General features: G+C 45.6%; 2 protein-coding genes, 2 long non-coding RNA genes and 1 pseudogene across 7 annotated transcripts; 4 read left to right on the plus strand and 1 right to left on the minus strand.

Annotated features, from left to right (window-relative positions):
* Positions 1-24839: 24839 nt before the first annotated feature.
* Positions 24840-27623, plus strand: LOC107281378 (uncharacterized). The gene is made up of 3 exons (XR_001546700.3): positions 24840-25184; positions 26851-27096; positions 27196-27623. It is a non-coding gene; the product is annotated as an uncharacterized lncRNA (long non-coding RNA).
* A 1790-nt stretch (positions 27624-29413) lies between these two features.
* Positions 29414-31182, plus strand: LOC136356872 (protein FAR1-RELATED SEQUENCE 5-like). Its single transcript, XM_066311396.1, has 3 exons — positions 29414-29821; positions 29919-30206; positions 30279-31182. The coding sequence occupies exons 1-3, from the start codon at positions 29567-29569 to the stop codon at positions 31008-31010; spliced, it is 1275 nt and encodes a 424-aa protein (XP_066167493.1). The 5' UTR covers positions 29414-29566; the 3' UTR covers positions 31011-31182.
* A 4334-nt stretch (positions 31183-35516) lies between these two features.
* LOC9269820 (uncharacterized) lies at positions 35517-37644 on the plus strand. 2 transcript variants are annotated; one of them, XR_010741779.1, is made up of 4 exons: positions 35517-36109; positions 36288-36381; positions 37146-37227; positions 37326-37644. It is a non-coding gene; the product is annotated as an uncharacterized lncRNA (long non-coding RNA). The 2 variants fall into 2 exon arrangements; XR_010741778.1 differs by lacking the exon at positions 36288-36381.
* A 5207-nt stretch (positions 37645-42851) lies between these two features.
* On the minus strand, positions 42852-47047 carry LOC4341584 (uncharacterized). Of its 3 annotated transcripts, none has more exons than XM_015788507.2 (5): positions 46685-47047; positions 45286-45595; positions 43744-44498; positions 43539-43637; positions 42852-43288 (listed from the first exon to the last, which is right to left on the minus strand). In XM_015788507.2, the coding sequence occupies exons 1-5, from the start codon at positions 46725-46727 to the stop codon at positions 43038-43040; spliced, it is 1458 nt and encodes a 485-aa protein (XP_015643993.1). In that variant the 5' UTR covers positions 46728-47047; the 3' UTR covers positions 42852-43037. The 3 variants fall into 3 exon arrangements, with proteins under 3 accessions (XP_015643993.1, XP_015643992.1, XP_015643991.1); XM_015788506.2 differs by having other exon boundaries at positions 45286-45598; XM_015788505.2 differs by having other exon boundaries at positions 45286-45601.
* Positions 47048-71963: 24916 nt separating this feature from the next.
* Positions 71964-72089, plus strand: part of LOC107278401 (cytochrome P450 89A2-like) — a 3059-nt pseudogene continuing 2933 nt past the window's right edge.

A 72089-nucleotide genomic window follows, 5' to 3' on the forward strand; every position in this document is an offset into this window, starting at 1 on the left:
TATAGACCAAGGACGAAGAGGAAGAGGAGATTCTCGCGCCATTTTTAGCTTACTCTTTTCGCGTTTCTTTTTCGATGTTATTTTGGCAAATTTGGCAGTTTTGCAGGTAGCAGAAAGTTATTGGTTGCTATTGGCCTAACTTGCAATTCTTCAGGGTAATTTCGTGCGCTGTTACAGGTGTGAATGATATTTATCTAGCTGTTGAGTGATGTTAAAATACATGATGTCTTTGTCGATAGCTCCAGAAATACTGTCAATTGAAAATCTCTCCGAGCAATGCAAATTATCACTTGCCATCTTCCGCCGATTGTAGCGAGCATGCCTTTTGGAGCAAAGTTGGGGGCGTATCTGACGATGAAAACAAATATGCCCAACAAAATGTGCATCAACGAACTATCAACTCCCTAAAATGTATCATTATCAGTTTACCATCGAACGAGAGGGCCTAAGAATGAATCTTTGTACCGCTCGAATAAGATTTGCCAGCACGATCATGTATCATCGGTTAATAATATCCCTGTCCCCACCGTCTTTCTCCTTTATTGAAATTTTTTATCCTCGATTGACTGTCACGCTGTTTTTTTTTTCAGCGGTGCTTCCTGATTGGACTAGAGGAAAAGGAGTTTGTGTTTGGACTGTCATCGCACTATTTATCGGGCGTTTCCGTGTTTGGTATGGGCGACTGGGCACGTGCTTGTTTATATGGCGTTGTGTGTTGCCTAGCTTGGTGTCTGATATGGACGTCCGGGCATGGGTTATTAGGCCATTCACAAAGCTCCGATGTGTCATTCAGCTCCGACTAGCCACGTAGATGAATTGGTTGCGTGGAGAAGAGAAAGGGATGGGGACCATGTTTTCATGGGGTTCTCGTGCACTCTTTTGGTACCAGGGACCTCATCAACTTCGTTAGGAAAAGTGAGGGAGTGGGTCTTTACGCGCAGCAGGAAGCAAGGGAGAGAGAGAGAGAGGAGAATACGATGGTAAAGAGGGGAGGGGCTCGCCGGCGTAGGCGAGGAGGGCAGCGCGGTGGCAACCACGGCGGCGACGACGAAGCCATGGCCATGACCATCCTCACGTCGCGCCCCGATGAGCCATCACCACTGGATTTGTCGAGCTTGGCCACGCCGTCGTCGAGACTCGCCACCACCGCGCTGTGCTGCTCCCCGACAAGCCACCGCCATCAGATCTGGCGAGCCTTGTCAGTGCCGCGCCGGGCCAGATCCGGTGAGTCGCGCAGCTCCAGTCGGCGGTGACCTCCGCGAGGAAGACGCAGAAGAGGCGGCGGCGGCGAGCGAGAAGAGGGGAGGCCAAGTCCACTGCCGCCGTCGAGCGCCAATCCCATCACCGCCACTATCCATGTTCGCTGTCGTCAAGTTCCATATCCGCCATCACCGAGGTGGGTAGGGGAGGGAGGCACTGACGTGGTCGCTGGGATATGAGAGGAGAGGAATCGGTTACGGAGGGGATGTGTTAGGATTTTTAAAAAGGTAATGAGGAAAGACAGGGAAGATGAAAAAGTGTATGTTGGTGGGGCCCATTATAATTAGCTTGCACTATGGGTTGAGTTGCTTTGTAGAGTTCCATCCAATATGGCATCCCAGGTTCGGTTTTTGTGTGGATGCACTGTAAACGCTCTTAATTAGGGGCATGTGCATGCTAGACACGTATGGATTAGCTCTACACGTTTTGCACGAAAGCTTTTGATATTTTCTAAAATAGCGAAACTCCTTTCGCTACCTACATCTTATTTTAAATTTTGCGAAAAGAAAACATTATCCTTAAGTGAAATATAATGCGAAGAAGAGAAAAAAAAAACAGATTCAGGGATATTGCTGTAATTATTAAAAGTATGATGAAAATTTTAACCCCCCCCCCCCCCAAAAAAAAAGACCCACCACGGCACCACACCATTGCTCCACCCCTCGTTCCAGCGGTGTTGGCTTCCCCGGTGTAAGGGGCTCTCGCGAGGTGTTCGCCTGAGTCGGACCGATGCAAACCTGCTACGCCATGCGCTCGCCTCCTCCTCTTGCCTCGAGCTGCCACCGTTGCAGTTCTCCTCCTATAGCGGCGCTAGCCTGTCCTCCTCTACCTCACGGACGTCCACTACTAGAAAAAGGCTTTTTCCAGGCCGCCAAATCATATTTTCGCAGGCGGACAAGTCATCCGCTTGCACCTCAACGCCTGTAAAAATAGTTGATTTTCGCAGGCGCGCAATAGATCCAGCTACGAAAATAGCTTCGAGCGCTAAAAAAAATGGGCAGCTTCCCATTCGCAATCCATTCCCCATCCAATCCATTCATTTCATCCAGTTCATCCAAAAATCACCAAATCAATTCATCCAGTTCATCCAAAATCACCGAATCAATTTTAGCAAAGAAAGCAAATAAAAACATTCAAAAAATCACGACCGCCGCCTAGCCGTCGTCCGCCGCCGCCCAGCCGTCGTCCGTCGCCGCTGCTGCATGTCTGCGCCGTGCCATCGTCCGCCGCCGCCGCACGGCCGCGGCCCGCCCCCCCTCCGGCCAGATCTAGGAGGGAGGGGTGGCCGGGAGCCACCGTGGCCGCGCCGCCTCGACCCTCCTCGCCGCCACCGCCCGCCGCCGTGCTTCCCCCGCCCCCCTCCGGCCAGATCTGGGAGGGAGGGGCCGGGAGCCTCCGGCCACTGCTCTCCCCCCGCCCCCTCCGACCAGATTTGGGAGGGAGGGGTCGGGAGCCGCGCCGCCTCGACCCTCCTCACCGCTGCCGCCCTCCGCCGCCACCGCCCGCCGCCGCCGCCGGGAGCACACGCCGTCACCGTCCCGCGCCTGGCTGCCGGTCCGCGCTTCGCTGCCGGCTGCCGGCCTCCCCCCTGCCCCCTCCGGCCAGATCTGGAGGGGAGGGAGGGGGAGCCCGCTGGCCGCCCCACACCGTCTGCCCCTTCCGCCGGCGGGGAGAGTGAGGGAAGAGGAGAAGACTTAGAAAAATTTCAGCTGCATGTGCCACATATATATACCACACTAATTTTCGCAGGCGCCGATTTATATTTTTGTAGGTGGTTATTTGGCTCTAAGCGTCATGTCCGCCAGCGAAAATAAGACCTCCACGTAAAAAAAATGCTTTTTCTACCAGTGATCGTGGCGCTGAGAAAGACCAGATGGTGTGGATCCGGTCTCTTTGGCGCGAGGGTGTCAATGTATCGGTCGACACTGTGTGTCTCGAGAGAAGGGAGGGGCCATAGGGCTTGGCGGCAGTTGATCCATGGGGACGACGACAAGGTCGGAGGCGTTCACTGGTGGAGAAACCCTTTGCAGTCCCGGTTCGTAACCCCCCTTTAGTCCCGGTTTCCAAACCGGGAGTACCAATCCGGGACTAAAGATCGCTATCTTTAGTCCCGGGTGAAATAACCGGGAGTAAAGATCGAGCTGACCTTTTTTTTTGCATGCCCCCTATTGCTGCATGGTTTATATATATATATATATATATATATATATATATATATATATAAACCATGCATATATATATGTTTCAATACATATATATGCATACATATATATATATGTATATATATATATATATATTATATTATATTATATGTATATACATGCATAATATATATGTATTTATACATATATATGTTATGCAAATGCATATGTATATAGATATATATATGAACAAAATATATTTACATTATAGAAAATGTGTACACATGCATATAGAAACATATGTAGTCATGTATTAATTACAATCCATTATATGTCCTAGCTAGCTACGATTTCGACGTAGTAGTACTCGCTGATAGCTCAGAAGCTAAGGACCGGTGAATTGTGTTTCCGTCGTAGTAGAATTCACCCTTGGGATCAAGGATTTCTTCGTTGATGAATCCCATGAGTTGTTCTTGAACCGCCGCGATAAATTCCTTGTGTGTGGTCAGGTTATCCCTCATGCGAATAAACTATATGAATGTATGAAATTGATTAGTAATTAAACAAGAAATCGCTACGTAATGAAATTTTGAATTTATTTGTACGTACATCGAGCTCTCTTGTGGTGATGATTTGGTCTGCAAGGCAGTGGCAATACTCGCACACGTAATAGCCGCACAAGTTAGTTCCTTGCTTTTGCTTTGCGCACTACAAATAAATGACAAACAACGAGAGATCTAATTAATATACACTTGTATGTATTTGAATCGGAGAAATATAAATGTAGAGCATGTGTACTCACAGGAAATTTGAACTTCCGCCTAAGTCTTTCTCTCCATTTGCCGCGGACCAAATGACGGAACCGATACCAAGCCCTACATGGAGTTTAAAGCTATGATTCGTAGTAGCAATTAACATAACAAGATTTTCTTAATTAACAAAGGAACTTATGGCGGTACCTGTCTATAAGTTCGAAAACCTTGTCAAACGTAGACTCTTTTTTATCCATTGAGTCATATACGTTGACGGTGCAGGCCTCCAGGTCGATGAGTAAAAGCACCCAGTGGAATCTGCAATGTGCGTGGGATGCATTACATATGAAACACTTAGCAAGTTCGTACGGGAATGAAATTTGGTATGTAGGAAGACAGTAAAATTAAACTAACTCTGTGTTGTATGGCAACAGTATGAACGTCTTGTAATGATGCGCCTTCAGAAGATGGACGAGATTGTCCTCTGTTTCTTGTGGATATTGGTCGAGCATTGCGACGTTTATTTTCCGAGGGTCGATGAATCCAGTATCGAAAACCCTCCGCCGTCGGGCCCTTTGAATCTCCATTCTACAACGATAAAAGGGAGTATATTATTTTCTATGGTCTACTTATATACAAGGACCTAATTAATTAAAGGAGACGTATAGTAAGAAATCTAACTGAACGATATACTTACAAAATCCAGCAACTCATAATAGAGACGTCGAGGGCGTCCAGCTGGTATAGTTCGTAGATTCCCCTGAAATTGATCCAGAGAATGTCATCTCCTTGCAAGAAGTCCGTGTCCCTGATCCTCGCTCCGATCATCTCTCTACCGGTGGCGCTCATCTCCATGTACAGCTGATGGAACTTGTACATTTGTGTGGGTAGGGACTGCAGCAGCTCAGGCTTGACAAGCGGTTTACCGAGTTCGTACATGTATTTCACTTCCACCTTTTCGATTGGTGCGACTCCTAGCAATTGATCCGTAGTTAGACCGGTGTCAGTAATAAATTGTTCTATCGTCATTTCTTTACCGGTCACCAACGGCTCGATCTCCTGGTTTGGTTGCTCTCCAAGCTGAGGGACTGGTTTGGACTTTCCAGAAGATGCTTTCTTCAGCGTTCGCTCATAGTCCGATAGCTTGATGGCCTCCTTGACAGATGCAGACATACCCCTGAAGAAGTTCCTGACACTGGGGTCTATAGGAATCTTCTTTTCTGGACTTCGAGGCTTGAATGGTCTCTTGACTTCTGATGCAACGTAAGCGTCGAGCTCCTCTTGCGTGCAATCGTACCCCGGGTCCTTGTTCTTGGCGGCGTCAACTTTCGCCTTCTTCGTTGCCCTTGTGTGGGTAGGCGGTGGAGCTGGGGGGGCCCTTGACTTTGAAGGTGCCGGAAGAGGAGCTTGCGGGGGAGTAGGTGTAGGAGCACGAGGAGGAGTCGGTGCAGGATCCTGAGGAGGAGTCGATGCTGGAGCCTGAGGTGGAGACGGTGCTGGCGGAGCATGAGGAGGAGACGGTGCAGGATCCTGAGGAGGAGATGGCGGAGCCGGAGGAGATGGTGCACGAGACGCCGCTTGTCGCCCAGGGAGGATGATGTACCGCCTGCGCCATAGAATAATGGCATGGCATGTGTCTCGTAGATGCGTCTCACCGTCTCCTCCAGGGTAATCCAGCTCGAGGTCCTCGTACGCGCCTTCGACCAACTCAACTTCGACCTTCGAGTATCCTGCTGGAATCGGCCTGCAGTGGTAAGTACCTGAAGGGTCCGTTGGGATGGCCATGCCCGACGCCACCTTCATGTTGTGAGAGATTATTTATTAGTAATCAACATATATAAGCAGCAACTAGCGGAATGGCTAAATCTTACCTTTATTGATAAGTTCTTGAAAGGAATATACAGCTCATATGGTGTCCGCTGAGTGATGTCATCAACGGGACAGGTCGATTCGTCCTGTGTTTGCATGGCGTCCATGCTCTGTGATCCTACCTGCCCCGTTGAGGCGCAGCTGCTACGGTTTCCTGACGGGCTCACCATTGCAGGAGGAATGGTCGGCTGGGGATCATGGGACCGATGTGCGGCCATGCGTTCATCAACCTTCCTTGCCACCTCCTCTTGCATGTTGAGTTCGTAGCTCGATACCCGGAACTCTAGGTCTGCAATCTTCGCCTCGGTATCTCTCTTGCTCCTCATCCGACTCCTGTATGTGTGGATGTCCTCCTTGAAACCAATCTTCCAAGGAATCACCCCTTTCCCTCGAGTTCGTCCTGGATGCTCTGGAGTCTGCAGGGCGAGTGTCAGCTCGTCCCTATCTCTGTCTGGTCAGAACGTGCCCTGAGAGGAGGCTTCCACTGCATCTGTTAGTCGTCGCGCAGCCTCTCGTATCTGATAGCCGAAGACCAGTGAGCCATCAGCTGGGTTGAGCGTTCCATCGTGAGCATAGTACCAGAACTTCGATCGTTCCGGCCAATTGGCTGTTGCCGGTTCGATACCCCTCTCAATCAAGCTAGCCTCCATCTGCTCCCACTTCGGCATCGCGACGCTATAGCCTCCTGACCCCAAGTGGTGATGGTACTTCTTCTTGGCGGCATTTTCTTTGTTTCTTTCCATCATCGCCTGCCCTTGTTCACCTGTCTTATATGCAACGAACTCGTCCCAGTGATCCCTTAGCTTTGGGAATGTGTCGAAGTTCGGTGTCTGCCCCTTCAGTATATACTTCTGGTACAGATCTCCCTTGAAGCTCTGAAACTGTTCTGCCATTTTCTTCAGAGTCCACCTTTTCACTTTGTCCTCTGTACCCGCAGGAAGGGTGAATGTCTCGAGCATTGTGGTCCACAGCATCTCTTTCTCCGAATCTGGGACAAAGCTCTCATGATCTCCGTGTGCCCTTGTTCTTCGCCAGTACACCGTACTGACAGGCACGTTATCCCGCACAACCCAACCGCTGTGACGTACATAGTTCTTGGTGGCTTCGGCTGGGGCACTAGGACGTCCATCTTCTTCCACTTCCGTTATGATGTGCCGACCCTCAAGCTTCTTCGCTGCACCTCGTTGCCCGCGTGCCCTCTTCTGTCCAACGGAGGGTTGACTACCACTAGCCTCCTCCTCCTGGTTCCCCTCCACATCCCTTTCCACGTGCCCCTGCTGGTTCCCCTCCGCATTCCTCTCCACGTTCCCTTCCTCGTTCAAGTACTGGTTTGGATCCTCGTTCCCCTCTTCTTCATTCCAGTACTGGCTGCTTCCCTCCGCGATTGTATCGTACAATATCTGTTCCTCATCGCGGTCAGCCATCTGTTGATACAAGAAACATCTGCTAAGTCACGAGACATTTATGTTTTAACAATCTAAGTCATGTATGCTAAGTGTAAATGTCGTACATTAGAACCCTACACAACCTTACGTGCTAAGTCTAATTACAAATCGTGATATAAGCTAAGTCTAGGTGACGTATATTATACAACCCTAGCTAGTAAATAATTATATACTAAGTCTAATTACAAATAAAATAATCTTATATTAAAACTCAAATAATATTACATGCTAAGACTAAAATAGTCATGTATATGCTAAGTGTTTCGTGCGTATATGCTAAGTCACGAGACATTTATGTTTTAACAATCTAAGTCATGTATGCTAAGTGTAAATGTCGTACATTAGAACCCTACACAACCTTACGTGCTAAGTCTAATTACAAATCGTGATATAAGCTAAGTCTAGGTGACGTATATTATACAACCCTAGCTAGTAAATAATTATATACTAAGTCTAATTACAAATAAAATAATCTTATATTAAAACTCAAATAATATTACATGCTAAGACTAAAATAGTCATGTATATGCTAAGTGTTTCGTGCGTATATGCTAAGTCACGAGACATTTATATTTTAACAATCTAAGTCATGTATGCTAAGTGTAAATGTCGTACATTAGAACCCTACACAACCTTACGTGCTAAGTCTAATTACAAATCGTGATATAAGCTAAGTCTAGGTGACGTATATTATACAACCCTAGCTAGTAAATAATTATATACTAAGTCTAATTACAAATAAAATAATCTTATATTAAAACTCAAATAATATTACATGCTAAGACTAAAATAGTCATGTATATGCTAAGTGTTTCGTGCGTATATGCTAAGTCTAATTAAGACTACAATAGTCAATTGCTACTTGTCGCACCAATTCCGTAGTCAATAATTACATACCAAGTCTAATTACAAATAAAGTAATATTATATTAAAACTCAAATAATATTACATGCTAAGACTAAAATAGTAATGTATGCTAAGTGTTTCGTGCGTATATGCTAAGTCTAATTAAGACTACAATAGTCAATTGCTAGGAGTCGCACCAATTCCGTAGTCAATAATGTCATACTAAGTCTAATTTACAATAAAATAATCTTATATTAAAACTCAAATAATATTAGAACACTACACAATCTTATATGATAAGTCTAATTACAGGTCTAATAATCTTAATTAATTGCATTACAAATATAACAATCATTTATATTATTACGTCACTTGCCTGCTCCAATTCCTTCTAGGGCTAGCTCTTCCACTCAGGCTTGACGGACGACTCCGACAACACGTCTTTTCTGCAAGATACAAAAAAATGTATTAGGATAAATGCGAAGTAACATATATATATATATACATATATATATATATATATATATATATATACATATATATATATACATATATATATATATATATATGTAAATTTGTTTGGTGCTCCATGGTGCCCGGGCACCATTGTTGAAATTGAGTATATACCCAATTCAAATGAGTATGAAACTTTTTCAATTACTTAGGTATTAACATTAACTACTTTACTAACTAGTTTAAAGCAAGTTTGAACTGAATTTGAACTTGTTTTTGTTAGATTTTGATTCTAGGTATATAGCATCCATACATATAATTAGTTAGGTATGTAATCATGGATTGTGAAATAAAGTTAAATTTGAGTTGTTTTGTTGATAAGTATAGGTATGAATCAAATTATTATAACTAGGTATATACTCACAATTTGAAAATTTTGAAAAATTTGAGTGATTTTGTGCATTAGATACCATGGTGCCCGGGCACCATGGTGCCCCATATGAGTGTATATATATATACATATATATATATATATATTGCATTTCACGTTAACGTTCGTCCTCGTTCGTTCGCTCGTTCACGTTCCCTAGCTCGTTCACGTTCGTTCGCTCGTTCTCATTCACGTTCGTTCGCTCGTTCTCATTCACGTTCGTTCGCTTGTTCTCATTCACGTTCGTTCCCTCGTTCTCGCTTGTCTTCGTTCGATCGTTCTCGTTCTCGCTCTCGTTCGTTCGATCGTTCTCGTTCTCGTTCACGTTGTCGCGGCAACGTACGTTGACGTGTTCATTCTCGCTCTCGTTCGTTCGATCGTTCTCGTTCTCGTTCGTTAACGGCGGTGTGGCGGCATCGGGGCGGCGGTTGGCGCGGCGGCGTGGCGACGGCGGCGGCGGCGTGGCGTTGCGGGGCCGTGGCGGCGGCGGCGTGGTGTGGCGTGGCGGCGGCGGCGTGGCGTGGCGGCGGCGGCATTGCGCGCGCGGCGGCGAAGGCGGCGGCGGCGTGGCGTTGGCATGCGGCGGCGGCGTTGCGCGGCGTCGAAGGCGGCGGCGTGGCGCGTCGTCGTCGTGGCGCGGCGTCTCGTGGCGGGCGGCGCGACGGAGAGAGATCGAGATCGGAGAGATCGAGATGCATGAAGGGAGATCTGGCGGCGGCGGCTCTCACCCCAGAGATGCGGCGGCAGCGGAGGAGGCGGAGGCGGCGGCGAGGACGACGAGCTCAAGACGACGGCGAGATACGGCGGCGTCTGCGTGGGGATTTGCCCTAGGCAGTGGCGGCGAAGGAGAGAGGCCGAGAGAGATCGATCGGCCGAAAACGTTTAAGTGTTGGTGAAGAAGACGAGGGCGCACCGGGAATATATATACCCCTAGATCTTTACTCCCGGTTGTTGAGAACAACCGGGACTAAAGATATCAAGATATCTTTAGTCCCGGTTGTAACCGGGACTAAAGATATCAAGATATCTTTAGTCCCGGTTGTAACCGGGAGTAAATATCTTTTCCCGCTATTTCGAAATTCTTTTTAAACCCGGTTAGGGTTAAGAACCGGGACTAAAGATTATAGCACTGCATATGATTTTCGCTTACATATGTGTTTATAAAATAGAAGTTAATGCATTAACATTATTTAAAGTACAAAGATTAATGATAATTACTTCGAAAAATTATTTTTGTCTGTAATAAATTAAGTGGATAAATCGTAATAAGCAAATATAATTAATAAAAATTCCAATAATCATATATACTTAGCATATATATGAATGATATTATTATATTGGTAAAAACTCTAATTAAGATATGTATGTACATACTGCATGATTTAAAATTAATAAAAATTGTAATCATCATATGTACTTAGCGTAGGAATTATATTAAATTAAATGCTAAAAACTCTAATTAACATATGTAAATGCCACATGCATGATTTAAACCTTTTAAAAATTCGAATAGTCATATATAAGTAGCATATGAAAGATAGTAAATTAAATTGTGAAAAACTCTAATATATGAATGATAGTTTTAAAAATATATTAAATTTAATACTTTTAAAAATTCTCCAGTCAATTATAATTAGCATATGAATGATAGTAAAGTAAATGTTAAAAACTCTAATTAACATATGAAATTGCCACTTGTGTGATTTAAAACTTTTAAAAATCCTCTAGTCAATTATAATTAGCATATGAATGCTAGTAAATTAAATGTTAAAAACTCTAATTAACATACATATGAAATTGCCACCTGTGTGATTTAAAACTTTTAAAAATTGTAAGTATCACATATAACTAGCATATACATGATTTAAACTTGTTGAAACCTCTAATAATCGTGCGTAATTAACATATGCCATACATCAATTGATTTATATGGATAATCAATACATCCAAAATAGTTTACATCGTGTACACAATAATTACGGCACGTACTTTCTCCTCACTATTGTTCCCTCCTTGTGATCGCTGCGTGAGTAAGGGGTGTCTTCATTTGATAGGAGGATGCTAGGGTCAATCGTCACCGTGAAAGGGGGTTGCCCATCCAACTGATCGTAATCCTCGTCAGTCTTGTACTCAACTCCGACGATTTTTCTTTTGCCTGGGAGAACCACTTGACGCTTAGGCTCATCAGGCCCTCTGCCCTTCTTTCCTTTGCTAGACATGTCCTTCACGAAAAAGACTTACGTTACATCATTGGCAAGGACAAAAGGTTCGTCCGAGTATCCAACCTTGTTAAGGTCAACAGTTGTCATCCCACTGTCATCAATCATTACGCCTCCACCAGTCAACCTAACCCATTGGCACCGGAACAGAGGAACCTTGAGAGGACCATAGTCAAGTTCCCATATGTCCTCGATGGCACCGTAATACGTGGCAGATGTTCCATCGTGTCCCATGGCATCGACACGAACAACGCTGTTTTGGTTCGTGCTCTCCATGTCTTGGGCTCTCGTGTAGAATGTATACCCATTGATCTCATATCCCTGGAATGTCGCGATCGACCCAGACGGTCCCCTCGCCAGGAAGGCAAGTTGTTGGTTGATCGACTCGTTACCCATGAGATGTTGTCGTAGCCACGCGGGGAAAGTATCAATGTGATGCCGTGTAATCCATGCATCGGACTTACCGATGTTCCTGGCGCGAACTAGAGCCAAGTGCTCCTCGATGTAAGGAGCTACCAATGAAGAGTGTTGCAGAACAGTGAAATGGGCTTTACGGAATAAATTGTTGTCTACCGTCGTTATTGCTTTCCTTCCGAGAGTTCCCTTTCCCCGTAGTCTCCCTTCATGGCGTGATTCAGGTACCCCGATTGGGCGAAGGTCTTCGATAAATTCTACGCAAAATTCGATGACCTCCTCTGTTCCATAACCCTTGGCGATGCTTGCCTCTGGACGAGCACGGTTACGAACATACTTCTTCAGAACGCCCATGTACCTCTCGAAAGGAAACATGTTGTGTAGGTACATAGGCCCGAGAATACGGATCTCTTTCACAAGGTGACAAAGCAGATGCGTTATTATATTGAAAAATGAAGGTGGAAATATCAACTCAAAACTGACGAGACATTGCACCACTTCATTCTGAAGGGCTTCTAATCTATCCGGATCGATGACCTTCTGCGAAATTGCGTTCATGAATGCACATATCTTTGTTATTGTTGCCCGGACATTGTCTGGAAGGATACCCCTTATTACAACTGGTAGCAGTTGTGTCATCAACACGTGACAGTCATGAGACTTTAGGTTTGTGAACTTCTTCTCCTTCGTGCTTATTATTCGCTTGATATTCGTGGAGTATCCAGACGGTACCTTTATGCTCTCCAAGCATTCAAACATACTTTCCTTCTCTGCCTTGCTAAGAGTGTAGCTGGCTAGACTCAAGTAATGGCTTCCTTTCTCCTTCGGTTCCGGGTGAAGGTCGCCGCGTTGTTCCATATGCTTCAGATCATTACGTGCTTCCAGTGTATCTTTCGACTTTCCGTATACACCTAGGAAGCCAAGAAGGTTTACGCAAAGGTTCTTAGTGAGGTGCATCACGTCGATTGCGTGGCGTACGTCCAAGAATTCCCAATATGGTAACTCCCAAAATATAGAGTTCTTTTTCCACATCGCCGCGTGACCATCTTCGCTCTCTATATGCTGGCTTCCAGGCCCCTTTCCGAACACTACTTTAAGATCTTTAACCATAGCAAACACTGTTTTCCCGCTGCGATGTTTAGGCTTCGTACGGTGGTCGGCCTTATGTTCGAAGTGCTTGCCTTTCTTCCGTACCGGGTGGTTTGCTGCAAGGAATCGACGATGACCCATGTATACAACCTTCCTACAGTGCTTAAGATACGTACTTTCTGTTTCATCCATACAGTGAGTGCAAGCCTTGTACCCCTTGTTGGACTGTCCGGATAGGTTGCTAAGTGCAGGCCAATCGTTGATGGTTACGAACAGCAGCGCTCGTAGGTTAAACTCCTCCTGTTTGTCCTCGTCCCACACGGGGACATCTTCCTTCTTCCACAACTATGTAAGATCTTCGACCAGTGGTCTTAGGTACACGTCGATGTCGTTACCAGGTTGCTTGGGGCCTTGAATAATAATCGGTATCATTATGTACTTCCTCTTCATGCATAGCCAGGGGGGAGGTTGTAGATACACATCGTAACGGGCCAAGTGCTATGGCCGCTGCTCATCTCTCCAAAAGGATTCATGCCATCCGTACTCAAACCAAACCGTATGTTTCGTGCGTCCTTTCCAAATTCTTTAAATTTTCTGTCGATGTTTCGCCACTGCGAACCATCGGCGGGGTGTCTCAGCATCCCGTCCTGTTGACGCTCTTCAGCGTGCCATCGCAACATTCTAGCATTCCCCTTGTTCCTGAACAAACGCCTTAGCCGTGGTATTATAGGGAAATACCACATCACCTTAGCAGGAATTCTCTTCTTTGTTAGCTGCCCGTCAACTTCTCCTGGATCGTCCCGTCTAATCTTGTATCGTAGTGCTTTGCAAACAGGGCATGCTTCTAGGTTCTCATACTCCTCACCGCGATATAGGATACAATCGTTCGGACATGCGTGAATCTTATGAACTTCCAGTCCTAACGGGCAGACTATCTTCTTAGCCTCGTACGTTGTCTCGGGCAATTTGTTTCCCCCCGGAAGAATGTTCTTGACGAGTTTCAATAAATCGCCAAATGCCTTGTCACTAACCCCATTTTTTGCCTTCCATTGCAACAACTCCAGAGTGGTATCCAACTTTTTGTGCCCCTGCTCGCAACCTGGGTACAACGAAGTTCTGTGGTCCTCCAACATCTTGTCCAATTTATGGGCCTCCTTTTCACTTTCGCAGTCCTCCCTGGCGTCCTGCAACATCTGACCAAGATCATCCGCAACGTCGTTACCATCAGCAGCTATTTCCTCCTCGCCCGTTTGATTTCCTTCAAATCCAACATACTGAGCAAAGTCCGGAATATTGTCGTCTTCCACTTCATCTTCTTCCATTTCAACACCTTGCTCTCCGTGGGATGTCCAACAATTATAGCTTGGCATGAACCCCGACTCAAACAAGTGGAAATGAATAGTCCTGGATGCAGAATACTCCTTCTGATTCTTACACTTATTGCATGGACAACAAATAAAACCCCTTTGCCTGTTAGCTTCGGCCACTCTCAAAAAATAGTGCACGCCGTCAATAAACTCTTTGGACCGCCGGTCAGCGTACATCCATTGCCGATCCATCTACATGAGTCAAAAAAACCGCACACAAATAATTATTCTTACAATAATGACAGTCATACAATAATTATAAGATATCTTTATTCATACAAAAATCATAAAATATTACACCAAATAATTCTTAAAAACTATTTGTAAAGTTTTAAACTAATTTTAATGTGTTTTACTTCTTTTAATTTTTATTTTAGTTTGTTTTCTATTATTTAAGATTAACTTTCACTAGAGTTTTCCTTCTCAACTATTTTATAAAACCTTGTTTAGCAAATGAACTAAATTTCTATATATTCTTTCTTCCCCACACACATTTTCTCTCTCATCAACTTACAACTAAATTTTGGAGACAAAAAAAGTGTGCAAAACATAGGTGCAAATGTAGTATGACAAAAAAAAACATTGGAGGATGAAGTTGCAAACCTTTTAGGCACCTCCGATTTGTATGTAATCACCAAAATAAATTCAATAGAAATTTTGGCATGACCTCCCCTCTTTTTTGAAGTAATTTTGAAGCTTGCTCGGGCAGCTGGAGGAGGAAGAAGACATATATATAGGGGTGGGACTTTAGTCCCGGTTGGTAGCACCAACCGGGTCTAAAGATCACCGGGATCATTAGTCCCGGTTGGTATTACCAACCGGGACTAAAGTTAAGATCTTTAGTCCCGGTTGGTAGCACCAGCCGGGGCTAAAGATCACCGGGATCTTTAGTCCCGGTTGGTAACACCAACCGGGACTAAAGTTACGTCTTTAGTCCCGGTTGGTAATACCAACCGAGACTAAAGATCCTGGTGGGGCCTGACAGGTCCTGACAGCATTCGAACCGGGACTAAAGATGATCTTTAGTCCCGGTTGCTTATACAGGGTTTTAAAAGAAAAGCTATGCTAAGACGTTAAGTCATATAGACTTTTTACTCCTGCAAGGGCTGAATGTCATGTGCAGTTAACCGATTAAAAAAAATCCCATCTCTTTCCATTCTTAACCTTCTCACTCAGGCCCAAACATGTAAACTGGCTCTTCCGCCGATAACACAAGGCAACACTCCAGCGCCTTCTATCTCGGTGGCTTCCACACAAACCGGGACTAAAGATCAAATATGCCCGTTACCCTTTTGAACCGGGACTAAAGATGATCTTTAGCCCCGGTTTTTATTGCATCCGGGACTATTGTGGAAATCGGCCGACCGACGAAAGATGGTTTCTCCACCAGTGCGTGCCGACAGGCGGCGCCGACGGCGCATTCGACTCTTCGTTCGATGTATCATTGCCAGCACAATCATGTATTGTTGCCCAAAAAAAAGAACGAATTTTATCTAGCAATTCCAAAGAAGGGAACAGTAGCAAATAAGCAAATACTAATACTCAAATTACTCAAGAAATACTAGTAGTACATGGTAAACAGCCAACGATATGGAACCTAGCATCTTAATTCGGGGAATTTTGTCTCGAAACAGCAGCCTTAGCCTCTAATTCGGCCATGATTTCTTTGCAAGACCGAGGCTTATGCATCGTGAAGATGACTATTTGGCCGAATACGACGCCCCAGATGACGCTGGCGTGGAAGACCCTCGACCTCTCTTCCTCCGTCATCCTGAAAGAAAATAATCTCTTCTTCTTCTTCTCCTCCCGGAGCGCCGCCGGCGGCTCACCGGCGCGTACGTTGCTCAGGCTTCTCCCCGCGGCGGCTCTGCTCTCACAGACGCAGCCGAACCGCCGCAGCACGTACACCGCGTGCCGCGCCGCCGACCGCACCATCGATTGCATCATCTCTTCTTCTCACGCAGTGAGCAGACCCGGGGGATCGCGAATACGCAATATGCAATTGGTCTCCTGCAAAAGCCCAAACGAGTATGAGAGAAGAGAGGGGGCAGGGTGGGTTCATATACGGGCTCAGACTTCGTTCTATTTAAGAAGGGAATAAAGTTCAACTGGACTCTCTTAAAAGTGACCCAAATCTAATCCATAACCCTGAACCAGTGACCTGAATCTAATCCATAACCCTGAACCACAAAACCAGATATCTTGACCCTCTAAACTATTAAAAACTAGTGCAAATTGACTCATTGGTGATTTTGAAGAGCGTTTTCGCTGACGTGACAATGTTGACCTAGTCTAACGTTGACGTAAGAAGGAGGGTGGTCGACGCCAAGCCTCGCTCTCAAGCCTCGGTTAGATTTGGGTGGTATTGGAGGAGCTTCGGCGAGCTCCATCTCTCATAGGTGGTCAACACCGCCCCCTGCCTGCGGGAGCTCCATCAGGATGATGATAGTGACAAGGAGCAGACGTTGGCTGGCCATGCCTGGTGAAGCAAGCCACTGCCCGTTGTGCCGCCACCGGGGTAGCCACCGCTGGTCTCCTTTTCTTATTCACGTGGGACATCGAGGGAGCACGGGACGATGACTAGTGGTGGATGGCGACGGTAGCATGATAGAGCTCGGCGAGGGAGCTCCAGTGGACACCACCAGGGTAGCCACCACCGGTGCCAATAGCCCCGCCGCGTCGAGCTCGTCGGGGATGTCCTAGGGGTAACAAGATGAGAGAGACAGAGAAAGATGGGTGAAGAGATAGACCGCCATGTGGGCCCCACAATTTTTTTAATGACAAATGGGCTCATATATATTTTTTAATTCTAATGTCACGTGAGTGCCACGTGGGACAAAGACCAGGTCAACACCGTAACGTAACGTGCCACATCAGCGAAACCGCTCTCCGAAACTACCGAGAGAGTCAAACTGGTTGACCGGTTTTAACAGTTTAAGGGGTTAAGATATCTGATTTTACGGTTCAGGGTCAGGAATTAGTTTTGGAACACTATGAAGGAGTCAAAGTGGACTATTTATTTATTTGTGGTAAAGGGGTATTGCTTAGTTTCTCAATATCTTTATGTACCTACTCTAACACACAAGCGGTGATGGCAAGCATACAACAATTCATTCGAGTGGAGGGAAGACTGCATGTATAGGAGAGGCGCCGATATGTGGTCATCGATCCATGCTGTTGGTCATCGATCCATGCTGTCCGGACGTGAAGTAGATTGCAGTGGCTCACGTGCGGATTAGATCGTGTAGCCGTCCAATATTGGAATATACAGTTGGATAGAAAATAACGAGAAATTTAGATATGCGCCATCCTTAAAAAGCTGCTTCGCTCATTGTTATTATAGGATTCGCTCGAATGCTACTCTAAGCCGTGGATATTCACTACAATCACTAGTGGAGAAACCATTTTGGTCGGTCCGGCAAAATCCCGGATCCAAAAAGAACCAGGACTAAAGATTGTTTTTAGTCCCGGTTATAAAAATTTTTATCTTTAGTCCCGGTTGGTAACACCAACCGTTCATCCCTTGTCAGATGTATGTCAGGGGGCCGAGGATCTTTAGTCCCGGTTGGTGTTAATAACCAGTACTAAAGATCACCACTTTAGTCTCGGTTGGTATTAAAGATCAAGATAATCTTTAGCCCCGGTTAGTAGTACCAACCGAGACTAAAATTAAATATGTATTATATAATCCCTATCACTTATCCTCTCCTCCACAGTTATAACTTAGACAGATCAAATCTCACCTCCTCTCCTCAGATCTATCCTCTCTAACTCTCTTCTCCAACTCCTCCCCTTCCTCCTCTCCTCCCCTTCTCTCCCCTTCCTCCTCCCCTTTCCGGCCGGCCTCCCCTTCCCATCCGGCGGGCCGGCCGGTGGCGGGGCCGCGCGCGGCGGCGGCCGGCGGCTGGCGGTGGGGCGGCGCCCGGTGGGGTCGCGCCCGGCGAAGGGCGGCGGGCGGCGGGGTGAAGGCCAGCGGGGCCGTGCACGGCGGGCGGCGGGCGGCGGGGCCGCGCCCATCGTTCGTGACGACCGGCGGCGGCAGCGGCATTCTTTTTTTTTTAATTTGTGATGATTCACTGAGATGTATTTGACTGAGAAGTTACAAATTTGTGATTCATTGTTTGGATCTGTGATTTATTTGTGTAATTTCTTAGGATATTGTGATGTATTTGATTTGTGTGTATAAGTAACTTTATAATTTATGATGTGGATTTGGTATTGTGAATTTGGGATGTTAGTTAGATTTAGAGATTGATTTGGGGATTTGCCTACTTGATTCGGGAGAAAATAAAAAGGAAAAAAGAAAAAGAAAAAGGGACCATCTGTATATTGTCTCTTTAGTCCAACCGGGACTAGAGATCCCCTCATCTTTAGTCGACTAGAGATGTCCCGGATTCTTACTCCCGATTGGAAAACCGGGATTAAAGGGTTCCCAACCAGGAGTAAAAAAGATGGTTTCTCCACCAGTGAATACCATTTTCATTATTTGTTACATTTGCAAAACATTTTTCATCTAAATATTTATTTAACCGACCTTTTGCCCTTGTGAATATCTTGATTGGAGAAAGAGATATTATCCATTTCCTACACAGATTTTCTTTCTAAACAGATAACTAATGTTTGCAATACAAGGTGGAACAAGATTGGCTTCGAGTGCTAATAATGAGGAATTATTTCTGATTATATTGCCATGGACCAAACAAAACGAAAACCATATGTGGAACACACTTTTGGTTTCCTCTAATATCATAAATCGTAGGAATGCTTAGAGAAAGAATGGCAAACAATTCAGCCAATAGAGTAACTAGCCACTACGTAACCATTTATATCCATTTATATCGGGGAATTACTTGTGCATATAGCTCCTTAGTTTATGCCATGCTCTCATGCATAGGGTAACGTGCTTTCACACAATATTTACTATTCATATATTTTGTATGACAGGAGAATATATTGGTGCAATTTTGAGAGAAGTATTCTCGACCACTTCACTTTTATTTATCAAGAAAATGGTACGGCCTGCTTTAACTTGTTAAATACTAGATATATTGGACGAACCAATGGCTGCCATATCTTCGCTCAAAATTTGAAACATATACAATTTTGAAATTTTACAATACACAGTCCCTTTTGTTGTAAATATATGAGGATAGATAAAACCTTAATTCATTTGCACTTAAGATTAAGATTTTTTTTATCTAGTACTTGTTTAAATGGGTAGTTTTAACCCAAGATATTTTGGATAGGAGGAATTGGAATGGTAATTTAATGTGTTGCTTTTACATGAAAAACGAGACTATCCATCATTTATTCTTGGAGTTTCACTATGCAACATTTCTTTGAAGAGCATTGAAGTTTTCTTCTGGTTTATCCACTCCACATATTATATCTCATATTTTTGAAAATTGGATTGTAGGGTTGATAAAAAAAACCAAAAAACACATCCTCGTAGGATCATATGCTTTATGTTGGACCGTATGGTTGAGCAAAAATGATATGATTTTTGATAAAACATCATCTAAATCTTATTTTAGATGCATTTCAGGGCAACATATTGGTTTCGATCACGTGCTCATGTATAAAAGTGTGATGAAGACACTAAGGCTGTGTTCCCCTCCTCCCCGACACGCAAAACGAAGCTCGTATTATTGCATGATTAATTAATTATTAACTATTTTTTTGAAAAATAGATTAATATGGTTTTTTAAAACAACTTTCGTATAAAAAGTTTTTGCATAAATCACACCGTTTAGCAGTTTGAAAAGCGTGTGTGCGGAAAACGAGAGAAGTGGGTTGGGAAAATGGGGGAAGAACACGGCCTAAGAGCAGGTACAATAGCAGACTATTTACTAGCTGCAATAAAAGATGAGAGAGAAAAGCAGCGGACTATAGATCTGTAGCCAGCTATAGCACGGACTATAAGACACAATGTGTGTATGACAGGTGGGACCATATACTAATAGTATAGTAAGCAATTATTGTATGAATTAGCTATTTGATTGGCTATAGATGAATTGGATCTAGTAGTGGGCTATACTATTAAACTTGCTCTAAGGCTTTGTTCGTTGCCCCTAGTTCCCAATTCACCCATCTAGTTTTCCGCGCGCACGCTTTTCAAGCTGCTAAACGGTGTGTATTTTTGCAAAAAGTTTCTATACGAAAGTTGCTTAAAAAAATCATATTGATCTATTTTTTTAAAAAAATTAGCTAATATTTAATGAATTACGCACAAATGGACCGCTCCGTTTTTCATGCGGGGACATGGGTTGGGGGTTCCCAAGCCAGACTGCCGAACAAAGCCTAAGTTAATAAAAGTTGCATGTCATAAAATGGAGTCAATGGCTATGCAACTATTCACAAATAGGATTCAATAAGTTTGTGTTTTATTTTTCTATTGGTGTTAGTACCAGTGTGCACCTCTATCGGCTTGGATGCGTTCTTTATGTCTTTTTGTGAGGTGTGATTGTGTGTAGAATTTTTTTAATAATTGGTTATAGCTCTGTGAGCAAAATCAAGAATTCTATTCTATTATTAAAAAAACTAGCATGGTGGCCCGTGCAGATTGCGCGGCTAGCATCATTATATCTTCTCGCATATATGTTTTCTCATTATATTATTCAAACATATTAAAGTAACAACATATTTTTAAATTTTGCAAAAACTTTACAAAACTACTAATGTGTAATATTCATATTATATTTTATGTACGTGTTATTTATTAATTATTTTTAATATCAAATTTTAGTTATTTGTAAATTATATATATTCCAATATGGACTCTAGACTCGTATTATAATATTTCTTTTTTTAATTCCGAATTTTTTCTGTAAATTGTATTTCTATATAGACTCTGTGCTCTTCTTCCAGTATTATTTATTTTTATTTCTGAATTTTTATTATTTCTAATTGTATTTCTTTGTGGACTCTAAACTCATCTTTTAATATTCTTTAATTTTTAATTTCGAATTTCAGTTCTTTCTAAATTGTATTCCTATATTGACCATAAACTCTTCGTCCCATGTTTTTCTTAATTTCGAATTTTAGTTATTTTTCAATTGTATTTTTATACGTACTCTAAACTCTACTTTTAATTTTACTATGTTTATTTCAAATTTTAGTTAGTTTGAAATTCCTATATGGACTCTATACTCTACTTCTAATATTCTTTATTTTTTTTAATTCTGAATTTCTATTTTTTTTCTTAATTGTATTTTTATATGGACTCTATACTCTACTTCTAATATTTCTTATTTTTAATTTCGAATTTCAGTTATTTCCTAATTGTATTTCTATATGGACTGTGTACTCTACTTCTAATATTCCTTATTTTTAGTTCCAAATTTCAGTTATTTCCTAATTGTATTTCTATATGGACTCTAGTCTCCTCTTCTAATATTCCTTATTTTTTAATTCCGAATTTCATCTATTTCTAAATTATATTTCTATATGGACTCTGCCTTTTCTTTTTCTCCGATTAATGTGAGAATTTCTAGGCCATGGGAGCGAACGTGGATGCTCCTTTTTCTATTCCTTTAATAATATAACTGGCTGGGTGGCCCGCACAATTGTGCGGCTAGCACCCAAACAAAATCATATATATTAGTATGATTTTACTTAAAATTTATTAAATAGCTATCTCATTGTATTAAGAGTTTGAAAGACCAAACCTTATCATCCCTGTGTTTCTAATTATATTGTTTTTTAAAAGTCACACCAATTGCTACTCCTCATGTCATCTCCTTCTTTATTTGCTTGCTCGATCTACCACTATTTCTATTCATTCTCCTTATAACCTTTAAAAATTGGATCTTATAGTTTTTAGAGTTTATTGTTACGTTGGGTTTCGTTTTTATAATTTCTAGACGTCCAGTCAAACGTTGCTATTATACTCTTCTATAGCCCGTCCACTGTCTCTTCTCTTTATTATCATTGAGATTTTAAAAATCGAACATAATTATCGTTTGGGTTCATTTTTACTTTTTAGAAGTCCCGCCAAACCGTCAGCGGCTTTGCCATTGTACTTCTCTATGGCTCGTCCGCTGCCACTGTTATTGAGATTTTAAAATCGAACATTATTATCATTGTTTTTTTTTACTTTTTACAAGTTCTGAACCTTTAAAAATTGAACCTTGTAGCTTTTAGAGTTTATTTGTCTTGTTGGGTTTCATTTTTTATAATTTTTAGAAGTCTCGTCAAACGATGCCACTTTGCTTCTCTACGGCCCGTCTGCCGCCTACTCTTTATTGTCATTGCGATTCTAAAACCGGACATAACTATCGTTGGAATTCATTTTTTATTTTCTAGAAGTCCCGTCAATCGTCGGCGGCTCTATAACTATACTCCAATACACACCGCCTGCTGCTTCTCCTTTTTATTGTCATTGAGATTTTAAAAATCGAATATGATTATCAATGGGGTTTATTTTTTTTTACTTTCTAGAAGTTCCGGTAATCGCCTTGCTCGTTTACTTCACGAACTATCTGTCATCCTCCTTTTAATCGTCATTAGGATTCTATTTAGTGCTTTATTAATAGTTTTTATATGTCGTATCAACCGCCACCACTCTACTCTTTTATAGGCCTGTTACTTAATTTATCCCGTCATATGTTTTAGATGATCTTTTATTTCAATAGTCTTTATTTTTATCATAAATTTTAGTTATTTATAAATTGTATTCCTAATTGAAATCTTATTTTTCTTTTTCTAATTTCAAAATTTATTTTTTTTTCAAAATTTAATTAATATCGTATTGTGTTCTTTTAATATATTTTTTTATTTTCAATTTCAGTTGTTTCAAAATTGTATTCCTACTTGAACTCTCTTTTAGTTTTTCTAATTTTGGATATTATTTTATTTTTATTCTAAATTTTAATTAATCTCGTATTGGGTTCTTATATGTATTCTTCTTTCAATATTGCTTATTTTTAAATACGAATTTTAGCTAAATTTAAATTGTATTCCTACTTGAACTCTTCTTTTTTTTTATAGTTTCGGATATTATTTTTATTATTATTCCCAATTTTAATTAATCTCGTATTAGGTTCTTATATGGACTCTTCTTTTAATATTCCTTATTTTAATTCCGAATTTCAGCTATTTTAAAATTGTATTCCTACTTAGACTATCATTTTCTTTTTTAATTTTGGATTTTATTTTGAATTTTGATTAATCTTGTATTGGGTTCTTATATGAAAACTTCTTTCAATATTGCTTATTTTCAATTCCGAATTTCAGCTATTTTTAAATTGTATTTCTACTTGGACTCTCCTTTTTTTTTCTAATTTTAGATTTTTTTATTTTTGTTTTGAATTTTGATTAATCTTGTATTGGGTTCTTATATGGAAACTTCTTCTAATATAGCTTATTTTTAATTCTAAATTTCAGCTATTTTTAGATTGTATTTCTACTTGGACTCTCATTTTCTTTTTTTTCTTTTTATCCGATTAATGTGGGAATGTCTAACCCCCACAACGAATGTGGTGTGTCCTTTCAAAGCTGTTTTAATAATATAATAGATAGATAGATAGATAGATAAATAGATAGATAGATAAAAAAAAGAAGAACAAGAAGGGAATAGGGCCTCATCTATGTCGCTCCCTCTCCAGGGCGACATGGGCGGCGACCGAACAAACACCGCCGCCATCTCCTTCTTTCTCCTCCTACCTTGCCGCTGCCCAAGCGGCCCACCAGCAAAGCCGCCGGCCACGAGGGCGGTGGCGGGGCTCTCTCTCCCATTGAAATTTTACGTGTGGACTTGCATGTTGTGCATAAGCAAAATTTAACCGAACATGTGTCTAGTGAATAGTGGTGGAGTTCTCACATCAGCACTGTAATTCCAATGGACCGAGTATGAATGAACCCATGGAATCGACCTATTAATCAAGCCGTCAAGACGAACCAATCACTCGTTCAAAATCTATGGTGCATAATTAGCTTTAGTGTTTGAAACATTAAATATTTCAGAATGAATCATCATATGGTTTTTTGTAGGGAACATCATATGATTTTTGTATGAATCGAATTTTGTTTTGTTTCTATGACTAATGGAACAGGGGTTTTGCCCTTATGATCGTATTGAAAAAAATGTACGAATCAGCAAAGACACACACTACTTGTTCTTAATTGAGTCTGGTGTGAGACCGTATTTGATATTGCTCACAGGGCTTGTTCGTATGAATGTGAAACACTATGATACAGACGTGACATTGATTTCAAAAAGATTATCATATATTATACATACTGTGTGCCGTCCATATTATCATGTGGTAAACGTACGGCTGCTGCACGGCTGCACTTCCATCTTTCATGCACTCATACATGAGAAAGAATGCATAAAGCTTGAGCTTTATGACCAGCCAAATTAGTCAGAAACGTAGACTGTTTTAATTGTCAACTGTCGTAAGGTCAGAGACACGGCAACGGCGACCAACCAAACTCTACTCGGCTCCTATGTGTGCAACTAGCATATGTTCGACGTTAGGCACCAACTTAACCATAACTTTACCTTCACCTATAAAATCAAGATCCAGCAAAACATTGTCCAAGATAGCTCAACATCATCTAAGAAGCTTTTGAAGATTGAAAGAAAGCCAATGGCGACGGCGAGGGTGGTGTTCTTGCTCCTGTTTCTGGTGCAGATCGTCGGCGTCCTCGCAGCCGCGGCGAGGCCGTTGGAGGAGAACGGTGTCGATGGCATCGCGACGCAGATGCTCGCCGCCGTGAAATCGAGGGGCAACAGGCGCACACACTGCTGCTGAAGGCAAATGTGTTGTAAGACATTGATGATGTACAGCTTAGCCATTCTTGACTAGTGCAGAGAAAAGAAAGCATAGAAGTTGTGTGAGGGTGACCAGTCCAGAGGAGAGAAAGCAGAGCAGAAGATGTGTGCGGCAATGCCAAGTTAGTGCTTCATTTTTTTTTGTTGTAAAAAGTGGGATGATGGATACATATTCATTCTTTATATTATTCTTCACCTTTTCACCATAGACACATAAAAATATTTGGAGATTAATTTGGCTGACTATTTTTTGTTTCAAAAATCAATGTGTTATATGGTGTCGCTAACTCACTATCAGTTTTTTTCTCCCTTCTTTCTTCTTAATTGATTCCACGCCTATGTATAACTAGAACGATAGACTTTGTAAAAATTGTACTGAGATTTTGAATTAGTTTTTTCTGTTCGTTTCAAAAGAAAGCTTAGCATTTTTTTCCCGAAAACCATGGAGGAAAACAGAATACTGTCTCCTAACTAGTAGCTAAGTTCTCCTAGCTAGTAGCTAAGTTCTCTCACAATTGTTAAGTTTATTTTTTCTAGTTTTAAGCTTGTGTTGAGCAAAAGCACTCATGGATGTGGGTGGTGTGTACTAGTGTATATCTGTTAACAACAGAATTTTGTTTCGTATGAACAATATCTTCCATGATAAATTAAAAGATAAAGCAAGATCTGTGTACAAAGTTGGACCCTATGTATAGTGCGGCTTTTTAATGGAGACTTTGAACCATAAAAAAACAAAGTAAAAAAATCTTAGAAACATAATATACATGCATGTTTCATTTTAATGTATATATCTAAATGATAAATCATTTATTTTGTTTGATAGAGCAAACATAAACAATATGAGTAAATAGATTGGTCTGTACAAAATAATCCCATCAGAAAAATAAATAATGATTATGGGTTACAATTAATCCCACCTTGATAAAAAAACATTATTTATGATATATTGTTAGTCCGTGTTAATAAGCATTATAGAGGTAACAAACAGCATAACCATGTCAGTGTCTGATGGTTGAACTAGACATCTTGCAAAATATTATATTTAACAACAAAAAATATGAATTAAATTATAAATTTCGTAGTTTAGTAATAAGTTTATGCAACAAAGAAACTTATTAGAATATTAAAAAACGGCATAATAACCCATATTTTCAATCCCTACATTTTGTCACGACGTTTTATTGTATAGTGGTTCACTTCAATATCTTGTATCTCATGCTATAGAGAGTTTTAGCAAACATATAGTTCGGAAGAAAGAACAATGTAAGAATATGAGCTATCATGCAGCAAAATATGTTCAATGGTCTATCTAGCTTGCATTGCATTGAGAGAGAGAGAGAGAGAGAGAGAGAGTGTGTGTGTGTGTATATATATATATATATATATATATATATATATATATATATAGGAAGCCTATATTCTACTCCCAGGAGTAGCTACTCCTATTGTAACCATCGGACACCTGTCCAACTCACATCAGGGTTTCGGGCTTCAACTCACTAACGGATTGTGAGAAAAGATCCATTAAACCAGCGATGCAGAAACTTGAATATTCTTTTTTTTTTTGAAAATTCGGATCACTGCGCTGTGTTCTGCATGGTGAGTCATTTTGAATGTTCTGCATGCATGGTTTGTTACCCGCACGCATGCACGACCGAGCGACCAAGAGAGTAGTTAGTGTGGAGGTTGTTGTATTGATACTCTATTTAAGTTGACGGTGATGGAGGACAGAAAATGAGGACCACAATTATCTTTCGGATTTGTGAGGAAGAAGATTTTGTTCTGCAGGTTTTTGATGGAGCAGAAACTCTCCGGTGGAAAGGGCAGAATGTCGTCGGCGAGGTCTGTTGCGTCGCCTTCCGCGGCGCGAGTAGGCGGAGGCTCGTCGGCGCCTGATGTCGAGCAGCAGAAGTCGGTGGCAGCCGTAGGCGCGTCGTCGCCGGTGAGTAGTAGCAAGCACCATCATATGGCGAAGGCAGAAGATGGAACCATTACAGTTAATGGTGACAAGCAGCAGAATCCTGCCGCAGATAGGTACACATTGAAGTTTAGTTTTAGTTTATGTTCTGTTGAAATTTTTTCTCTTGTTTGTTTGTTTGGCTCTAACTGGTTATTGCGTTATTTGGTCATCAGGAATGGTTTTGTGCGTTGCATGGATACTGCTGCCCGGAGTGAAGTGATGAACCACTCTCTCCAAAAATATGTCATTCATTTCGATGGATGTCATCCTCTTCCCATGAGAAATCCTAGGAAGAGATGCGCTTGGTGCTCACTCCGTGATATTCGCGCGGCTTGCGACATGAATTTCAGAAGCAACGAAACAACCCGGGTCAACAGTAATGGTTGCGAACATGTGTCCAATGAAAATATGTAGACAATAGTGTGATGATCAGGAAAATTGTAATAAGGGCTTGCTTTCTGCACGGTCGTAGATTAGTCGTACGAACTGTCTCTAATTTTGTATGGTATTTTCTATGAGGAAAAAGCGAGTAGTATCTAAGTTTAGAAATCTGTATCTTCTGCTGTTTGGGAAGTGAAATAAAATTGAGATGTTATCCTTTCATTTATCTATTTAAGTTGTGTGTACTGCAAACTCCCTGTTGTCATCGTGAATGCAATCCTTCACCAAGATGAAGTTCTTCGAGCAGAATATTGTACAAGAATGGAGCAGAGATTTCGAATTGGTTTCTGTGAGTGTAGCGTTGCGTACTCGGAATGTTTGTTATAGATGCTATTTTTGTGGCGGTATGGTTTCATCAGAATTCGTTAATGTTGCTAGTGGCTGACTTTCCGGAGTCCAATAACATGCTTCGCACGTAGGAGCCTTGATTTTCGGGGAGGTTGTTGAACAGCTAATGGAAAATAAACCGGAATTATTTGTCAGTATATATCCAACCAGCTGGAAAAAATGACGCCCTATAGCAAATTCTGTTTGCCAAAAGGGGTAGCTACCAGAATCCGTGCTGGACAGAAACAATATTCGCGAAGATAGCTATGGAGGAAGAAGGCTGGCCGGAGAAAGGTGGCGAGGATCATAGTGGACAACCCATGGACGTAGTTCCGTTGGAAAGGTATTTTTTATGTCAGTGTGATTGTAGTGTACAATTTCCCTTTCTGCATTGTTAGCTGAATTCTCATTTTTTTGATCCTAGGATCGTGGTTGAGGGGGAGGAAGATAGTGATCTGCTGCCTATTTCACTCTCTGACCCAGCCATTCTGTTGCCGAAAATTGGGCAGACCTTCAATGAGGACTCTGATGGCTATGCGTTCTACAATCTGTACGCTAGGTTCACTGGTTTTGGTATAAGGAGATCCAAGAACAGATACAAAGATGGAGGCGTGAAGTCCATGCAAGAGTTCTGCTGCATTCGCGAGGTAAAAATCTTTAGTGTATTCTTTTTTTTTTTTTTGAAAACCATGGTTTCGTATTCTCGTAAGATTGGCAAGGTTCTATAGTGTGATGCGTAGGATCATCATTTCATAGGTTTTACGTAGTAAGGTGTTCCTGTAATTTATGCAGGGTAGAGATAATTCCGTCACTGGTCCGCCGACCAGGATAGGCTGCAAGGCTATGGTCAGGTTAAATCGTTCTTCTGAAAGTCAAAAGTGGAGAGTTTCTGCATTCGTTAGTGAGCACAACCATGAAATGAAACGGGACCTGCAGCATACTAAACACTTCCGGTCTCATAATTTCATTGATGAAGGGACAAAGAGGAACATAAAGGAAATGGTAGATAATGGGATGACACCTACAGCTATGTATGGATTACTTTCAGGTATGCACGGCGGGCCATCCTTAACCCCCTTTACAAGGAGGGCTGTGACAAGAATGGCGTATGCCATCAGAAGGGATGAGTGTAGCAATGATGTGCAGAAGACACTGAATTTTTTTAGGGAAATGCAATGCCGTAGTAAGAATTTCTTTTACACCATACAGATTGATGGTGCTTCAAGGATTAAAAATATATTTTGGTGTCATTCTCTTTCCAGATTAAGTTTTGACCATTTTGGGGATGCAATCACTTTTGATACTACATATCAGACTAATAGGTACAACATGCCATTTGGGATTTTTGTCGGTGTAAATAACCATTTTCAAACAGCAATTTTTGGTTGCGCTTTGTTGAGGGAGGAGACAATCGAAGCATTCAAGTGGCTTTTCCAAACATTTACTGATGCAATGCATGGGAAGAGGCCTGTAGCAATTTTAACAGGTATATGTTTATTTGGATGGATCAGTGGTGTGTTTAATGATATGTCTTCTGTTTTTAATCTCGAATGGTTGTGAACTTCTTTTTTAGATAACTGTCATCAAATGGAGGTGGCGATCAAAGCGGTTTGGCCTGAAACTATTCATAGAGTTTGCAAATGGCATGTTCTGAAGAATGCTAAGGAGAACTTGGGGAACATTTACAGTAAAAGAAGCAGTTTCAAACAGGAGTTCCACCGGGTGTTAAATGAACCCCAAACAGAGGCAGAGTTTGAGAAGGCATGGTCAGATTTAATGGAGCAGTACAATCTCGAGTCTAGCGTGTATTTGCGCAGGATGTGGGACATGAAGAAAAAATGGGCTCCAGCTTACTTCAGGGAATTCTTTTTTGCTAGGATGTCAACCACACAAAGAAGTGAGAGCATGAATCATGTTCTGAAGAAGTATGTAAAACCATCCTCTTCGCTACATGGATTTGCAAAGAGGTATGAGAATTTCTACAATGATAGGATTGAAGCGGAAGACGCTGAGGAGCATGATACATACAATGTATGTTTTTTTTTAATTATTTCCATATGATATATCGGTGTATGGTACTTTCTGCTGAACATGTTATAATATGCTTGTCATTTCTCGTGAACTGTAGGAGAAGGTTTCCACATTAACTAGCTCGCCCATTGAGAAACATGCTTCTCGGGTGTACACTAGGGGTGCATTTTCCAGGTTCAAGGAACAGTTCAAGCTAAGCTTTTCATTTATGGTTTATCATACTTCTGATCAGCATGTTCTGCAGCTAGTCCATATAGGTGATGACACCTTGCAAAGTTGGGGCAGCAAAGAATTTAAGGTTCAGGTTGACCTGACTGAACAAGATCTGTCATGTGGATGCAAGCTTTTTGAACACTTGGGAATTATATGCTCCCATATTATCAGAGTAAGTTTGAATATTAAGCAGTTCTCATAACGCTGTTGTGTTTTTGTGTGTTAATGCATAGTGTTTTTGCAGGTTATGGTACAGTATGGTTTCACGGAAATACCGAAGAAGTATATCCTGAAGAGGTGGACAAAAGATGCTAGAGATTCAATCCCAAAGCACTTGGAGGAGTCGTACTTGAAGGATAAGGAGGCGGCATCATCGAGAACTTATCGGAACACCCTCCTGCACAAGTCTGCACTTGATATGGTTAGACTTGGTGGTACTAGTTCAGAAACATATGAGAAGACAGTGGAAGTGTTGACAAAGCTGATTGGAGAACTTCAGGTCATGTGTACTTCGCAAGTTGTAAACAACAAGGAAATTCACTACGGAGATAGAACAATTGGGAAGAAACCTACTGGTGTGCAATTGGATGATAGTGTAGACAGTTCTGACTCGGAGCATGGAATGTCTGATGAATTTTGTGTAGCCGATGAGGACGGCATTGGACAGGATGTTTCTGCTGGTGAGGATTCAGTTGATGTGGACATGACTGATGTCAACGAAGAAGACATACTCCCTCCTGAGGTTAGAAGAAGTCGTGGACGACCGAGGAGTACCAGACTGATGTCGAAGGGAGAGACATCTAGCAAAGCAAAGAAGAAGAAGGCTAGTGAGAGTACCTCCAAGGACGAGTCGAAGAATCACGCCAAAGGAAAAAAAGAGTCAACGAAGCAGATTAGGTACTGCAAGCAATGTGGTGGTCATGGCCACTATAAGAGTACATGTGGTCGGAAATCTAGTTATGAGAGGAAGAAGTGAGTGTAATTATTCTGTTCAATGTTCTGCAGGGTTGATGTTAGCATTTCGTTTAGCATACAATGGAAATTTTATTATTATTAAATTTCGTCAGCAGAACATGTAGTTCATTTTGAATATTTACATTTGGCAAACATTGTAGGAAATTTGCGAACACTAGTTTTGTATTTTCCTATTTTCTGTTGTGCCTCAGAGTATGTGGTGAAGTTGTAGTCTTTGGAAGCATCCTATTGGAGCAGAACATGGCTAATTGTTTCTGCTAGAGGTAGTGTTGGACGAATCTTCGTGGGAGCCAAAAACGTTTTTCATCATGCTCTGCATCGGGAGCAGAACATGAAAAGAGTGCGTGTGGTGTTTTTTTAGATGGGGTTTAGCACGGTAGCAGAACATGGCTAGTAGTTTCTGCTGTTGTTCTGGTGGGATGTTTTCTCGGCAGCAGTACATGGCTAATAGTTTCTGCTGTTGTTTGGTGGGATGTATCCTCGTGGTAGCATAAATCAATTGGCATACTGTTCTGCTCTGGGAGCAGAACTTGTCTTTTTTTCGCCGGGCATGCACTGATTTGGATCGTGTCATGATCTGCTCTCTAAGTTTGGAGGAGAGCTGATCACGTAATGTACGGCAACAGAAGATGTAATTAGTTTGTAGTATTTAATTTGCCATAGGTGAACATCATGGATTTGATGTTGGGAAAATCTAAATTTATGATATTTGGAAGGTAAATGACAAATTCATTAATTTGGGAAGAGAATAACAGAGAACATGAAGCCTTGAAAAATGTTGAATAAGAACAAGACAAATATTATTGGGACCTAACAAATTTTAGATAATAATGATGTAACTGAATGTAATCTTTATTTTGGCATGCTTGCATAACATGCTCAGATCTTGTTAGATAACTTCAGGCAGTGAACGACGAAGTCCGGCAGAATAGCTTCGTTGCCTTTGAATGACAATAAGTTGGACAGAAATTCCTTTCGAAGATCTCGTTGATCCTGTTGTTAATATAGAAAAATATTTATTATAAAAGGAAGCTACTTCAATGAAACTTAAGTTGAACCTAGTGTGTACATAAAACTCACAGATTTTGGGGGGTTCACAAGGCGAGTTCCATCCCAGTTTCGCATGTAGTAGAGCACGTGAAAGGCACATTCCAGCCTACCAAAATTGTTATTATTGTAATGACCATAAATGAGTAGAATGAAAAAATTAATTTGGATCAAATTGGGAGCATGAACTGGAACCTGTTGTTTATAGCTGGGATGGCCGAAGGGAACTCAGAAACCCAGTTTGGTATATCCTCATCCCAATCTGGAAATGCAAGCTTCATGCACTCCTTCAGAGCAGATGAAATGTGAAATTTTGTTTTTAAGTGTCTTTCTGCTGTATCCTCTGATCTTTTCGAGGCGTCTCTCAGTGGGTCAAGAATGCATAATTTTTTTTTCTCCATATCAAATGCGTATAGAGAATAGTGCAATGGTTGAAGTAGTGGAATAAATATCTGCAAATTAATATTGACATTGCAAAAGTTAGTGGCCTGAACATTTGCACTTGATGTACTGAATTTTTCAAGATGCTGTTAATTATCAAACCAGGTGGCAACTAGGTACGTCATATGGTATCAGAGAGTCATCTTTGAATGAGGGGAGATGATCCTCTGGGTTCCACTGGTCATCACCAGCTGTTGCAAACATCTACAGCGCCATATTGTGTTAAAACACACCATATTTCAGAATTAAAATAGTCTAGAGTAATTGGAAGCACTTACTGCAAAATCTTGATTTAAGAAATGTCTCCAGCATACAAAATCAGTTCCTCCAAATCTCTGTATCTCATCCGCTGCTAATACTTGAACTGCAACATTGAATGTTTCTTCTTGCATTTGAGTGTCTAGCCGAATAGCCTGTTGTATGTCATGTAGGCTTAATGACATAGGGACAGGTTGGGAGATGTGAACCCAGATTTTCCTGTTAAATGTGATATCTTTACAATTAGTGGTGAAAGAAAGGAACATTTCAGGTAGGTGGCTTACATTAGAGCTTATGCATAAGCGATTGAAGTTGTATATGTGTATAAATCATCAAGTGTTTCAGATAGGTGGCTTACTTAAGAGCTTCTGCATCAGTGATTGAAATTGCATATGTGTATAAATCATCAAGTGCCTTCTGGTCATGCCTGACGAAAGAGTGTTGCTTGCTCAGAAATGGTGATTTCACCGAATGGCTTGGTTTAATCGACCTCTTTGGCCGATCGAATAGGATATCAGAAGGACCGCCGATAATTCTCCTCTTGGATTTAGGTGGGAGCTTTGTACATGCGTACTCCTCACGCATGAAAATCCTCGCCCCACTCGTCTCTTTCAACATAGAGTACGGAGAGAAACTACTAAGTTTAGTTTGTTGGTAACCTATTATGAGACAGAACAGTAAGAGTGAGACATATTATGTGCATGTGGTTGGTTATGAATGAAAATGAAAAACTGATACAGGCTTGTGGGTATCATTACCTCCATGCGAAGAGGGAGTTTTGTGCACTGCATTACCTTATCCGGATTTGTCAGAGGCATCTACTGACTTTGAGATTGGCTGATCTGGGGTACGTGCTAAAAAGTTGAGTTCTTGTTCTTTGTCAGAGTCTTCAGCCACATTGGAGATGTCATGACCTGGGGTACATGCCACCATGTTTGCTTCTTCGATATCTTGTGTTATTCCTAGATTAAAGCTTGGGGGCTCGATGTCAGACCTGGCATCGTAGGTACGATCCACATGGATAGCCTGTGTACAGATATATCAACAATTCTTATGGAAAAATGGATTCTTTTTATATTGAATAGATTGACAAACTACATGAGATTGCACCTCTATCAAACTCCATCTGTTTCACTAGCTCTTTTTGCTGATCACCAAAACCTGAGAATAGATCTGAGAGAATAGCAGGAGTGCACCTGGTGTAAATTTTTTCTTGTACTACCTTTTTACCCTTGATGCCACTTGTTTTTTTGGAATTTGATACTGCAGAACCAGGTAGCTGCTTCCGCTGATGCATCTTTCTTGCTTGAGCAGCATGAAGGGCTCTAGTGAAAACAGAACTAGAGCCACCACCACCTGAAACATTCGCACCTGCTGCAGGACTGCAAAGGTGCTGCAAATGCAAAAACATAAACAAAACAAATTAGTAAGAGATACGATCAAAAAAAGACTCAAAGATTAGGAAAAAAAATCCATCAATGGCTGCCGCGAGCTTCGACGGCGCCGGTGTTGGGGCGCTCGGCGTGCACGCGGCACATTGGGGCGCTCCTCTCCGGCAGCCTGCAGCCTGACACTGCTATACCGTACCAATGTCAGGTTGGTGCTGTTCATCGTCGCCATGGCCGGCACCACATTCACTGCAAAATAACAGATGAATATGGCAACAAACCTTGGAACTGGAGTTCTCCATGCTAGACCTTTCAATGTTATCTGCAACGCAGCCGCCGGCGAGGCTACTAATCTGAGTTTAGATGGGTTAAGAACTCTCAAAACGCAAAGAACAGTTTTAGATCGATAATGTTCTGCTCGACGGGATAATCATCCTGCTTTCTCGCTTTGGATAAGCAAACTGAAGAGCGAAAAAACCACCCTGAAATATATCTGGTCAGCTGTCTCCGAACAAAATTCTATCTACAACAAACTCAGGAATCTTGATTCAATTTTCGAATCTGCTACAGAACAGAAACAATCTTGTTGACCCCGAGGGAAAAAAATACGGGTAAAAGAAAACGGGTAAAAGTATTCGATTCAATAAACCCGTTAATAGTCATTACCATTATCTGGGCAAACGAATTGAATTGGTGGCGGACAGGGAGGGAGTAGCTACTCCCGGTAGTAGTATATATATATATATATATATATATATATATATATATATATATATATATATATATATATATATATATATATATATATATATATATATATATATATATATATATATATATATATATATATATATATATATATATATATATATATAAAACGACGCTTAACACGGTAACCAGACCCACCCCCACTCCACCCATTTTGATTATGATATTTGACTACTACACGTCCTCAGTCCCACGTGCTGCGCAACCCTCCTCCCTCTCCCCCCACACCACCAATGCGTATCCCCATAGTACCACACATATTGATTCGCGAGTTAAATCTTTACTACTACATAGCTCACCATACATACTCATATTTAGTCAGTTAAATTTTATCTAAGTGTTATTCAGCAACTATAATAAACATCACGTTTAGTCATGTATATTTTTTTTTCAAATTTTTTAGGAATCATTTTGACTCACATTGAAACAAATCAGTTATTTTTTAACTGCCATCGAAGGTAGTCTCTTTTTTTTTTCACTCCAACTCATCCGACACTAAGTTATTTTTTAACTATGAACACAATTAATTGTTAACTACGAGCCATTTTTTTTAATTTTTTCCAGGCACAATGTATACAGCAGCGATTTTTCAGTCATTTCAAACTATTGTAGTTATCGTCTCCCCACTTTTTTCGGTTAGTTTTTTTTTTCTCGCCGGCGACAGTGAGCGCCCTTCTTCTCTCGCCGCCTGTGCAGCGGAGGTCGCCCGCGCCGCCGCAAGTTCCTTCCAGGCGGGGATAAGCGGCTGCGAGGTAACGTGCTACACAACACCGCCCCAAAACATTTTCCCCTATTGGATGGCGACTTGGGCGCTCCATCGACTGCTGGATGGCACCATGCGGTTGAGGCTGCGACACCCCCCCCCCCCCCCCCAAATGGCACCGTCGGCTGCCCCTCTGTCACCGACATCCATCCCATCGCCGGATCTAGGAGAGCTTCGCCCGAATCCTCTTTTGATTCTTGCGTGTCGGTGGTGGGTGGAGAGCAGCGGTACCAACGACATTTGAAGCACAGAGGGTGGCAGGATTCGGAGAGGAGGCTGCGGATCTGGGGTCCGATGGGTCGTTCTCCCTCCTCCCCTAAAGCGGTGGCGAAGAATGTCAGTAAATTGTCGTTGCCGTCGTGCGCGGCAGGTCAGCGCCGGCAAAGAATACAGGAGGTCCGTGTAGCAGCTGTAGTCAATTGAAATCTATTTCAGGTACAGCTCGTTAGTTCCTATCAACTAGTAGCGTTATATGGTATCAGTAGTTTTTTTATCAGCCTGTATTGGATTGCACCGTCGTTTTGATTTTGGATGAGCTATGTGCCTGTGTTGGCTGTGGGGATGCGGTTTTGTTAAGATTGGGTAGTAACCACTGATTAATGCCTGCCGACAGAAGGGCATGCGTTTCTCAATTGGCGGCCAACGTGAACCTTTGTTTCACAGGCAACTTCATTCCTAGCCAACGGGATGAAGTTAATATATGTCAGGTACCTAACAGAACTAATCTTTCTGATGTTTTGACTGATCTTTGATTCATGTCTTTTGTATCCGTGTATTGAGTGGACACATCCAACCTAAACACATTAGAAGTTGTTTGGTGGATGGCTTCGCTTGGTGCTATAAGTGTATATGTGATGATTCATGCATGCAGGGCTGTTCTTAGCTTCTGAAAACAACAGAAGAACTAGGATGATCTGTAGATGTGCACATGTGGCCTAGAGTCAGCTTAGGTGTCGCATTCTCTGACAAACGATTGCTTTGGTAAACCAAGACTGGTGTTTTTTATTAGTACTAATTTGGTTTATTTGATTAGTTGTATATACAATCAATTGTTTCCTGTAAATAATTTTGACTGAACGTTACAATTGAAGTTATTCTATGTCCTCCATGGCATTCAGATGGTAACTGAAAATATATGATCGCTGGTAGGACTATGTGCTTTCAACTCTGTAGCTTGCAGCAGTTCTCTTGGTAAAAACGAGCCAAAAATTCTCTAATAAGCTTAATCCACACGATCAACAATTCATAAGCCTCTTATCAACGCTTTGCCACTTATCCCTGATATGTACCACCAAATGCCCATTTCGATTTCCCATGAGCTTGCACTTGCATTAATTTTTGGCTTTTCAGCCTGCAAACATCACCATGTCCTGTGCAATGCTCAGTTGCTCATAGCCTCATACTATGAGTCAATCCACTAAGGCATGCCTACTCATAGTGCATTTATATATGGCAAATTTTGGTCTTGCAGGAACACAATGTAACCCGGTGGACTCGAAGATGATGAAATGCATCATGCGGTGACATGGGAAACATTGTCGCTAGCGCCGGAGGTATAACTTTCAACAATCACTAATAATGCACCTCTGTTGGTTGTTAGTGCACTAATCTTTTGAGGCATTACTGATTTTATGGTCTGCATGTTTAATAGCGGCCATGCTTGATCCTGGGCTGCCCATCCTGATTCCTAATGCTACCGCCACACAGTCCTGTTCTACGCTGGTTGGTTGGCGAGCCAGCCGCCTCCACTACAACATTCGTCCATCAAAGATGGATCCCGTGGAGAAGAGGAGGATCTGCTGATCTGAATTTCTTTGATGATTTTTGTTGGAGTGTTTATATCCTTTGTAATTTTTTTACTTTTGAGTTTAAGCATGTAATTTGTTTATTGTATAGTGTGTGTCTGAATGTAACAGAACCCGTGTGTAAAAGAAAATATTGTTAATATCTGACCGGCAGTGATTTATTTACTCACGGGCTGACATACTGTTGTAGGGTCAAAACAAGTAATTTTTTAACTCACCGTGTTAGGCTCCAAAGTAATTTATTTACTCGCGGTCTAACAGGGACGAAATAACAAGGAATGATTTTTTTACTGGAGGAACGGAAAGAAGAATCGAACGAGAGGGAGAGAAAAGCGGGAGTGGGAGCGTGCGCCAAAATAAAAAATTTACTCGTGGCTGTAGGCTCCAAAGTAATTTTTTTACTCGCGGTCTAACAGGAAAGAACGGAATAATAGCAGAAAAACTTTTACTGGAGGACCGAGAAGAGGGGTGGAACGAGAGGGATGCGGTGGGATTTTTTTTCCGGGATCGGGAAAAAACGGAAAATCCGGAGGCCAGCAGTGATGAGAGTCGCGCTACTAACTATCGTAGCGCCACACACGCGCCATGTAGCGCTACCGTGTGTGTCTACATACATACATACATACATACATACATATATATATATATATATATATATATATATATATATATATATATATGTATATATATATATATATATATGTATATATATATGTATATATGTATATATATATGTATATATGTATATATATATGTATATATGTATATATATATGTATATATATATGTATACATATATATATATATATATATGTATATATATATGTATACATATATATATACATATATATATATACATATACATACATATACATATATACATACATACATATACATATATACATACACTGGTGGAGAAACCATCTTTAATCGGTCGGCCAAAATACACAATAGTCTCGGTTGCAATAAAAACCGAGACTAAAGATATCTTTAGTCCCGGTTCAAAAGGATAGAGTTTTTTTTTTATCTTACCAACCGGGACTAAAGATCTACACTAACCGGGACTAAAGATCTCTATTATCTTTAGTCCCGGTTAGTGTTACCAACCGGGACTAAAGATAGATCTTTAGTCCCGGTTGGTAACACCAACCGGAATAAAAGATCGGCATGCGCAACATGGGCGGCGAAGAGTACGAGACCAAATCGAGGAGGAGGAGGAGCAGTTAATATATTCTATCTCCTCCCTGGCCTTATCTCTTCCTCCTCCATATCTCTTCCTCTTCTTCCTCCTCTCCTTTTAACTTCTCTCCTCCTTTTCCTCTTTCTCCTCTACCAGCGCCGGCGGGCGGAGGGCCTGGCGGCCGGCGGCGCGGAGGCCCGGACGGCCTCGCGGGCGGGAGGGGGGGCGGCCCGGGCGGCCTCGCGGGCAGCGCGGTGGCCGGGCGGCGCAGCGGCCCAGGCGGCCTCGCGGGCAGCGCGGTGGCTGAGCGGTGCTGCGGCCCGGGTGGCGCGGTGGGTGGGGGCGGCGCGGCGTTGGGCGGTGCGGTGGCGGGCGGTGCGGCGAAGGGCCAGGCGGCCTCGCGGCGGGCGGCGCTCCGGCGGCCGGCGGCTGGCGGCCGGCGCGGCAGTGGCAACGGGCTTTTTTTTCTTCTTCTTTTTAGAATTTGTGATTCGGATCTGTGTATTTGATTTGTGTGTGATGTGAATGTGATGTATCTATGATGAATTTTGTAAAATTTGTGATGTATCTGTGATGTATCGATTTGGGGAGTTGAGGATTTGGGGATAATTTATTTGGGATTTTGGGAAGGGGATGTGGTGAAATCAATATAATGAAGAAAAGAAAATAATAATGGAGCAACCGGATCTAGCTAGTCTAGCTCTATCTTTAGTCCCGGTTGGTGTTACCAACCGGGACTAAAAAGGCTCTATCTTTAGTCCCGGTTGGTAACACCAACCGGGACTAAAAATGGATTTTTACTCCCGGTTTTTTCACCCGGGACTAAAGATAGTGATCTTTAGTCCCGGATTGGTAGTCCCGGTTTGAAAACCGGGACTATAGGGGGGTTACGAACCGGGAGTAAAGCCCCTTTCTCCACCAGTGATACATATATACATATGTACACATATATATACATATGTACATATATATACATATATACATATATATATACATCTCTCAACTTACAAAACCGTTCACTTTAGATCCTTTTGTGGTTTTTATCCTGATTTTGTCTTACATGGTGGCTAAGTCAGCGCAGAACCCACATGGGCTCCATATGTCAGAATGCCAGGTCATCTCTCTCCCTCCTCTTCTCTCCCTTCCTCATCTCTCTCTCTCACTTCTCTCCTCTCTGCATGGCGGCTGGTGGGTGGGGACGAGGTCACCAGGGCGAGGCGGGAGAGGAGATTCTGTGGACGTCGCGTGCGACCTCGGGGTCGGACCGTCGACACGAGAGAAGGGAGGCGGCGGCGGCTGCGACGGTTGAGAAGGGAGAGGCAGACGGCGGCGAAGCAGGGTCGGCGGCTGGCGACCACGCGGGAAGAAGCTGGGCGGCGGCGTGGGAAGAAGCTATCTTATACGTCGTGCCCGTTCCGCCCACAACCGCCTGCTCCACTCGCCGCTCCTCCGCGCTCACACACTCCTGCCGCCCACGCCACCCTCGCTCTCCCCATTCGGCTCCCCATCGATGCCATTTGCCTCCGCCTCGTCGATGAGGTTCGACCATTGTCGAGGCGGAGATGTATAACTGGACGACGACGGATTCGCTTTCTTCTTTCCCCTCGCTTCTCCTCTCTCTCCCCTCCAGATGGTCGACATTGACCGTCGCCTGCCGGTGCCGCACGACCTCCTGCACCCGCCCTCCCACATCGCCGGCTTCCATGGCCTCTCCACAGCCAAAACCAAACACTTCAAATGGTGTCGCCGCCTCCCGCGCACGCACCGCGGCGCCGACGGCGTGTACCTTGCTGCCACAGCCTCTTCCTCTCCCGCAGCGCGCCTGCCAGCCGCTCGTCTGCTCCGCAGACCAACAGCTCCCCGTACTGTCGCCTGCTCCGTCAACCGCTCGCCCGGTCCTCCGGCAGGCCAATGCGGCGGGCGCAGCTACCGCCGCCGCTCCGCCCAACGCCCGCCCGCTCCGCCAGCCGGCTGCTCCCCGCGCCGTCGCCCGCTCCTCCAGCTGGCCGCTCCACCCCGCGTCGTGCCCTCTCCAGCGATCTGCTTGGAGGGGAGGGGAGAGAGGATAGAGAGAAGAAGGGAAAAGAGACTAAGGTTTCACTTACATGTGGGGCCCACGTAGGTCCTACGCTGACGCAACCGCCACGTCGGACAAAACTGGAGTCAAAACCACCGAAGGACATATAGTAAACGGTTTTCTAAGTTGAGGGATGTTATATATCTGGTTTTGAGATTAGGGGACGATTTTGTAACTCGATGATAAGTTGAGAGACCTTCGGTGTACTTTTTTCCGAGACAGAAATACCCCTCTATTGGGCCGACCCATTAAAATGGGCTAGGAAAATGTTATCCCGACCTCCAAGGATTAACTTTTAATCTTAACAGTCCAGTCCATTCATGTCACCTTATTTCATTCTAATGTTCTATTCATTTTCATTTCCCATTCCACCCTTCATAACCCATTATCGAAACTCACGCTCCGGCCTCTGGGCTAGTAGCAATGTGTTTGCTTTAGGCGTATATTTGGTAGTGATATGATTGCAAATGCTCTTGTTTAGCACAACTCTAGATTTTAGGTCATGTTGAAAGTTTATATATGTTAAATTATAGTTGTTTAAAGTTTCGTATTTTATTTTAAATAAAAGTAAAATTATTTATCCAAATGTTACAGAGAAAATTTGATCTATAGCAATGGGAAAAAAATCAGTACTAAAAAATAGCACAAAATTTTCCCTTTTCAACAAGAAGCATATGCCACTTAGTTTTTCTTCAATTCATAGCACTCCTGTCATATGTTCCGTTCATGTATGTAGGTTTATATACTATTTTTTTTTGTTACCTTTATTTTCTGTGCTACAGAAATTTTCTCAACTAGGAAGGTAGCCCGCGCATTCGAGCGGGCATGTACCGTATGTAGGATGAATTTAAGAAACTTATAGGAGCGGTATAACAGCGAAATAATATCTGCAACGTTTAAAATTGTGATTGTTTCCATGAATTTTCTTCGTTAGCATCACAAAACGAATTTAATTGTTATTTATAAAATTATCTATTGAAGATTGGGGTTGGTATGGTACCTTAAGAGTCTAAGACATATGACTCTTGAAGTTCCATATGGAAAGTGTAAAACTTAAGTTATAAAAGATATTACATATACAACCATATATAATTAATGGTTGTACTGATTTATGTAGAAAAATTGATACTAACTTTATTATTTGGCAGATATCGATTGGCCATAGCTATGGATAATTCCTCATAGGAAATTATGAATATGTGTACAGTATAGGGATACAAATTAGAAAAAAAAAGTAGAAGTTATGAGAAAAAAACAAAATATATGACCCTCAATTTTTACCTAATTCGGTAGTCCATCATTTCTAACCATTGGATATTCAGATGATCTAACATATTGTGTATAGTCCAACCAACCAAATTATTCGTCTTTCCTCATTACAGATGTTGGACATGTTAATCCGGATAAATCTATGTATCTATGATTTACATATATAAAAATTTAAGTATAATAAAATATACACCCTACTCTACCAATGCAGCGAACGATGTGTGCGACAGGTTCGCCACGGCTGGCTTCAACACGAACATGATCGCGTACCTGACGCAGCAGCTGCACCTGCCGCTGGTGGCAGCCTCGAATCTCCTCACCAACTTCACCGGCACGGCTGATTCCTTCGCCGGCCACCTCTGGACCACCGCCGCCCCCAGCGTTCTGTCCCAGCTCGGCATGCTCGGCCTCGTCGTGTCCGCGCTCGTCCCTGCTCCGCCCCGCGCCGTGCAGCGCTGCCGCCGCCGCCCTGTGACAATGACTATTTAGAGTATGTACAAATACATATGTACGCACGCACTGAGGAGAGGGTGGGCCTATGGGAGAATAGGTGGGCTGTGGGATTTTTTTTTCTAAAGATAAATATAATAGTTGAAAATAGTAGGTCTAGCGATTTATTATTATAGAAATAGTGGGTCCACCAATTTATTATAACGCCACGTGATGGCTTAGAAGCGTTTGTAGGATTCTCACGTGGTAGCTTGAGAGCGTTTGTAGGAAGTTTAATGGACTTTTAGTATATAATAGATAGAAGATAGATAAATAGATGTTTTGACATAGTCGTAAATTCAGATTCATGAACTTGTGAATCTAGAATACCCAGCCCCAAAACATGTTGGATCCGGAGTTGTGCCAAACATTCCCCTATTAGGGGAAACTACTTCATTTATTGATCAAATTTATTCAGTCCATATGCGTCCCTAAATCAACAGCAGATGAACACGGTCGCCAAGGCAAAACAACAACATGCCAAGAACACAACAACAGAGATTATTCTTCTTGGTTACTGATGATTATTTTTGTATCGCATTGATCAGATTTTGGGGACGGCGGCGAGGGCTTCCTGCAGCTTCTCGTCGGAGTGGGAGAGGTCGACCATGTCGCCCCTCAGGTACTTCTCGTAGGACGCCAGGTCGAAGTGGCCGTGCCCGCACATGGCCATCAGGATCACCTTCTTCTCCCCCGTCCTCTTGCACTCCATCGCCTCCCTGATCGCCGCCGCGATCGCGTGCGTCGGCTCCGGCGCCGGGATGATCCCCTCCGTCCGCGCAAATTTCAACGCAGCTGGAGTTCAAAGCAAAAACAATTATGCAATCACATACATCAGCTTTCGGGAGAACGAAATCATGGATAATTTCAGATTATAATACTTTCTAGTATTACCCACATTTATATAGATATTAATGAATTTAGACATACATATATGTCTAGATTCATTGGCATATATATGAATGTGGGCAATGCTAGAAAGTCTTATAATATAAAACGGAGATCTAGCATTATAATATAAAACGGAGATAGTAGTACGGAGTACCATCGAAGCATTCAGTTTGTTGGATGGCAATGGCTTCCATGAATCCAAGCTCATACACATGGGAGATTAGTGGCGCCATTCCATGGTAGCGAAGCCCTCCTGCAATTGCAAACAATGGCTTGGGTTTATTAGCAACCAAGAACTTCAAATTGGAGCAAGAACTGAAGAAGTGTGCATTGTTGAGATCGATAAAAGAATTCGAGACCTGCATGGATGGGGTCGGGGACGAATCCATGGCCGAGGGTGTGCATCTTCATGAGCGGCGTGAGGCCGGCGGTGTCGCCGAAGTCGTAGGCGTAGACGCCCTTGGTGAGCGTCGGGCACGCCGCCGGCTCGACGGCCTTGAACGCCGGGCTCATCCTGCCGGCGAGCTTCTCGCGCATGAACGGGAACACCAGCCCGCCGAAGTTGGACCCGCCGCCAGTGCAGCCGATGACGACGTCGGGGACGTCGCCGGCGGCCGCCAGCTGCTCCAGGCACTCCTCCCCAATCACCGTCTGGTGGAGCAGCACGTGGTTGAGCACGCTGCCGAGGCAGTACTTGGTGTCGGCGTCCCTCGCCGCCACCTCCACCGCCTCCGAGATGGCGATCCCGAGGCTGCCCGGGCTCGCCGGGTCGCGTTCCAGGATCCTCCTCCCCGACTCCGTCGCCGCCGACGGCGACGGGTGCACCGTGGCGCCCCACGTCTCCATCATCAGCCGCCGGTACGGCTTCTGGTCGTACGACGCGCGCACCTGCCACACCTCGCAGGTGAGCCCGAACAGGCTGCTCGCGAACGACAGCGCGCTGCCCCACTGCCCGGCGCCGGTCTCCGTCACCACGCTCCTCACCCCGGCGGCGGCGTTGTACCACGCCTGCGGCACCGCCGTGTTCGGCTTGTGCGACCCCGCCGGGCTCGTCCCCTCGTACTTGTAGTAGATCTTCGCCGGCGTGCCCAGCAGCTTCTCCAGCCTCCTCGCCCTGCATCACCAATATATCCGCCATTGCAACAACTTTTAACAAAGAACTCTTCTGAATTCCAGCGCTGAGATTGGCAACAATGCAGACGAAGTTCTAGAGGCTCATTGGTTGACCACATTTCCTAATAGCTTATCCACGAATAAAAATTACTGCCTCAAATTGTTTAACATAAATTAAATTAATGTTTGAGAAAAAAGAAACTATAGTGACCGTATAGGTAAGAGTGGAAGTCTGGAAGGGTGGTTAAAAGTATAATAGGAAAAAAAACTTAATGAAATATGATTGACAAGACAATCAGTACTTCATTGTGATAACTATTTTGGGACAAATCTGAATCTAATAAATACAATAATTATGAGATGGAGATAATGATTTATAGGTGAACCTTTTGTATGTGCATTCTTAGGCAGCGTTAGTTCTGGGAGATTAGAGATAGAATGCACATCGTTTTCCACGTGCACGCTTCCCAAACTATTAAACGGTGTGTTTTTTGCAAAAATTTTCTATAGGAAAGTTGCTTTAAAAAATCATATTAGTCCATTTTTAAAATTTGAAATAATTAATATTTAATTAATCATGCACTAATAGCTCACCTCGTTTTGCGTATCTTTCCAATCTTCTCTATCTCCCCTTTCTCAAACACAGCCTTAGTGATTTAAAAGCCAATATCCAATAAAAACTACGTTGAAAATATTTCAAAATCAGCTTCAAAATTAAGCTTGAAAATTCACATTTTGGCTTTAACTTTGGTTTATTAGGCCTACCGATGGAGATGCTAGTGTTCTACCTGATCAGCGGCGTCGGGCGCCAGAGCTTGTAAACCTCGGCGACCTCCTCCGGGATGTCGATGAACCGCTCCTCGGTCACCTCCTGCCTGATCAGCTCGTCGGGGAAGAGAGGGGACAGGTCACTAGGGTTCAGTGGCTGGTGCGTCTGCGGGTGCAGCGGCGGCGGTGGCTTCACCGGCAGGTCGGCGACGAGGTTGTACCATTGCTTCGGGATGCTCACAGGATTCGAGCTGGCCCTGGCAGTGAAGCTTCTTCTTCTGACAGAAGCTCTCTGCTTTGGTTTGCAAAGGAGTGAGGCTTTTTCTGAACCTGCTGCTGCAATACAGGTAGTAGTGTTCATCAGGTTAGTGTGTGTGCAGATTTGCAGCTCCAGAATTCAGAAATTAGATTGAAGGCCTGTTCACTTTGATGCCATTTTCAACCTTACTTTTAGTAAGGTTGCTAAAAAAGTGGCTACATTTAATTTGCTGCCAAATTTTAATAACTATATAAAAAATCCTGCCAAAATTTTGACAACTATACTAAAATTTTAGCAATGCCAAAATTTGATAAGGTTTTTTTGGCATCAAAGTGAACAGGCCCGAAAAAAAAAGATATACTACTATTAATTTCCATAAGATCTAGATAAGCATTTTTCAGCCACATATCTGATATCTCAAAGTGTTGAAATTGTTGCATAGAAACTGAGTGCTAGGAGTGTGGTACACTGATTAATATTTAATTTGGACATGTACTACCAAGATGATGTCTACTCCTAACTGAAACATTTATGTTTTGCCTTGCCCCCACAGTACTGCAATTTGGTTTAAGATTCCCAATTCTGCAGGACGGTTAGAAGGGAGAGAAAATACTGAACTTACATAATCTGTACCAACATCATCATCATCTATTATGTTCATCTGTAATCAACTATTGCACATTTAGAAGGAATGAAAATCAATCAGAAGTGCCCAACTGGGGTATTCTACTGGTTAGTTTACTTTATCCCACTTTGTTTTTCTCTAAGGAGAGAATGCTACTGATTAATTTAATTTAATTTTATGCTAGGAGGTCATACTACTGTTGATGGGTTTGGGCCGGATAGCAGACAGAACAGGATCACAACTAACAACTGATAACATAATAAATTCCTTGAGATCCAAGTGCACAGAAACACAAGTGTAAAATAAATAAAGTAATGGGTTGAGTTCTTGGGTTGCTCTACAGGAGTAACAAGAAACATAAACCAATCCAATCCAATCCAAGAACAGCAGCAAAACACAACACACCCGTTGCTCCCATCTCCTCCAAGACGATATCTATGTTGGGCCATCAATCAAATCAACCCAATCTAAAGAATCCAAGAAAGTACTATAAACCCAATAGCACAAGAGGGCACGATGAGATGCAGGGATCCACCTTGTCGGAGCAGGGGAGGTCGGACGGAGGCGGTGGTGGCCATTCTTTCTCCCTCTCTTCCGCTCCCGACGACCCTCGCCGCCGGCGCCGGCTTGCCGTCGGTTCGCCGGAGTAACTGGTCAACCCCAAACGCGAGCTGGAGAGCTGCCTCTCTGCCTGCTCTCTCCTGTGATGCAGCTGGTTTTTGTAGTGGCCAGCTCTGACGGATGCAGCAATTTTTATTGTTCTATCTAGGTGGTGGTGCTTCTCCCGGCTTGCGTTTGATGGCAAAGGGAAGGGAGGGAGGGAGGGAGGAGAGGAGACTCGGTTTTGCTACTGCGCCATCGGATCAACGCAACTGAATGCGATGGCAATGGCAACTCTGCAATCGCAAGCGCAAGCACGGCGGCGGATGCAGCGAGATGGCACGTGGGGAAATTGACTGGGGCATTGGATCCTCTGCATCTGTGTGAAATGTCCCTAAGTTTCCGTGTCTAAAGTTTAACTGTCCGTCTTATATGAATTTTTTTATAATTAGTATTTTTATTGTTGTTAGATGATAAAACATGATTAATACTTTATGCGTGACTTATCTTTTTAATTTTTTTTCATAATTTTTCTAAATAAGACAGATGATCAAACGTTGGATACGAAAACCCAGGGTTTGCCTTTTTTGGACGGAAGGGAGTACTACTGACTTGAGCTGATGATGCTAATGACACAACAACTCCTCAGTACACATTTTTTGATGCTAATGACACAACAACTCCTCAGTACACATTTTTTTTCCTGCGAAGACGCAAAAAGATTGCACGTCAATCTATTAGAACCGTACACATGCAATAGAAGTCACATGAGATATGTTTAGGTTGATAGTACTTATTCTAAACATTCTACTATCTAGATGTTTATAGACTACTGGTACGAGATACGACACATTCTAGTACTATGAATCTGGATAGGGAATGTTCCACATCCTATATTAGATTTGTTTTTATGGGACAAAGGAGTAGTATTGCACTTAAGAGTATGGGTGAAATTATGGTCGAATCACAAAATTCCTATATCATAACCATATTTTCCATTTAAACTGTAACCGACACAGATGGTATCAGATAATAAATCACTTATCCCGTATCCTATCAATTTTATATTTCTAATTCATAGATTTTAAATCTAGTGAGGCAATTAGTCTTAAAAAGATAGTCAAGAAAAAATTAAGTAATATTTTTTGGTGAGCTCGTAAAAAAATATGAACCAATCTTTCATCATATTCATAATAAATTTTCATACATGTTTGATCAAATTGGATATACGGGTAGATACAACTCTTCGCTTATCCTAACCCATATTTGTTTGCAGGTTTGGATTCGGATTTAGACTCGAATTAGAATATTACCAGATATCTCATTTTCTCTCTCGTATCCTTCCCACGAGCTTTCCGTCGAGCGGACGGTCAGGAAATGTTCGTTCTGTTTTCACCCATACTACATACTCAATAGAGAAAAACTATGTACAGCAAACCTAAAAATTCATCGAATATATAAATAGACGTCTCAGACGTCTCATATATATCCATGTCTTCTGAGTAAAAGGATTAGTTACATATAAATCTATGAGTAAACAAACTACTCACTGTTAAATCTGGAGTAAAAAACATAGGTGAATCTCAGATGTTCATTTGTGAATATAACGACAGTTGTTAAGTACACATATGAAGTATGCAGTATACTGCCAGTATGTATTTTCCCAATCACAAAGGATCTCTCGTTCCATGGCTATATAAAACAACAGGAGTACATGTCACTGTTTGTACTGTGTGACCGTTTTACTGTTCCAACAAAAGCACCGTTTAGCTTCACTTTTCTAGGAGCGGCTGTAGCATCTTGTTTTCTTCTTCAATGCTGAGCAGAGGATCCGATTCCGGGAAACCATGGAGATGGGATTTGTACTTATCAGGCACTAATATATCCGAGTGAACTCATACAGTAAATTTTATCTTAACTAAATCATATAACAATAATAAGATTAAAATCAACTTCGCCCGTTGCAACGCATGATATTTTCTCTAGTATTATTTAAAATAATAAAAGGCACGAATAATATGGAAGGATCTAATATCAAATAATTAGAAGGTGTGAGGCTTCGAACCCAGGTCATCTAGCCCACCACCTTAAGGAGCTAAGCCGGAACCAGTCGTGTCTATCACTCTTGGTAGATACTTCCTCCGTCCCAAAAAAAAGACAAACCCTGGTTTCCGTGTCCAATGTTTGACCGTCCGTCTTATTTAAAAAAATTATGAAAAAAATTAAAAAGATAAGTCACGCATAAAGTATTAATCATGTTTTATCATCTAACAACAATGAAAATACTAATTATAAAAAAATTTTATATTAAGACGAACAATCAAACGTTGGCACGGGAACTCACGGTTTGTCTTTTTTTTTTTGGGACGGAGGGAACAATTAGATTGAGGATTTAAGACTTCTTTTCTCACTAAATTTCCTCTCTTCTTATTCAGGTGAGCTACATATACCATTTTTTTTTAAATACGCAAAAGGCTTGCCTAACAAAATTTGGTACAGAATTTGCCCACGCGGAGCTATATACAGATCACTTAGAATATAGAAATTTTACCTGAATAAGTTTATTTCCTGTGAAGTTTGTTTTGCTTTTCCAACAAAAACCGCAAATCTATTTTCTCAAGGTTGATTGATCTCATCTCTTACATCACACCCCTGGCCCGAAAATATTAAATGGTTGGTCGCCTCAACCGTTGCCCGTATCACGTCGGATTCACCTACCCTTAATCCTAACATTCAAATTAGAACTGGAATAATACTCTCATTTTTTTATTCAGTCAGAATGAAAAGTGAAACGAGCGAGAAATCAAGTTTTGCCTTTGTGAGAACACGGTTATTCTCAGAAACAACAGTTCTCCTTTGCTAAAAGGCCATTGAAAAATCGTTGCAAATTGCAACAAGTTAGCACCTAATCTTCCCCATAAAATGTCCATCACCTTGACCTTATCTCCTAATTAAACCAAAAGGACAGTACTTTCAGAATGCTGACAAATATTTCGGTGTTAGCATGTAGCCGTCTGTTGCTGTTGCTTTCTCGGTAGCCAATGTGTCCAGCTCATAGTGCTGCCAGAGGAAAAAGCAAGACAGAGTAGTCAGAGATCAAACGCATAATTTGATATCAATATCTCCTAAGACAAATCAAGATTAGCTAAGACTAGTAAACTATAAATCGTTTATGCGATGTGCATGTCTCTGTCAACATTTCTTCTGCCGTTGATGCTGTGTTCCTACCAACTCCCTCAATCTTAAAAACAAACCAATCTAAAATAGAATATGAATATAATGAATTTGGATAGCAGGTTGATTTATTTTGGAACGGATGGAGTACTACTGTTGTAGTAGTGACACCACACTGCAAATATTTGTAGTAGTGTCTCTACTTAAATAATTATTCAGTCCTAGGAAAAACCTAAATGATTATTCAGAGTAATAAAAAAAACATGTCTCTGCTCACAGGAGATTATGAACAACAGGTTAACTCTTGTTTCCTGATGAACATAGTTTGATGAAGATACAAGAAGAAGGTTCAATAATGGACATTTCTGTAGCCAAAATTTAAATTTTAAAACTTAGTTGCAGACTTAATTTTGGTTTTCTTTTTCATTGTACTTTATTTTTAGCACTTACTTTTAAATCGGTAAGAATATATAAAAATTTTACCCTGTGCGGGCCATAGATGGGCGTGCATGGGCTAGGAAGAGAGTCCTGAAGGACCAGGCAAACGGTGACACACACTGTAGATTCAGACTGGCCCATTAATTAGATGGCATTTCGTTTAATTTAGGAATAAGTTCACCGGAGGTCCCTCAACTTAACAGCGAGATTCTTTGAGGTCCCACTGGTGGAGAAACCATCTTTCATCGGTCGGCCGAATTCCACAATAGTCCCGGTTGCAATAAAAGCCAGGGCTAAAGATGATCTTTAGTCCCGGTTAAAAAGGGTAACGGGCATATTTGATCTTAAGTCCCGGTTGGTAACATCAACCGGGACTAAAGATTTCAAATGCTGTCAGGGCTACCAACCGGGACTAAAGTCCCACCCCTATATATATATATATATATATATATATATATATATATATATATATATATATATATATATATATATATATATATATATATATATATGTCTTCTTCCTCCTCCAGCTGCCCGAGCAAGCTTCAAAATTTCTTCAAAAAAGATGGGAGGTCATACCAAAATTTCTAGTGAATTTATTTTGGTGATTATATACAAATCGGAGGTGGCTAAAAGGTTAGCAACTTCATCCTCCAATGTTTTTTTTGTCATATTACATTTGGAGCTATGTTTTGCACAATTTTTTGTCTCTAAAATTTAGTTGTAAGTTGATGAGAGAGAAAATTTGTGTGGGGAAGAAAGAATATATAGAAATTTAGTTTATTTGCTAAAGAAGGTTTTATAAAATAGTTGAGAAGGAAAATATAGTGAAAGTTAATCTTAAATAATAGAAAACAAGCTAAAATGAAAATTAAAAGAAGTACAACACATTAATATTAGTTTAAACTTTAGAAATAGTAAATAAGAATTATTTGGTGTAATATTTTATAATTTTTGTATGAATAATGATATGTCATTATTGTATGACTGTTGAAAGAGTTTGTTATTATTTTATAATTATTGTATGACTGTCATTATTGTACGAATAATTATTTGTGTACGATTTTTTCCATCTCATGTAGATGGATCGGCAATGGATGTACGCTGACCGGTGGTCCAAAGAGTTTATTGACGGCGTGCATTATTTTTTGAGAGTGGCCGAAGCTAACAGGCATAAGGGTTTTATTTGTTGTCCATGCAATAAGTGTAAGAATCAGAAGGAGTATTCTGCATCTAGGACTATTCATTTCCACTTGTTTGAGTCGGGGTTCATGCTAAGCTATAACTGTTGGACATCCCACGGAGAGTAAGGGGTTGAAATGGAAGAAGATGAAGTGGAAGACGACAATATTCCGGACTTTGGTCAGTACGCTGGATTTGAAGGAAATCAAACGGGCGAGGAGGAAAGGGATGCTGATGGTAACGACGTTGCAGATGATCTTGGTCAGATGTTGCAGGACGCCAAGGAGGACTGCGAAAGTGAAAAGGGGGCCCATAAATTGGACAAGATGTTAGAGGACCACAGAACGTCGTTGTACCCAGGTTGCGAGCAGGGGCACAAAAAGTTGGATACCACTCTGGAGTTCTTGCAATGGAAGGCAAAAAATGGTGTTAGTGACAAGGCATTTGGCGATTTATTGAAACTCATCAAGAGCATTCTTCCAGAGGGAAACAAATTGCCTGAGACAATGTACGAGGCTAAGAAGATAGTGTACCCTTTAGGACTGGAAGTTCAGAAGATTCACGCATGTCTGGATGATTGTATCCTATATCGCAGTGAGGAGTACGAGAACCTAGAAGCATGCCCTGTTTGCAAAGCACTACGATACAAGATTAGACGAGACGATCCAGGAGAAGTTGACGGACAACTAACAAAGAAGAGAATTCCTGCTAAGGTGATGTGGTATTTCCCTATAATACCACGGCTAAGGCATTTGTTCAGGAACAAGGGGAATGCTAGAATGATGCGATGGCATGCTGAAGAGCGTCAACAGGACGGGATGCTGAGACACCCCGCCGATGGTTCGCAGTGGCAAAACATCGACAGAAAATTTAAAGACTTTGGAAAGGACGCACGAAACATACGGTTTGGTTTAAGTACAGATGGCATGAATCCTTTTGGAGAGATGAGCAGCGGCCATAGCACTTGGCCCGTTACGATGTGTATCTACAACCTCCCCCCTGGCTATGCATGAAGAGGAAGTACATAATGATGCCGATTATTATTCAAGGCCCCAAGCAACCTGGTAACGACATTGATGTGTACCTAAGATCACTAGTCGAAGATCTTAAACTGTTGTGGAAAAAGGAAGGTGTCCCAGTGTGGGACGAGGACAAACAGGAGGAGTTTAACCTACGAGCGCTGCTGTTCGTAACCATCAACGATTGGCCTGCACTTAGCAACCTTTCCGGTCAGTCCAACAAGGGGTACAAGGCTTGCACTCACTGTATGGATGAAACAGAAAGTACGTATCTTAAGCACTGTAGGAAGGTTGTGTACATGTGTCATCGTCGATTCCTTGCTGCAAACCACCCGGTACGGAAGAAAGGCAAGCACTTTGAACATAAGGCGGACCACCGTACGAAGCCTAAACATCGCAGCGGGAAAACAGTGTTTGCTATGGTTAAAGATCTTAAAGTAGTGTTTGGAAAGGGGCCTAGAAGCCAGCCTATAGAGAGCGAAGATGGTCACGCGGCGATGTGGAAAAAGAACTCTATATTTTGGGAGTTACCCTATTGGGAATTCTTGAACGTCCGCCACGCAATCGATGTGATGCACCTCACTAAGAACCTTTGCGTAAACCTTCTTGGCTTCCTAGGTGTATATGGAAAGTCGAAAGATACACTGGAAGCACATAATGATCTGAAGCATATGGAACAACGCGGCGACCTTCACCCGGAACCAAAGGAGAAAGGAAGCCATTACTTGAGTCCAGCCAGCTACACTCTTAGCAAGGCAGAGAAGGAAAGTATGTTTGAATGCTTAGAGAGCATAAAGGTACCATCTGGATACTCCACGAATATCAAGCGAATAATAAGCACGAAGGAGAAGAAGTTCACAAATCTAAAGTCTCATGACTGTCACGTGTTAATGACACAACTGCTACCAGTTGTAATAAGGGGTATCCTTCTAGACAATGTCCGGGAAACAATAACAAAGCTATGTGCATTCATGAACGCAATTTCGCAGAAGGTCATCGATCCGGATATATTAGAAGCCCTTCAGAATGATGTGGTGTAATGTCTTGTCAGTTTTGAGTTGATATTTCCACCTTCATTTTTCAATATAATGACGCATCTGCTTTGTCACCTTGTCAAAGAGATCAGTATTCTCGGGCCTGTGTACCTACACAACATGTTTCCTTTTGAGAGGTACATGGGCGTTCTGAAGAAGTATGTTCGTAACCGTGCTCGTCTAGAGGCAAGCATCGCCAAGGGGTATGGAACAGAGGAGGTCATCGAATTTTGCGTAGAATTTATTGAAGACCTTCGCCCAATCGGGGTACCTGAATCACGCCATGAAGGGAGACTACGGGGAAAGGGAACTCTCGGGAGGAAAGCAATAATGACGGTAGACAACAATTTATTCCGTAAGGCCCATTTCACGGTTTTGCAACAATCTTCATTGGTAGCTCCTTACATCAAGGAGCACTTGGCTCTAGTTCGCGCCAGAAACATCGGTAAGTCCGATGCATGGATTACACGGCATCACATTGATACTTTCCCCGCGTGGCTACAACAACATCTCATGGGTAACGAGACGATCAACCAACAACTGGCCTTCCTGGCGAGGGGACCATCTGGGTCGATCGCGACATTCCAGGGATGTGAGATCAATGGGTACACATTCTACACGAGAGCCCAAGACATGAAGAGCACGAACCAAAACAGTGCTGTTCGTATCGATGCCATGGGACACGATGGAACAACTGGCACGTATTACGGTGCCATCGAGGATATATGGGAACTTGACTATGGTCCTCCCAAGGTCCCTCTGTTCCGGTGCCAATGGGTTAGGTTGACTGGTGGAGGCGTAATGATTGATGACAGTGGGATGACAACGGTTGACCTTAACAAGGTTGGATACTCGGACGAACCTTTTGTCCTTGCCAATGATGTAACGCAAGTCTTTTACATGAAGGACATGTCTAGCAAAGGAAAGAAGGGCAGAGGGCCTGACGAGCCGAAGCATCACGTGGTTCTCCCAGGCAAAAGAAAAATCGTCGGAGTTGAGGACAAGACTGACGAGGATTACGATCAGTTGGATGGGCAACCCCCTTTCATGGTGACGATTGACCCTAGCATCCTCCTATCAAATGAAGACACCCCTTACTCACGTAGCGATCACAAGGAGGGAACAATAGTGAGGAGAAAGTACGTGCGGTCAACCGTTACGGCCAATGTATTGCCGTAATTATGGTGTACACGATGTAAACTATTTTGGATGTATTCATTATCCATATAAATCAATTGTTGTATGACATATGTTAATTACGTACGATTATTAGAGGTTTTAACAATTTTAAATCATGTATATGCTAGTTATATGCGATAATTAGAATTTTTAAAAGTTTTAAATCATGCATGTGGCATTTACATATGTTACTTAGAGTTTTTAACAATTTTAAATCATGCATATGCTAGTTATATGCGATAATTAGAATTTTTAAAAGTTTTAAATTATGCATGTGGCATTTACATATGTTACTTAGAGTTTTTAACAATTTTAAATCATGCATATGCTAGTTATATGCGATACTTAGAATTTTTAAAAGTTTTAAATCATGCATGTGGCATTTACATATATGATTTCTAAAAGTTTTAAATCATATATGATTATTAGAATTTTTATTAATTTTAAATCATGCACGTCGTATGTATATACATATGTTAATTGCAATTTTTAACAATTTAATATCATTCATATGCTAATTATATAAGATTATTAGAATTTTTATTAATTTTAAATCATGCATGTCGTATGTATATACATATGTTAATTACAATTTTTAACAATTTAATATCATTCATATGCTAAGTATATATGATTATTAGAACTTTTATTAATTTTAAATCATATATTTGCTTATTACGTTTTATCCACTTAATTTACTACAAACAACAATAATTTTTCGAAGTAATTGTCATTAATTTTTCGACTTTAAATAATTTTAATGCATTATTTTCTATTTTAGAAACACATATGTAATGGAAATCAATATTCAATGCGTTTATCAGTAGTCCCGGTTCTTAACCCTAACCGGGTTTAAAAAGAATTTGGAAATAGCGGGAAAATATCTTTAGTCCCGGTTGATGAGAACAACCGGGAGTAAAGATATAGGGCTATATATATTCCCGATGCGCGCCCTCATCTTCTCCACCAACACTTAGAAGTTTTTTCCCCGATCGATCTCCCTTGGCTTCTCCTTCGCCGCCACTACCTAGGGCATCCCCGCGCCGACGCCGCCGTCGTATCTCGCCGTCGTCTCCGCCGCCGCCGCATCTCTGGGGTGAGAGCCGCCACCGCCTCCCCCTCTCTCTCTCTCTGACCTCGATCTCTCTCTCTCTCCCCAAACCACCGCCAGCCGCCTCGTTGCCGACGCCGCCGCCGACGTCATCGCGGCCGAACACGACTCCGCCGCGCCGACGATGCCGACCCCGACCTCGATGCGGCCGTCACCGGCGACGACGTCGCGCCGGCAGTGCCGACAAAGCCGGGCCATGCCACGCCCGCCGCGCCACGACGCCGAGACACCACGACGCCGCCGCGGCACGCCACCGCCGCGCACCGCCGATGCCCGCCGCCGCCGCCGCGCCATGCCGCAGCCGCGCCGCCACGCCGCCGCTCCACTGCCGCCACTCCGCCGCTCCGTTGCTGCCACGTGAACGAACGAACGATCGTGAACGAACGAAACGTACGTGAATGTGAACGAACGAACGAACGTACGTGAACGTGAACGTGAACGAACGAACGTACGTTAACGTGAACGTGAACGAACGAACGTACGTTAACGAAGGAAACATACATGAATGAGAACGTGAACGAACAAACGTACGTGAACGTGAACCTAACGTGAACGTGAACGAACGTGAACTTAACGTTGTACGTGAATGTACGTAAACGAACGAACGTGCGTGAACGAAAAGTGAACTTAACAAGAACACGAACATGAACTTAACGTACGTTAACGTGAACGCACGTAAACGAACGAACGTAGGTGAACGAAACGTGAACTTCATGAGAACGCGAACGTGAACGATCGTGAACGAAACATGAACTTAACGAGAACGCGAACATGAAATACAATATATGTTACTTTGCGTTTATCCTAATACATCTTTTTGTATGTTGCAGAAAAGACGTTGTCGTCACCATCCCTCAAGCCGGAGTGGTAGCTAGCCCTCAAAGGAATTCGCGCATGCAAGTGATGTAAATATATGATTGTTAGATTTTTAATGCAATTAAGACTACTAGAGTTAATATACGACACTTAAACTTAGCATATATGATTATCTAGGGTTGTAATGTATGACACTTAGACAACTTAGCATATATGATTACCTAGGGTCCTAATATACGACACTTAGACTTAGCATAGTATAAGATTATTAGATTTGTAATAAGACTTAGCATATAAGATTGTGTAGGGTTCTAATATACGACAGTTAGACTTAGCATATATGAATATTTGAGTTTTAATATAAGATTATTAGAGTTTTAATACAAGATTATTTGAGTTTTAATATAAGATTATTAGATTTGTAATTAGACTTAGTATATAATTATTGTCTAGGGTCCTAATATACGACACTTAGACTTAGCATAGTTGACTATTAGAGTTTTAATACAATATTATTTGAGTTTTAATATAAAATTATTAAAGTTTTAACATAAGATTATTAGATTTGTAATAAGACTTAGCATATAAGATTGTGTAGGGTTCTAATAGACGACAGTTAGACTTAGCATATTTGACTTAGCATATATGATTGTTAGCATATAAGATTGTTAAATCAAAAATGACCTATAGACTTAGCAACTATTTCTTGTATGAACAGATGGTTGATCGCGATGAGGAACAGATAATGTACGATACAATCGCGGATGGAAGCAACCAGTACTAGAACGAAGAAGAGGGGAACGAGGATCCAAACCAGTACTTGAACGAGGAAGGGAATGTGGAGAGGGATGCGGAGGGGAACCAGGAGGGGAACGTGGAGAGGGATGTGGAATGGAACCAGGTAGAGGAGGCTAGTGGAAGTCAACCCTCCGCTGGACAGAAGAGGGCACGTGGGCAACGAGGTGCCGCGAAGAAGCTAGAGGGTCGGCACATCATAACGAAAGTGGACAAAGACGGCTAACCTAGTGCCCCGGCGGAAGCAGCCAAGAACTACGTACGACACAGCGGTTGGGTTGTGCGGGATAACGTGCCTGTCAGTACGAACATGCTAAGTGTTTCATATGTAATGTGTCACGACCGGAAATAACCCAACGGGCGTTCCTTACGTGCGTGCATTATTCCTTGTCCCAGGAGGCAAGGTACACCAAAAGTTGATACAATTCAGAGTTCAACAAGCGGAAGCGTAAATAGTTAATTATTACATGGGCAGCGAAGGCCCGGCACACACAAAGACAAACGAGAAACAGCGGAAGACTAGGGCGACGACCACAGGCGCTTGACGGCAGGCACGAGCTAGACACCAAAACCTTCATCTTCCAGAGACTCCTCTTCTGGGTTTGGGAAAAAATTGAGCAAGACTGAGTACAACCACCGTACTCAACAAGACACACCCACAAGTGCATAATAAATGCAAGGGAGTACAAGGGAGTTATAACATAAAGGGTTAGGGTTGCAGTAAACAGCATTTAAAGATACTTAGTTGCTCAAAGCTATTTTGTAAACACGATTCTAGAACTATACAATATTATTTATCAAGGCCGTGAACCCACACGAACCTGCCTTAACCCAAGGCCTACGATGATTCAGACCGAACCGGCAACCCGACCCTGGGTCCCACCTCGTCCCAAGCCAACCCAGGCCAACCATTCCACATTTTAGTTGTTAAGCAGGTTTTAAGAATTAAAACACTAACTTGGGTACATTGCTCGGCTTGCCCATAACCGAGGGCGCGGCTATTCGAATAGATTATACTCTGATCAGAGGTGTACATCTTTACCCACAAGACACATCTTCCTCACGTGCAACCACGTGCCACATACCACCACGGTATACGGATGGAAGACGTGACATAGTTCCCAACCCATCCTAGCCATAAACAAGAGTACCGACCCAACCCCACCTACGGCCGGAACCCCCGGGACAGGTAGGCAGGACTGAGCCCCCAGCAGCAGGACACCGGCCCTGTGCCATGATATCTCGACTACCGGGCCGCAGCTCGTGTAGCCTTCATTTGTCCTAGAGATGTCCATCGACCCCCGACTTCGTCCATCTCCATCCGTGTACTTTTGTTTATAACCAGTCTGAGCTACAAACTAAGCCTTACCCACTAGACATGTGGAAGTACGGTAGTGCTTTGCAACAGAGGCCCGAAGACCGGTCCTTATATGGCCGAGGTGCTACTATCAAAACCATGCACCCCGAGCCCAGCCTAAAACCATTTTTGGGGATTTTGAATAGAGGGGGCGGTGTGAATCCAATTCCACAATACTCCAACAATTCCAAAGTGTCCAGGTGATATGAATATCCCAAAGTCTAGAGTTATAAAACCACCTAATGTTGCCTAATTAATCAGCGAAGCATCTACCTAAATTCATACTAGTGGGACCATGAATAGAGTACCCACTAGTTGGGGTTTTGTTTATCCTAGGGTGAACAAGGTAATAATAACCATAACAATAATAAGGTCATAACAAAGGTAAATAGGCATGGCTAGATAAAACAGTGATAACGCGGGAATTTAAATAAAGCGATAATGCAATAATTTTAAAGCAACATAATTTTATAAACTGGGATTCAATATGTTCAAGGATGATGTGACTTGCCTTGCTCACTTTCCCAAACGCCGGCTTCAACTTCCACGAAGAGCGGATCTTCCGAAGCTGCAGCGTCTACACGACCAACGGAAAAGAAAAGGCTTTTACACTAAGAAACTCCATATAACAAGCAGAAACAAAGCACAAAAATGGGTTCTTGACTTCTTAAGGAAAAATTAGAGACTTGAACGGTCCAATTCCGAGTTCAAATGGCCAAGTTATGGCCATTTGAAGTTTATATGCTCTTTAAATGAATATTTGCGAATTTCTTCATTTAAATTTTAATTTAAAATGGATTTATTGCGTCAGCCGAGGGGAGGGGCGCGCGGACCGGGTCCACTGGGGTGGGGCCCACGCGGCAGCCCCACGGCCCACGGTGGACCGGGCGCACCCGGGCTCGCACCTGCCGGCGCCGTGGGTCCCACGCGTCAGCCGCACCTAAGGGCGCGGGCGGCTGACAGCCGGGCCCCACACGGCAGCCGCGGGGCGCGCCCGAAGGCGGCCACGCCGGCACAGCCGACGGGAGGCGGCGCGCCCGCGCCCCTATGGTCGCCGGCGGCGGCCATAGGTACGGCGGAGCGGCGGCCGAGAAAGGGGAGGGAAGGGGGAAACGAATCGGCGGTCCACGGCTCACCCCGGGTCGACGGCGACGACGGGAACGGCGACCGGAGCGGAGGAAGGCGGCGGCGCGGCTCGGGTGGACGGGGTCGACGGTGCTCCGGCGGTCGGCGAGCGAAACGGAGGGGTGGACGAGGTCGCCGGGGATGCGGTGAAGCCGAAGGTGGCGACGCCGATGCGGGAGGTGGTCCGGGGCGACGCCGGCGGCGGACCGGAGCTCGGCGGTGACGGCGGAGAGAGAGAGCGACGGCGCGAGCTCGATTCCGACGGGGAGAGAGGGCGGCGAGTGGCGGAAACGGTGGAGGGAGGCACGGGGAAGGTTTATATAGGGTTGGGAGGGGAAGAGAGCGGCCGGACGAGGGGGAAACGGGCGCGGAAGATCCGGCCGCCATTGATGGCGCCGGCGAGGTTAGGGGAGGGGTTTCCAAACGAATCCGAGGGAGAGAGAGAGGGAAAAATGGGGGGAAAGAGGGAGGGAATCACGGGGAATATTTCCCCCCTCTTGATTGCACGCGGGGCGGACGGGGGCGGCGGGATTCGCGGCGGCGGCGGCGGCGCTAGGGCGCGGGCGGGGCGGCGGGAGCGACGGGAGGAAGGGGATGACGGGTGGGCCCCACCTGTCAGCGAGGGAGGCGGGCGGGCCCGCCCGTCAGCGGCACGCCACGGGCAGGAGGCCGAATGGGCCGCGGGGAGAGGAGAGGGAGGGGGAGGGAGCTGGCCGGACCGGCCCAAGAGGGAGAGAGGGAGGGAAAGGGAACTTTTTAGGGTTTTTCTTTTTATAAAACCTTTTTAACTTTGTTTATTTCTTCTTAATTATTATTTGTGCTCTGAAAATTCCACTAAAATTTATTTACGCCTTTTAGGCTTTTAGGAAATATACAAAAATCCTCCAAGCCTTATTTGACTTTTAACTTTGCACATTTTAATTGTTGGAGGCTTTCACACGGATTTTAATTATTCTAGGCATAATTTCGAGGATGTATTTTAGAGTCGTTTTGGGACGCGACATAATGCATCCCACGCACATTGCAGATTCCACTGGGTCTTTTTACTCTTCGACCTGGAGGCCTGCACCGTCAACGTATATGACTCAATCGATAAAGAAGAGTCGATGTTTGACAAGGTTTTTGAACTTATAGACAGGTACTGTCATAAGTTCCTATGTTAATTAAGAATCTTGTTATATTTAATTACTACTACGAATCATAGCTTTAAACTCCATGTAGGGCTTGGTATCGGTTCCGTCATTTGGTCCGCGGCAAATGGAGAGAAAGACTTAGGCGGAAGTTCAATTTTCCTGTGAGTACACATGCTCTACATTTATATTCAATCTCCAATTCAAATACATAAAAGTGTATATTAATTAGATCTCTCGCCGTTTGTCATTTATTTATAGTGCGCAAAGCAAAAGCAGGGAACTAACTTGTGCGGCTACTACGTGTGCGAGTATTGCCACTACCTTGCAGACCAAATCATCACCACAAGAGAGCTCGATGTACGTACAAATAATATGAAAATTTCATTGCGTACGTATCGATTTGTTGTTTAATTACTAATTAATTTCATACATTCATATAGTTTATTCGCATGAGGGATAACCTGATCACACACAAGGAATTTATCGCGGCGGTTCAAGAACAACTCATGGGATTCATCAACGAACAAATCCTTGATCCCAAGGGTGAATTCTACTACGACGGAAATACAATTCATAGGTCCTTAGCTTCTGAGATAACGACTACTACTACGTCGAAATCGTAGCTAGCTAGGACATCATAATGAATTGTAATTAATACATGTCTATTTTTCTATATGCATGTACACATTTTCTTTAATGTAAATATATATTTTGGTCATATATATATATATATATATATATATATATATATATATATATATATATATATATATATATATATATATATATATATATATATATATATATATATAATTCTACTACGACGGAAATACAATTCATAGTTCCTTAGCTTCTGAGATAACGACTACTACTACGTCGAAATCGTAGCTAGCTAGGACATCATAATGGATTGTAATTAATACATGTCTATTTTTCTATATGCATGTACACATTTTCTTTAATGTAAATATATATTTTGGTCATATATATATATATATATATATATATATATATATATATATATATATATATATATATATATATATATATATATATATATATATACACATATGCATTTGCATAACATATATATATATATATGTATAAATACATATATATTATGCATGTATATGTATTGAAACATATATATGCATGGTTTTTATATATATATATATATATATATATATATATATATATATATATATATATATATATATATATATATATATATATATATATATATATATATATATATATATATATATATAAACCATGCAGCAACAGGGCCATGCAAAAAAAAAAGGTCAGCTCGATCTTTAGTCCTGGATTGGTAGTCCCGGTTTGAAAACCGGGATTAAAGGGGGGTTACGAACCGGGACTACAAACGCTTTCTCCACCAGTGTCCCTTAACAACAAAACCAGAAATGTGTACCCCTAAACTCACTCAAACCGTTCAAAGGAGGTCCCATGGCAGTATATATGGGTGGTTTTCATTGACGTGGCATCCAAATCAGCAAAAAAAGGGGTCCACATTGTCGGTGACATGGGACCGGGGGTATCGTGACTAGAGGCTTGGGCAGCCGCGGTCACCCACATGGCCTGACCCCCTCGGGGGGGTCGGGCCCGAGGGTGACGTGGCCACCCCTCCCTCTGTCTCCCCGAGGGGTCGGGCCGCTCCCGTTTCGGCCCCGAGGGCTGGTGCGCCCCGACCCCCCGTGGTATTGGCGCCACGTGTGTGGGTTAGGTGAGCACAGCGGCGCTCACCTAACCGCATTTATAGCGGATTGAACGAGCGCGTCACGCCGCATTTAATGCGGCGCAGCGCACGTTTATCCGGTCCGTGACCAGTCGCGGTGTGTGACCGGTCACAGACCGGTCAGATCGCGGGTTAGGTGGCAACAGGCGGCCTGTCACACGCCTCGCCCCGTCCCATCGGAATGATGAGAGCTTCCTGGCTCTCGTCCCTAGCCGGAGCCGGCGTGCTAACTCCTGGAGTTGGTATGTCAGTCCCGGTCAGATTCATTCCAGGCTTCAGCGCAAGTATGGCAAGGAAGTCGCCGGCCATTAAATGAAGTTTGAAATGGGCGTCCTCCGGAAAAGCTGACGAGCGGGGCAGGAGACGTGCGCTCTGCTTGTCAAAGGTCACTTCCGGCTGTAGACTAGCCCTCATTGTAAAAAGCATGTTTCCTTTCTTAGGCAGCTAGAGGCCCATGTGGTGACCCCAGACCAGATAAAAAGGAGGCCTAGGCCTAAGGGAGAAGGGGGGAGGACGGGGGGGGGGGGCTAAAGCGGAAACTCTGTCTGGCTCTCCGGCACTCTGTATTCCTTCACACACAGATCCACCAGAACACAGGAGTAGGGTGTTACGCTTCTCAGCGGCCCGAACCTGTCTACGTCGCCCGTGTCTTGTGCGCTTCCTCTCTCGCGGACGTTCCTCAGATCGAGGGCGAAGAACCTCACTTAGCGCCCCTGGCCGAACCGGCAAAGGGGGGCCTGTGCGGTCTCCCTGTGAGGAGCCCCACGCTCCGTCATCTGGCGCGCCAGGTAGGGGGCGCGTGTCTTTCTGAGCCCTCGTCCTCCTTTCGTGTGCGCCAAGCTTCTCCCGCTCAGCCCAATGGCCGAACGGGCAGTGGCGCACAACCTCTCTCCGAGCGCTAGCGGTGACGACGGGGAGCAGAACCCGCGCCGTCGGGCTCGCACCCCACCGTCCCCCTCTCGCCGAAATCTTGGGCGGGGGAAGGCGCTCGAGGGGGTCGAAGGATCTGCGACTTCGCCGCCCGCGAGCGACGGGGGAGGACGGCGAGACGGGGCGCGTCGCCGCCTCGTCTACGGCGATGGCGGCATGCCCCAGGGCGCGCTCCAGGCTGCGGGCGCGCTCCTGCGTCACCCGCCCATCGTCCCCGATCCAGAGACTCCAGCCCGGCGTTGGCTGGATGACGTGGCCGACTTGGTCATGACGGCGCAGCAGCGCCTAGGCGCCGGCGGGCGGTCCTCCGCCACCGAGGCCTCTGGCGCTGCCGCCGCCGGCTCCACGTCGTCAAGGCGGAGGGCGCGGCGAGCGGCGGCCGTTACCCGCCGTTCGTCCGCCATTCCCTCGTCAACGCCTCCGACCCAAGAAGATGTGCGTGGGGGTCGGATGCCCGCCTCGATATCGAGCGCCGGCACGACGCTCGTCGCGCCACCCACGCAACGGAGGGCGTTTCCTCGTCCGGAGCGCCACTTCGGTCCGGGCACGGGGGCCGGCCCCCCGTGTCCCCGGTTGGTGGTGCCGGCTGTCGAGCCTTTGTGGCGAGCCTTCGGAACGTCCGTTGGCCCCCAAGGTTCCGGCCCACCGTCACCGAAAAATACGACGGAAGCGTCAACCCCGTCGAGTTTCTCCAGATCTACACGACCGGGATCGAGGCCGCCGGGGGTGACGACAGGGTCATGGCGAATTTCTTCCCCATGGCCCTGAAAGGTCAGGCGCGGGGTTGGCTAATGAACTTGCCACCCGCGTCGGTCCACTCCTGGGAGGATTTGTGCCAGCAGTTCACCACGAACTTCCAGGGCACATATCCACGCCCAGGTGAAGAAGCGGACTTGCATGCAGTACAGCGAAGGGACGATGAGTCTCTTCGCTCGTACATCCAGCGGTTCTGTCAAGTCCGCAACACCATACCGTGCATCCCCGCACACGCGGTGATCTACGCGTTCAGGGGGGGCGTGCGGCACAACCGCATGCTCGAGAAGATCGCCTCCAAGGAGCCCCAGACCACCGCGCAGCTTTTTGAGCTCGCGGACCGTGTGGCTCGCAAGGAGGAGGCCTGGACCTAGAACTCCTCCGGTTCTGGTGTGGCAGCTCCGGCCGCCCCCGGGTCCGCCGCTCGGTCAGGGCGGCGGGACAGGAGGAGGAAGAAGGGGTCGACCCGTTCCGACGACGAGGGTCATGTCCTCGCCGTCGAGGGCGCTTCGCGGGCCCCCCGAAAGGGGAGGCCTGCGAGCGACAAAAAGAAGGAGGCCGGCGCTCCCAGCAGGGAGCGCCCGACCGGCAAGTGGTGTACCGTGCACAACACCTCCCTCCACGACCTCGCAGACTGCCGCGCGGTCAAAAGTTTGGCTGAGCGGACGAGGAAGTGGGAGGAGGAGAAGAGGCAGGAGCGCCGTGAGGGCAAGGCCCCGGCGGCTCCCGCCGGCAACCGGCGAGGTGAGGCCAAGCAGAAGGCCACCGCCGAGGACATCGACGATGGCGACGATGACCTGGGGTTTCAGGAGCCTGAGGCCACCGTCGCCACCGTCGATGGGGGAGCGTGCGCTCACGTTTCTTGCCGGAGCCTCAAGGCCATGAAGCGCGAGCTTCTGGCCGCGGCCCCTACCCATGAGGCTACGCGGCGGGCGCGGTGGTCGGAGGTTACCCTCACCTTCGACCAGACCGACCACCCGCCGTGCGTTGCCCGGGGAGGACAGATCGCGATTGTGGTTTCCCCCACCGTTTGCAATGTGAAGTTGGGGAGGTGATTGAGCACCGTCTCGCCGTGCGGCCAGGCGCAAGGCCGGTCCGGCAGAAAGTGCGGCGACAGGCCCCGGAACGTCAAACCTTCATCCGCGAGGAGGTGGCGCGACTTCTGGAGGCCGGATTCATCCGTGAGGTCATCCATCCGGAGTGGCTGGCGAATCCGGTCGTCGTTCCCAAGGCGAACGGCAAGCTTCGGATGTGCATTGACTACACCGACCTTAACAAGGCATGTCCTAAGGACCCTTACCCCCTGCCACGCATAGATCAGATTGTCGACTCCACCGCGGGGTGCGACCTTTTGTGTTTTCTAGATGCATACTCTGGTTATCATCAGATTCGCATGGCTAGGGAGGATGAGGAAAAAACTGCATTCATTACCCCCATAGGAACTTATTGTTATACGACAATGCCTTTCGGGTTAAAGGATGTGCAGTGCGTCACCGGCTGCATGGCCGCCTTAAGTCGGTTCATATCGAGGCTGGGAGAGAAGGCGCTACCCCTATTTAAGCTCCTCAAACGCTCCGGGCCGTTTACCTGGACGGAGGAGGCTGAGAGGGCCTTCGCTCAGTTGAAGGCGTACCTCAGTTCTCCCCCAGTCCTGGTCGTCCCGGAGCCAGATGAGCCGTTGCTACTCTACCTAGCGGCAACCCCGCAGGTGGTCAGCGCGGCGTTGGTCGTGGAGCGCGACGAGGACAACCCTCACTCCGCGCATCCCCACCCTGTGTCGACTCGACCCGGGAGAGAGCAGGGAGGAGAGGCCCCCGAGCCGAACGGCGGCCCAAGGCCCCCGACGGCCGGAGCTGGCCCTCCGCCTGCTTGTCCGACGGTGCCAGGTGCTCCCGACCCCCAGGATGGCCTCGGGGCCACTGCGGGAAGGCCACGCCTGTCGCCCTCTGACCCCGAGGTCGTCGGCACAGAAGCCGAGTGCGCCCCGCGCGGCCTCTCGGACGAAGAGCGCCCTGGAGATGCGGCCCCTGGCGAAGAGGATCGGCCCCGCCGAAAGGTGCAGCGGCCCGTCTACTTCGTTAGCGAGGCCCTCCGAGATACCAAGACCCGATACCCTCAGGCCCAGAAGATGCTTTACGCTATTCTGATGGCTTCGAGGAAGTTGCGCCATTATTTCCAGGCGCATCGGGTCACGGTGGTTACGTCTTACCCCCTCGGCCAAATCTTGCATAACCGAGAGGGTACCGGACGGGTGGTGAAATGGGCAATCGAACTCTCTGAATTCGATTTGCGCTTTGAACCACGCCACGCGATCAAGAGTCAGGCCCTCGCCGACTTTGTGGCGGAGTGGACCCCAGCTCCCGAGCCCGTCTTCGCCCCCGAGGCCACCTCGGGCCCCTCGCAGCTGCCTCACACCGCCTACTGGGTGATACAGTTCGACGGCTCCCTGTCTCTTTAGGGCGCCGGTGCGGGGGTCACGTTGACCTCGCCGAGCGGAGACGTCCTCAGATACCTGGTCCGCCTCGACTTTCGGGCGACCAACAATATGGCGGAGTACGAGGGACTCCTTGCGGGACTCAGAGTGGCAGCAGGACTGGGGATCCGCTGCCTCCTAGTGTTAGGCGACTCCCAGTTGGTCGTTAACCAGGTCTGTAAGGAGTACCGGTGCTCTGACCCGCAGATGGACGCTTACGTGCGCCATGTGCGGCGTATGGAGCGCCATTTCGACGGGATAGAGCTTCGGCACGTGCCCAGACGGGATAACGCGGTCGCCGACGAACTCTCAAGGCTCGCTTCCTCGCGAGCCCAGACCCCACCGGGCGCCTTTGAAGAAAGGCTTGCCCAGCCATCGGCGCGACCCGACCCCCTAGGGGAGACGGACGCGCCTGAACGGCCCCCGAGGCCCGTCGGAGTCCAGGCCTCGGGACCCGAGGGGAGCGCTCCCAGCTCCCCTAGATTGATTGCTTGGATCACTGAGATCCAGGCGTACCTCGCAGATAAGACTCTACCCGAGGACCGCGAAGGGAGTGAACGCGTCCGGCGCATCTCCAAGCGCTACGTGCTGGTGGAAGGGACCCTCTATCGGCGCGCGGCTAACGGAGTCCTCCTGAAGTGCATTCCTCGGGAACAAGGCGTCGAGCTTCTCGCCGATGTCCATGAAGGCGAGTGCGGAGCCCACTCCGCCTCACGCACCTTGGTTGGCAAGGCCTTTCGCCAGGGTTTCTATTGGCCGACGGCTCTCAACAATGCGGTCGACCTGGTCCGGCGGTGCAGGGCGTGCCAGTTCCACGCCAGGCAAACCCATCAGCCGGCCCAGGCCCTGCAGACCATACCTCTTTCATGGCCGTTTGCTGTCTGGGGGCTCGATATCCTGGGTCCGTTCAGGCGGGCCCCGGGCGGGTTCGAGTATCTGTATGTCGCTGTCGATAAGTTCACTAAGTGGCCCGAGGCTTATCCGGTCATCAAGATCGATAGGCACTCCGCGCTTAAATTCATCAGGGGCATCACTGCTCGGTTCGGGGTGCCTAACCGTATCATTACGGATAACGGCACCCAGTTCACTAGTGAGCTCTTCGGTGACTACTGCGAAGACATAGGCATCAAGCTCTGCTTCGCCTCCCCCGCCCACCCCAGAAGAAATGGCCAAGTGGAGCGCGCCAACGCGGAAATCCTCAAGGGCCTCAAAACCAAGACCTTCAACATCCTCAAGAAGCACGGCGACTCGTGGGTCGAGGAGCTGCCAGCGGTGCTCTGGGCGAACCGAATCACGCCAAGCCGAGCAACCGGGGAAACGCCTTTCTTCCTCATCTACGGCGCGGAGGCGGTCCTCCCATCTGAGCTCACCCTGAGGTCCCCTCGGGTCACCATGTATTGCGAGGCAGATCAAGATCAGCTTCGCCGAGACGACCTCGACTATTTGGAGGAGCGAAGGCGGCGCGCGGCCCTCCGAGCTGCGCGCTACCAGCAGAGCCTGCGGCGCTACCATCAGCGCCACGTCCGGGCCCGATCACTCTGCGTCGACGACCTCGTCCTACGCCGCGTCCAAACGCGTGCTGGACTGAGCAAGCTCTCACCAATGTGGGAGGGTCCGTATCGAGTGATCGGCGTCCCCCGGCCGGGCTCCGTTCGGCTGGCCACGGGCGACGGCACAGAGCTGCCTAACCCGTGGAACATCGAACACCTTCGTCGCTTCTACCCCTAGCGGGGGTCGGGTGTCATGTCTCGGGCTCGGGCCAACCCCGCACCCCCCCCCCCCGGGCGTGCAGGGTTGGCCGGGGGCTACCACATGCATATACTCATCTTTTTTCTCTTCCGTATTTCAATAAAAGCATTTTCGATTTCCTAAGGACTGTGTCTGTGCCATCGTTTTCCTTTTGAAGAATCTTGGCTTGAATTAGCACGCTCGTGCTCGACCCTGCCCTCGGTGGCCCGGGTCGGCTAAAATCGCCAAACGGGGCCCAGAACCGAGCCGTGCCCCGGGGCGTGGTGAACTCCGGGGGGGAATCGGCAAAGGCCCACAATCGGGTCATCCATAACCCTCGGTCACCGCGCTCCCGGCCTGGCCAGTCTCGACACGTGGATCTCCCCAGGCACTAGCCCCGACCCGCGCCGTTTGAGGATGGGACCTGGGCACGAGCCCTTGTTCAAGCCAAGACATAGAAGTACCACGGCACAGACCATCCTCGTCTCATACAAACAACAAACAGAACTGACGCAGAAATTTCCTCTTTACTTGATTGCAGATTAAATCAGTCTATACAAGAAGGGGGCCCGAAGGCCTCGGAAGAAGAAGGAAAAGTTATTAAGATTGGCGGGGGCCTGGGGGCTCACTCCGACGCGCCCGGGTCGCCGGCCTCATCGTCGCTGTTGTCCGCACCGTCGTCGCCACCCTCCTCGTCGGAGTCGAGGGCGAACGCGAGCCGAGGGGCCGTACCCTCGAAGCTGTGGACGATGTGATCGGCGGCATCCCGGACCTGCGCGCGCGCGCCGTCCTCGGTTCCGGGAGGGAACTCTTCCAGCGCTGCCCACGGGGAGAAGTCAGGGTCCCTGGCCTGGTAGCTTGCCAGTACGAGCTCCACCGCCCCCCGGGCGAGGTCCCTCGAGGATGACTTGATCGTCTCCTCGAGCTCCTCGGGGAGCCGCTTGAGGGTCCCGGCCATCTCTGAGAGGCGCTAGGCGAGGCCCCCCTGGTTGGCGGCGTACTTCGCGTACCGCCCGCCCCAGAGGCCCGCCTGCCGCCCGGCGCAGTCTAGACGGGAGACGGCGTCCCGAAGCATGCCGGGCCCTACCTCGTTCGCCAAGCGGAGGGCCTCAACCTCCCCGGCGGACGAGTCCAGCGCGCCCTGCAGCTCGGCGATGGTGTGTTCGGCGGCTGCGAGGCGGGCGGCTAGGTCGCCGTCGCCCGCGGCCGCCCCGCCGCTGTGCGCTCTCGCGTCCAGTTCCTTCGCCCGCGCCTCGAGCTCAGCGGCCCGCTGATCCAGTGCGGCCCTCTCGGCGTGGGCGCCTTCCAGATTGTGGCGCGCCTGCTCCTCCCGCGCTGCCTCGCGGAGGAACAGGCTGTCCGCCAGCCGCTGCGCCGCGGCCTCGGCCTCCTCGAGAGCTCGCCCCCGCTCGGTGAGCACGTCCTCGCGGAGGCGGAGTGCGGACTCCTCTTCGGCGCAGGCGGCCTCGTGCGCCGCCAGTGTTGCCTCCCGGGTGGCGACGGCGGCCTCGCGGCCCGCCAGGTCCTTCTCCTTCGTGTCCAGGGCGCGGGCGCGCTCCTCCAGCGCCGTGGCGCGAGCCTCAAGGGCCTCTTCGCGCTGCCGAGACGCCGCCTCGATCTCCGCCGCCCGCCGTTCTCGGGCAGCGGCGGCGTCAAGGACTCCCCGGGCGGCGTAGAGCTTCTTCTCTAGCTCCGCCGCCCGGCTCCTGTATTGGAGGCGGAGGTCGTCCCGCACCTCGTCGAGCACGGCGGTGGCGATGAGGGCAGTCTCCCGCTCCTCCTCCACCTCCCTAGCGATCTCCGCCAGGTCCCTACGACGGGCCTCGAGCTCGGAGGCGTGCCGGCGGTGTGCCTTGCGGCCCGCCTCCACCATGGCCTCCACCGAGCACCGCCCCTCCTCGACGCGCGCCCACGCCGCGTCGAGCTCCGCCCGCTCTGCCTGCAGGACCTCCATCTGGGCACTTAACCCGTCCAGCACCGTGGTGTTCGCGGCGGCTAAGGCCTGCAGGAGGGGCTCCGCGCTCAGTGGAGCAGCGGAAGGCAGAGGGGAGAGCCGCCTCGGTGTGGGTGCCGCGCAGCTCGGCCCGCCGATCGACGTGCCGGACCCGGGGGCGTCCCCCGAAGCTGGCTCGTCCCAAGCATCGCCCGAGGGGTCGGGCCAGAGCGGCGCGTCCGCGGCCTCGTCGTGGGTGGCCTCGGAAGTCGTCGTCGCCTCGGGCGGAGTCGGGTCGGGGGCTTGGCAGGCCGCCTGGCGTGCGCGCGCCGCCTCCTCCTCCCGGACGGACTCCCCGGCCCGGCGGAGTCTGGCCTCCTCCCGAGCGGCCTCCTCAGCCTGGCGAACCCGGACGGCCTCCTAGGCAGCCTCCTCGGCTTCCCGGAGGCGGTCTGCGGCTTCTCGCCGGTCAGCTTCCCGCCTCCGGGCCTCCGCGGTCGCCGTCTCCTCGGCCTCAAACCGGCCGGACTTGGAATGGCGGGGGGGCGCGACGGGATCTCGCTGAGGCAGAAGAAAAACCAGAAGACAAAAAGAAACGGGCGAGTGAAAACTCGCCTTGGGAGATGGGAGAATGAACACGGCCGCGGTGGGCGCGGGGACGAACCTGCGGGGAGGTCGGCTAAACGACCACCTCGGAGGCGAGATGAGGTTCCCCCGGCATGGCTCGGTCCCCCCCATCTTGCGGAGCCGTTTCTTCTTTCGCTCCCCCTCGGGCTGCGGCGTCGGCACGGCACCCTCCGGGCGCCTGCTGCTGGCACGCACCGCCCCGCCCCCTCGGGGAGGAGATGGGGGGGCGTGCCCTCCTGCTTCCTCTTCCCCCGGGCGTCGGCAGGGCGGCTGCCCCCCGGGCCCCCGTCGCGGGGCCCAGAAGCATGACCCCCTCCCGGGGTAGATTGTTTCCTCCTGCGGCTCCCGCCCGCGCCATCGTGGCCTCGGGGGGCCCGCTCCCCCGACGCCCCGACCGCCTGCATGATGATCAGGATGTTGGCGCGATCTGGATCGCTGCAGAGGGGGAGGACACCTTGGGGGATAAGGGATGCCTCCACGGAGCTGAGATTCAGCACCCGTTGGACCACCATCCTGAAGTCCTCAGGGACCCAGTCCCATTTGCGCCCCTGGTGGGTCCTCATGTAGTCCTCGGGCCCGGTGTACTCCCAGGCGCCCCGGGCGCGCCGCTGGAGCGGCGCGATCCGGCGACGAAGGTAGTCGCCGAACACCATGGCTCCCGTAAGCCCCTGGGATCGCAGACCCGCCAGGCGGTCAAGAACGGCGTCGTAGCCGTCTCCCAGATCTACCGTCTCCCGCCAGCTGGAGGCCTGCGCCGGGGGCTGGCTCGGAAGTCGG

This window comes from Oryza sativa, chromosome 6 (assembly GCF_034140825.1).
Source record: "Oryza sativa Japonica Group chromosome 6, ASM3414082v1".
Taxonomy (NCBI): Eukaryota; Viridiplantae; Streptophyta; class Magnoliopsida; order Poales; family Poaceae; genus Oryza; species Oryza sativa.

What these genes read in the sequence shown, in the direction of transcription:
- LOC136356872 (XM_066311396.1), top strand. Translation starts at nt 29,567, where the DNA reads ATGGAGCAGTACAATCTCGAGTCTAGCGTGTATTTGCGCAGGATGTGG. An exon ending in AGGAGCATGATACATACAAT is followed by an intron (nt 29,822 to 29,918) that starts GTATGTTTTTTT and finishes CGTGAACTGTAG; the next exon opens with GAGAAGGTTTCCACATTAAC. An exon ending in TATGCTCCCATATTATCAGA is followed by an intron (nt 30,207 to 30,278) that starts GTAAGTTTGAAT and finishes GTGTTTTTGCAG; the next exon opens with GTTATGGTACAGTATGGTTT.
- LOC4341584 (XM_015788505.2), bottom strand. Translation starts at nt 46,727, where the DNA reads ATGGCCACCACCGCCTCCGTCCGACCTCCCCTGCTCCGACAAG. An exon ending in ACCTCCCCTGCTCCGACAAG is followed by an intron (nt 45,602 to 46,684) that starts GTGGATCCCTGC and finishes CCTGTATTGCAG; the next exon opens with CAGCAGGTTCAGAAAAAGCC. An exon ending in CGCCCGACGCCGCTGATCAG is followed by an intron (nt 44,499 to 45,285) that starts GTAGAACACTAG and finishes TTGGTGATGCAG; the next exon opens with GGCGAGGAGGCTGGAGAAGC.